Genomic DNA, 52,549 nt, shown 5'->3' with positions numbered 1-52,549 from the left:
CCAAAATCAATAAAGGACCCTTATCAACCTTTATCGATAAGTTTATTGCTCGATTTAAAAAGACCGAAAGTTAAAGGCCTCACTTCGTTCTTAGATAAAGAGCTCACTAATTTGGTTATCAAATGGATTAAAACTTAACCTGCAACAAAGAATTGAAGGCCAAGGCTTTACCGGTTTATTCAATTGGCAACGAGAGAGTCTAAGTAGAGCGATTATTAAAAGACATCATTAAGGGACTTCATGAATACTTTGCACAAAACGTGGCTCTAATGGAATATTATGAGTCAAATTACGAATCTGACTCGAATGAAAACATTGAAATAAATGTGGCAAAAATGATGCTCGACAAGCCTTATGTATATTGATCCTTAAAGCGTGCCAAAATAGAAGAACAAAAATGGCTAGGGCTTAAGATATTCAAGCTTACTCATTTGACATTAATCAGTAGGACAAAATCTTCAATTTACTCTTAAAAGATGGCCTCATGAGATTAACGGAAGGCCAAGTAGTCTAGAGTGAGGAAGATTTTGTAAACAAAGAATATTGCAACTTGCATCATTCATGGGGTCGTGGAATAATTAATGGTATTGTTATAAAGACAAATGCATGAATCAATTCGGTAGGAAAACCTTCAAATCTGCCGATGACAAGGGAGCATATGATGACTCTTGATTATTTAATTTAAAATAATCAGGTGGTCCATGAATCATTCAATTCTTTTAAAAAGGGATATATGTTGATACTAAAAAATAACCAATTTTTTTATTATTATGAGAAGTATCAAATTATTCAATGAAAATAGAGTTTGGTCAACAATGAATAGAATACTAAACAACTAATTAAAGGGAATCAACAACTAAGCTAGGAAGTCATTGACAACATTGTAAAAGTTATCACACAAGAGCCTTCATGTTTATCGGCAATATAACTGCTGGGTGGTTATGTCTATTGTCTATTGTTACTAATTTAGGATTTTTTTTTCATGACTTATTGTAGATAAGTGTCCTAGCTAATAGGAGATTGTATAACTTTTTGTAACTACCGATATGATTAGGAAGTTATATCACTATTGATATTAAGTAACCTTTATATTTAACCGTCGATAGAGGATTATAAATACCAAAGTATATGCATTATAAGGACCCCCCCAATTAATCACAGTTGTCAACGTTCTTCTGCAAATTTATCATTATTTTTACATTCCTGCAATTTACATGGCCGCCCGCGATTATCTCCGGTTTTCGTACTTTCAAATTCCTTACTTTCCCGTTCGAAAGCAACAATGGACCTTCGCAACCTTTGTCGATTCATTTATCGATTCATCCAAATTTTGAAAGATTTTTCATCGCATGAAATGGGTACCCTTGTAAAGTATCTAAGCAAAGCAGACAAAAATCTGACCAATGTAGGGTGTGCGCATAATCCTCAATCTTACGAAATATCTTTCACCATGAAAAGGTTTTGTCGAGGAGTGGAAAAGCTTTGCACTTTACAGTCTCCTTTCATTTGTTTAGTGTGGAACCGCTCCAACTTGTCACCTCTCTCTTCCCTCTCTGCCTTGTGCTTTGCACGGGTTCATCTGTTTCCGGGATGTGACTAGACAACCAACAACCTTTATCGGTAAAAATTGGGACATCTAAGATTTGTCATTTATCACGAAAGTATAGTAAAATCTCAAATTTTTAAAAATTATAATTATGTCCAAAAAAACTCATCAAAATGTGTAATTGAGTCTTTAAACTTAACAAATTGACGAAATCAAAATTTTTTTTTGTTGATTACAATTTTGAAAAGCTTTTTAAGATTTAATTATACTTTTGTGACAAGTTTTAAGATTTGATTACATCTTTTAGAAATTTTAGGACCCAATTACACTTTTATGATAAGTTTTAAAGTTTGATTATACTTTCCGAAAGTCTTAAGATTAAATTATATTTTCGTAACGAATTTTAAAACTTTCGGTGTATTTATCACTAAATAGTAGATCGCATTCGAAACCGACTCTTGAGCAATACATTATGCCCATCTTCTTGAGCAATACATAACGCCCGTCTTCCAACATCTGACCAAACTTATGAACGACAGTGTCGAAAGATTTGTAAAGCGGGTTGCTTTCTCATGGCACGACCTCAAAACAATCAGTTGTTTTGTCCTGACTTTGGGAATTATTGTCTCTTTTTTTTTGTGTACCCAGCACTCCTTCCCATCCCCTTTCTATTCTGTATTTGCACTTTCCTAAGCTGTCACGCAAAAGAGAAGGGCCATGCCAGCTTTCCCGTAAGTTCTGAAAAAGGCTGGCTTCCAATAGATGGATGGGCCTATGCAGGGTCAAATAAGGCTGTCTGTTCTTTTTGGTTTTTTTTTGGAACATTGCTTTTGACTGGAGCACTCGTACAATTTGGAACAAGACGAGTCCCCATTGTATTCATTTTCAGCTTGATTCACAGAATGTTGAGGTGGGTCCCCTCTCGCTAGCTCTGAAAAGTGAAGAATTAAAGCTAAATTTGGGGGGGGTCGAGCCTTGCCATGGCTGGGCGAGGCTGATCTCGCCCAGTGACGGCGTGGTCGACCTCGCCGACCCTCAACTCTGACCGGTTGTCAAGGTGCGGCGATCATATGGAGAAAAAGCGAAGGGAAGGGTAGGAAAAAAACAAAAAAGAGATACATAAAGAAAAGAACAAATAAATAAATTTGAAAATTATTAAATTATTATTAAAAAGTGTTTATGTCGGTGCAGATCGCGCCACGTAGGACAACCGACGACTAGATCAACGATTTCGAGCCAAAATTGATCGAATTGACTGAATTAAGGTAAATGCAAAAATTTAAAATTGATATAGCATAATTGCAATAGATTTATAATTTTTTTGGTGATTTTCCCAAAATTTAAATGTGAGATCTCAAGCTTTTTGAAGCTCAGAGTCTACACCACTTCATTAACTCGACTAGCTCGCGAAGTCCACAACGAAGTACTTTCCCAATTTGGATTAACGTATTTCCGGCCGAACTTTTTGGACGAACAAACAAGTCTATACCTTCAAGTCAGCAAATCACATAGAGAAGAGAGAATTCCTGATGACTTCAATTTGGAATATGTGGAGCACAACTCTAGAGCCAAATGTTATTAGTCACACGATGATGATCAAGATGCTTATCATCCAGTTAACAGCAGGAGAGACCTCAGAGACTTCTCAAAACTTCAATGACCATTGCAATAAACAGAAAATTTTCACAGGTACGACAAGGAATGCAGTTTTCCCAATCCTAATTCGGAAAATTGCATCGAAAATCACTTTGGCCTTAGCTACACAAATTCGGTATGCAAACTCCAGTCTCTGGATTTTGTTGCTCCTTCCATATTCGCCCCGTCACTCTTAGTTTCAGCTCCTTCCTATCCCCACCCGAGAAGAAAAGCGCCATGTTCCGTTGGATTATAAGGCCATCGTGACTATCCCTGACCTTCCGGTGGCTATCGCGGACGCTTCGTGGGGTCCCCTCCCATATGAGTTTCCGGCCATTCGCTCCAACCTCTAGGCTGTAGCTGTAATTCCGAGCCTCAGTCTCGTCGCCCATGAAACGGAGAAATGCCATGTAAACAGGGGCCATGCCAAGCTGGAAGGCCTCGAAATGGAGGCAGAAGTATTGACCAAAACAATGAAATACCTGACAAAAGATGAGAATTTTTTACCAGATAAATAGCAATGCAATGTACATCCTTGAGTAAAACATTCCAACAACACTATTGGAGAAATGATGCAAAGTCTCCCGGAGAATGAATACTCAGGCAATCATCTATTGAACGAATGTACAGTTTACTTAAAGGCTTCAACAACATTCTTCAGATAAAAGATGCAAATAAGCTTGCCATACCCCCATATTCATGACACACAAGGAGAGTTCTTCTACAACATAGCTTTCACAACCATGCGAAACCACACTGACGATAAAACTATAGCTTTATTAACTAGGCAAAAACCACACGACAAGTCATTTACTCCACAGTTATTAAGAAAGAAGGCTACTCCTCCATAAGTAAAAGAAACGGGATAGTATAGCCTAGCAGCACAAGATCAGAGGGCAAAGCAGAAACTCACAGTTAGCATCCATGTAGCATTTTCTACTTCCCGAGGATTGGATTTTACATAACGATGATTAAATGTGGATCCTGTGTGCATGTCCACCTTGTGATCATCCCTCAGATGTGAGACCAAAAATGGGATATCGCCAACGACAGAACACTCTGATCCAGCATAAGGGCAGTTGTAAGGCCTAAAATTGCACAATGCCTCATGCTTGAGTTTGCTGTAGTATGGAAATATCCCTGGGCATCCCAATGAATAATACTTGCAGGGGAGCTCGAGTGACTCTGCCACCTTCTCCAATGCTAAACACCTAATATCACCGAGCTCTTGTCTACAGGTAGGGCAACGGTTATGCACCCTCGTTTTACAGGTTGAGCACAAAGTATGTCCATTATGGCACTGCCAAAAGAGAAAAAAAACAGTTTTCCAGATCAAAATTCAAAGTCTAGGAGATGCAACCAACTAACCTACACTAAACAACCAAAATGTCACTAACGTTAAATGTAGGTTAGTGGGAACGGTCCCCCAGTCTTTATCAAAACAGCCAATGCACCAATGAACCTGGCAATGACAACTAAAATTTAGCAAAGTTTCTCTGTACGTTTGTTTGACTTTGGGTGAGGTTTCTTCATGCAATTGCGCAATCTACAACTGATGCACTAAACTCTCAATGCTTTGCAATGGTACCTTTGCACACAAAAGCCTTGACTGGTGCAAACTTCAGCGGTTCACTTCCCCATATACACAGACCTAAAGTTCATGACATATCTCGTGGCCCGATCAAACAAAATAAACGACATGGTCAAAAGGTAGGAGAAAGAAGCCTCCCAAGGACTCAGTTTCTATAGAATTTTGAAGAATGGAAGTTAAAAAACCCTATGATGGGAGAATATATAAAAGCACGAGTTGTGTGTCATGCCGACATGATATGTCTAATCTAATCAATGCCTCTTCAAACCTTCAAAACTTTTATAACCAAGCAGTTGTAAAATCCCAAATTTAGGGATGGCACGAATGAGATACTTGATAAAACCACCAGAGCCAGACAAGTGATTTTCTCAGATTGTTCTTCAAAGCCTTGTGTTCAATTTAAGCCCTTCAGTCATGAATTAATATTCGACCTTATCTCCTGCGCCTCTTATAGATGCATGTGACAATATGGAGGTACGAACTACAATATCCAGGCCGTGATGACTAAGTGACAAACCTAAAAATGAAGGTTGAATTAGGACAATACAACTGGCAACATTGAGGTATATTAACTCTGTTCCAACTGGAAGGGAACGTACGAGTTCAGAGCAGTCAATTTACATGATGAGACGGCACTTCAACCCTACCAAAATCTCAGAGGTATACAGAGACCTATTCCACTACAATTCTCTCCAAGGCATCTGACACACTTGCAACCCAACTGGAAAGAATTCCGAGTGATTCCTTTCCAAAGTTGAGATAAGGAGACCTAAAACTTTTCTACAAAAGCCAAATCAAGAAGCACCAATTAGCCCTGGGCACCATTATGTACCCCTACACAGCAATCACATTCTATGCTTGCCATCAGTATCGCATGATTTAGACCTAGATCTGCTTGTAGTAAAACGGGGAATTCTCTGAATCGCCATACTTGGCATGATCACACCCCGATCTACTCTGAGACAAATGTGAAGCAACCCAGATTCTCTGAAATCCAACAAATCCGAAACCGCCACCTAAATCGCATTGCTTACCAACACCATCACCCTAGAAACCAAGAACACTGCAATGACATCGACTACGAAGAGACATTCAAAACGCAAGGCTATCAGGAACCACGTAATCGAACCTGATGAATGGGCGGGTACATGGAATTGGTGCACACGGGGCACTCGAGCAACTCGTGGACGCTCGTGGCCGGGGTGATGGCGGTGGGGCCCAGAATGCCGTTCGGAGGCGGGCTGGCGGCATTGAGAGGCTTCGGCGACGAGAACGGCGGCGGGTGGAGATTGTTCTGGTGGAGGTGGTGGTGGTGGTGGTGGGGGTGGTTGTGGATCTCGCTCTCGTCCCCGCCATCCACAATCGATACGCACTCAATGTTGTCCAAATCCATTCATAAAGGACAAGAAAGGGAAAAAAAGAGGAACACCCACGACGGCAAAATGCACGAAAACCCACCTACTCTTTTCCTTTTACCAATCTCAAGCAGATTCAGAATCGACTCGTCTTGGCTGTTCTTCTTCCTCTTCTTCTTCTTCTTCTTCTTCTTCTTCTTCTTCGACTACTCCCTTCTCGTTCTGTAATTGCTATTATTTTCCGGGAAAAAATCCAGCGGAAGGGGAAAGGCAGGAAAACGATGGAGAAGAAGGGAGACGATGGATGGACGGACGCCAAAGCACCAAACGATCTCTCTCTCTCTGCTCGAGAGGGAAGGAGGTTCCTTTCTTCGTTGGCTCCTTTGCATCTCTCCTAAACTGACCTCCTTCTCTCTCTTCCTGTGCGCTGACAGAGAGATGTGGATGGCCGTCGATGTTGCCAACGGGGTCTCTGATCGGACGGTCCAAATATTTTTCGTCTCCTTTACACTCTTTGCCTGCTTCTTTTATAATAACTATCCGGTAGGACAACACAGTGACATGACAGACGCAAAAGTGTGATAGAGGAGACATTTTGGTCATAATTTTACATTTGTTTCTTAAGTTAGGTGAAATTGCCACATCTTCGAATGTACAAAATTCACCATACAACTTTTTTGTCAAAATAAATAATATTTCACTTGCTTCATTGTAATACAAAAGATAAATATTACAGTTCAATTATAAACCAAGACAAATCTCAAACAACTTCACAACAAAACAAGCTCCTCATAACAAGAATAATCATCAGAATAAGGTTATAGGTCACACGCTCAAAAAACACATCTATGATTTCTTCGCACCAAAATCGGCGGTCAATCACTGAATCCATCTTTAATGATGAATACTTGCCAGGATCTCCATTTGTTGCTACCATTTTGTATTTCGATGGTGCGTACCTAGGTTTGGCGTCCTCAACGCCATTATTGAGCATAATAAAAAGTTTGAACTAGCGAAGATCCGAAATATGTGAGGGCAAAACCTTCACGAAGCTAATTTTATATGCTTTGAAACTAGTTTTGTTCACCAACGAAACTCGAGAAAAGTGAAATCCGAAAAACATACACACAAAAAACCCATGAATCTAAATTAGGTCGGGATAGAAATTTCCTCCGAACGAAAGAGAGGAACTTCCAAATCTTAGCTCCCAAAGAGAAAAAAAAAACCTAATAAAAAAGAAATAGAGAATCAAAACAACCTTAAATCTCGTACTTCACGCACTATACTTACATCGACTCGCTTCCTTGACAATTTACTAATTTACAAGATTAGAGATATTTACCTAATATAATTATTACTCACGCGCATTTAATTATTATTATTATTTTAATTTAAGTGGAAGATAGGAAAAGAGGAAGAAAACTTGAGTGATTGCCTTTCTTTCTTTTTTTCCAAATCTCCACTTGTTGCCATTCCCGGGTCGGATAACTTCCTTGGGTCAGGGCCTCGCCTCATTGGAAGGCCCATTTGTCCAAAAGGTGTAGATCATAATGCAGGCCTGGAAAGACCATTATGTTTTAGGCGAAAAAATTTAAAGGGATTTTGGGATTTTTTTGGGGGGCTTGGTCAAGGTTAGTCCAATCATTAAGCAAATTACGATTGGTAGTTGAGCTTTCCAATTTTAGGTGGTCGACCACTGCTCCTTAATTCTTCTTAATAATAAGGGCAGAAAATGCCTATGCCCCACAATATCAAATAGGTCTAATGAGCTTTTCAAAACTTCTAGAGGTGTCGCCTCATTCTTATTTTTTCTTTTCTTTTCTTTTCAACTTCTATTCTTACAATTTAACGACACGGCTCCAATGAACCGGGCTACTCGAAAAGGAACTAGGACATCAACCCATTGCCATGCCCTCCTCCCTTAAATTTAGGTCTCTTGAGGCAGGGATCGGAGCTGCAATCATCGGCTACCGATTTAAAAAGCATGGAAACATGCTCGACGCTGGATTTCATCCAAGGTGGGCAAGGTGTCGGGGCAAAAGGAATTAATGTCACTTCAATCCACTATTAGAACTCCAATGAAAATGAGAAGAAAACAAATTAGACGCACGATTCGTCCACATGATTAGGATAGGACCAATCTATATGGTTGCAACTGTGGATCTTTAAGGCAAATTAACATAGGGAGTAAAATCGAATAAATGGTTTTGGATGAGGGGTGAGTGTCACCCAACTCTCTCCATCCAATCAAGAGAGGGGTGAGTTGCAAAACCGAGACTCTTCTCCTTCCTTGTGAATACAACCCTCCCCCCTCTCTTTTTGGCTTCAGTTATTATTGTTTGTTTCCCTTTAAATGGAAGCAATTGCACCATCAGCTAACTTACTTATAAATCTCTTCATTTTCACTTTTAAGAGCCTCAACCATACACGAGAGGTTGCAACCGTTTGGGTGGGGGGGCGAGGATCTATATTCAAGCTTCACAGCTCAGCGAGATGAATTCAAGAAGGCTTTCTTTTTATTGGTGAACAAATTAGAAGCTATTTTTCATGAAAATGTGAAAAAAAAAAAAAAAGTGGCAGTGGTTTCTGAATGGGCTTTTGGAAAAGAACAAGTAAAAAGGAAATTCCTGTAAATACGTGATTAGGAAATTATTTTTTTGGAAAGTTTCGAATAAAGGCCCCAAGTACTCTCATTTTCTCAAATAAGGACCTGAAGGGGACATTATTTCTAATAAGAGCCTGAAGTGGCTATGCTAGTCTTAAACAAAGGCCTAATCTTCAAGCTGGTTAAGGGCATTTTCATGTTTTACTTCTTCTTTTTTCATTTCTTTTCATCGGTGCCCCATCGGTGATGCCAATTGAGGGCTAGGCGAGGCCCACCCTTGCCCACCAAAGACGAGCCTTGGGCAAAGCCGGCCATAACTAGCGGCAGGTGAGGGCTTGCGGGCCCTCGCCCAATCGCCGATGAGGGTGGTCGAGCCCTCGCTAGTAGCAATAAAGAAAAAAAAAAAACACAAAAATAAAAAAAAAGGAAAAAACAAAAATAATTTATAATTAAAATTGTCTTTGGACGAAAATGCCCTTAATTGGCCGGAATATTTAGCCGGCCGACATCATGCCCTTATTTCAAATTACCATGGCCACTTCAAGCTCTTATTTGAGATCGATATGGCCACTTCATGCCTATATTTAAAACATGGTCCATTTTAGTTCCTTATTTGAGAATATGAGGGCACTTCATGCCTTTATTTAAAATTTTTCCTTTTTTTTTTTTTAGAGGTAAAGAATATAATGATATAAAAAAAAACTTAGAAAAATGGTAGATTTTTGGAATTAGTTAAATATGTTGTTGACATTGCTTAGCATTGTCCATTTACCTCTCGTATTTTACAATACAATAACGCTCATGGATTCACACGTACGAGGCTAATGAAAGTAAGATGTCTTATACTCCACTCATACTCAATCTAATGACGTGAGTCAAGATCACATTAGCAAGCCTTGCTAATAAAAAGAAGAAGTATTATGCTTATAATTCAATATTGGCAGCTTCAACATAAACAAAGAAATTATATTAATCGTGCATCTGCTTTCACATAATTACATTTTAAGTTTCCAAATAAATGTTATCTTTATTTTCCCCTTTTTTTTCTCCCTCTTATTAGATCAAATCATAGAGAAAATGGCTTGCAATGGGGGAGTAACCGTAGGAGCAAATTTCTCTCCTCAGTTACTTAACATAGTCTAGCTAGTACAATTGACCAGGAAAAGGATTTAGGAATTAAAAAAAACAATCAAATATGCATTATTCAAGACAAAAAAACACGGTATTTCTTGTCCCGTTCCTCCTAAAATAAAGATAAAACCTAGAAAAAATGAGGACTTTTCTAGCATAACGGTTTTTGGGTGACCGTGAGAATAACAGTATATTGTGAGTCACAAATTCTTAAAAGAATGTACCACATAATAATTTTCAATTAATTGTTATCTATATAATGTGGTCGAGAAAACAGACTGTTAACATAACATGTATATAATCAATTACTAAAACATAATTAGCGTGAAGGAGAATAATTGTACCCAAAGTGCAACTGGTGTGTCCGCATTCAAAGTGCAACCTCCGTCGGATTTTTCTCCTTTTTTTTTGGTCAATTTTATTGTTTTGTTTTTTCAAGACGATTCAAAGCACAAAAAAAAAAAGAAAAAAAGGGAAGGTGGGGTGATGACGTGTCGGCGGCCCATTGGGCCTCGTACCTCGACTGTCCAGGTGTGCGCGCACTCGCTCGTGACTCCGATAAATACTGACGGCGAGCGCGCGGGACGGCAGTTACTGCTCTCACATACCTTCCTCCTCCTCCTCCTTCTTCTTCTTCCTCTTCTTCGTCTCTCTCTCTCTCTCTGCTTCACTAGACATCTACCATGAACATCTCTCGCCTCGCATGCGTTTCTGGGATCAGAATGCACGTAAAATGAGCGAGATCGCGCTGGAATGCATCAAGCCACTCAGTCTCTCAGGTACGGCATGTCTCATTCTTCATCTCGATCTTCTTCTTCATCGACAGGAACGTGTAAATTTCCCATCTGCCTGAGGGTGTTGCAGAGATGTTTCGGTTTGGTCGGATTCGAGAAGGGATTATCGCAAGTTTGTCCCTTTCTGAGCTTTTTGAGCAAATTTGGTCTGGTTTTCTTGATGGGGTTGTTCAGTCTCGCGGGGTTCTTCATGCAGTGCTTCTTGATTATAACCAGATTTTGTGTGCCCTCGCACAAATTTTGGTTCATGCAGTAATGGTTCTGAGATAATTATCCCTCTAAATAACAGAAAAACAAAGAACTGATCTTTCTGGTGCAGGAGATGGGAAAGAAAGGAAGCAGCTGGTTCTCGTCCGTGAAGAAGGTCTTCAGATCTTCTCCTCCAAAGGAGTTGCCGGCGAAAAGGGTAATTTGAATTTTCCTCCATTAATGACTAGACGTGCTCTGTTTCTTCAATTATCACAATTGACAAGCAAAGCTAGGAAAACCATAGAATCTCCGTTTCGCGCTCGAATTATCATTGGTTGTGCTTTCGTTTTCGAAACCAGCCTTGAGCTGTAACCCGAAATTCCAAAATGCGGAAGTAAAGGAACTTCTATCACTCTCTTACAATCTTGTGGTGTAAGTTGACGTTTTTTAAACATATTCTTGCCACATAATTCTTCCGCAGAACAGTTTAAGAAGAATGAATTCTACAGCTCCAGGCAGTTTTACGGACTATGAAACTGTTCGGATGTTGGAAGCAGGCTGCTGATCTAAAACAGAAACGTAGTATCATTCGAAACAGTGCGTATCCCTGTTATAAACTATATTAACGTTTAATAATCGGATCGATTAGCTCGTAATTCACTTAATATTGATGCTAGAAAGATTTTTTTTTGGGCGGGCGTCCTTTTTTTTTTTTTTGTCCTTTAAAGGGTTCAGATCATCAATGGCTATCTTGCAGAAGCAGCATTAACCATATCACCTACCATGACATTGTCCTTTGAGGTCATGGGGGCACTGAGACCTCCGATGGTCCCCCTGACATGAAGCGTTGTTGTCGCACCACCAAAAGCCAACCCCATCAAAAATCAGCTTTTTTCCATCTTTCATGTGCTTCTTCACGTTAGATCACCATCAACTCCCCCATGAATCTTGAATTCTTTGGAAGGTAATTAACTATATTGAAGACGCGATCCACATAGTTGTATGTGATGTTGATTTTTCGATTTGCAGAAAGATGGAGGTGCCGAGAAATGGCGGAACGATGCACCGGAGGTGGTGTCGGTCGAGCATTTCCCGACAGAGAGCTCACCGGACGTCACCAACGAAGGGAGTGCAGGCTCAACCCCCCTGACCGAGGATAGGAATCACGCGATGGCTGTGGCGGTGGCAACCGCCGCGGCCGCGGAAGCTGCCATTGCGGCAGCTCAGGCGGCGGCGAAGGTGGTTAGGTTGGCTGGCTACGGGCGGCATTCGAGGGAAGAGAGAGCCGCGACACTCGTTCAGTCCTGTTATAGAGGCTACCTAGTAAGATTAATTTTTACGCATGTGTCTCTCCCAAACGGGGAAATCAAAGTGATGAAACATGATTGATTTAAGGATGTGGACGGATGTGGGATTGTAATTTAGGCACGGCGCGCGTTGCGAGCGTTGAAGGGGTTGGTGAGACTACAGGCGCTAGTGAGAGGCCACAACGTGCGCAAGCAAGCCCAGATGACCATGCGGTGCATGCAAGCCTTGGTCCGAGTCCAGGCCAGGGTCCGGGCCTCGCGGCTTCAGCTCTCCTCCGGCACCCCCGTTCACGACGTGGCTGCTGATGGCAGCGATGGTAAAAGGCGAGCGCCGTTGGAGGCAGGCCGGAAACCTTATCATAGCCCCGTCATGAAGAGCAAGTACCGCGAGATGTCACTGGACAACCAGGACGGCAGGCGCGGGAGTTCGGAGAAGATCAAGGAGAATTCTTCCAGGAAAAGTGAAGGTGTGATGAAGAAGGAGCGAGCTCTTGCTTATGCCATAAGCTATCAGGTTGGTAGTAGCCATATGGCTCTCAAATCTATGCTTAATGGCTGTTTTCATAGTAATCCAAATATGTTTATTAGCAAACTTCTTCGTCCTTTTTGCCCGCAGCAACAACAACTAATGCAACCGGAACCAAGCGACAACGACGGAGGACTTTATGCTAAAGAAAGGGAGCAGGCACAATGGGGATGGAACTGGCTCGAGCGTTGGATGGCAGCACAGCCGTACCACGTCCAGCAAACGGGGATGCCGGACCACCCTTACATGGCACTCCCCACCATCACCAACACCACGACTGTCACCGACGACTTGTCCGAGAAGACAGTGGAAATGGACATGGTGATGCCGGAGAACATGAACTTGCGCTTTGTCGGTAGGGAACCTGGTGATGCTAGTAGCCCCTCCTCGGCCCGGCATCAACGCCAGTCGAGCTCGAACAACGTCCCAAGCTACATGGTCCCGACTCAGTCTGCCAAGGCCAAGGTGAGGGGTCAAGGTCCGGGTATGCAGCGGAGTCCATTAGGGCCTCAGTGGAACCCTTCAACTAAGAAAGGGCAGAGCCCAGAAACGGGCTGTGACTCCTCGAGCTCCGGCGGAGGGACGATGGCCTACCAAGCACCGAGAAGCCCAGTCGTTAAAGTTAAGGGACAGCCTGGCCAGGCTAGGAGAATCGCGGGCTACAGCGCTGAGCATATGGGCACTGATGGCTGGACGCTACCTGTTGTTGGGCGCACATGGAGACATGATTTTGGTTGATTTTGTGGCGTTCTTGCACCTCTGGCTCTGGGTATCAAGCTGAATAATTATGATAACGAGCGAAGAAATTCCTATTTATTTATCTGTCCATAGACTTCAAATTTACGGTAATGTAAAAGTTTATTGGTTGACGTTATGAGATTTTCCTGTTAAAATAAAAAGGCAAAGTGTCTTTGCTTTCCCAACCCCTCCGTTATGGTCCTCTAGAATGAAACAGGCTGTGTTGTCCACGGAGAAACGTGTTAAATCGATGCAGGAAACATACTAGCTTTAGAGAGTGAAGGTTTGACAATATTTGAAATAAGTTCATACCAAAATCATGGTACCCAGAAAATTACTCTTAAATCTTATCCAAAACCGTGATAATTTACAAAGATGTTTCTCTCTGTGTGCAAAACTTACCAAAGAAAAGGTAACGACACAAAGAAGATTGTTCAGACATGCGGGTGAAGCTTCCAACAGCAAGAGAGGAAACGTAGAACGGATCCCCATTCACCCACAAGGTGTGAGTTTCTTATTTCCTGCCCCTCGAGGATTGTCGTCTTTCCAGTCATCCCAGGCTCTCGCCTTCTCTTGGGCAGCGTCATCGTCTTCGTCCTCATCTTCAACTGGCCCGGGCTGTTTCTTCTCCTTGTACCATGCGGAATTAGCCTCTTCCATGAGTTTGGCATTTCTCTCTTGAAACTTCTGCATCATCTGCATCTCCTTCAAGCCAGCTTCCTCTATGCTCATGGTTGGCATCCTGATGCATGCAAACAAAATGATTTATTTCAGAGGAAAACACCCCGCACTTATGCAGTATGAGGATTATAGACAGAAAAGAAAGTGCCAATTTCCAAGAACTAAGATAACATCCAAAAATCCTCGTTAGTTTCATTTAAAAACAGCATGGGATAGATGGCGGAGCATACCTGTAACCAGGTTGGAACACTTGTGCTGCCATTCTATCTCTCTCGCTGGTCAGACTCCCATTTATGAGGCTAGCAGGTCCAAATATCAGGGGTTGGTGTTTATGTTCATGAGCATCTGAAACGTTTGCCCTACCTTCCAAAACATCTTGTGCAAAAGTAGCACATGTAATAGGTTGCGCCGGTTTAGTATATCGTGCACGATCTGCAGCATTACGGTGCCAAGCTTCAGCCGTATTTGTGCGCTCATCCAGAATAGCACGGGAGAACTCCTTTTCCCCTTCCTGTGATCATAAACCACTTCTTTATTTCCGTCTAATGCACAAAACATATTATGCCCACAACTTGGAGAACTACAGCAACCAATGTTGTGGTCCAGTTTGCTTAATTATGCAGCTCAGCCTGGTCCTCAGCTTTAAAAAAACATGTATGGAGAAGATCCAAATGAATGGAGAACAAAATATCCATCCCAAAAGGACCAGCAGGCATGGTAGTGTCCTCAGCTATCACATGTTCAATCAGCACACGCTAACCAAGGAAACAAAAGGACAGGGGCATGGGTTCTTCACCACTAATAAAAAATAAATGCTAGCAAGAAGTACATCAAATGATCCACCCAAAAAATCAATTTCCTATATGAAAGTCCGGCAACTATGACTAAGACAGAAGAACTACTAGATAAAACAGCATAGCAGCACCCCATTCGTGTATGATAGGAAGTTCTGATTTTTCTGGGGACGAAACCAGCAACATACAGCATTTCAATTTGTGCAAATACTCTTTAGGTTGCAGGATCTCCAAAAATATACCTTTGACTGTTTCTCTTTGATAGCAGAAAGCATTTCTTCCTCTTTCTTCAGCATTTCTAGTAAATCCAGTGTCTGCAATGTCCATGGCAAGAGCATAGTCATCACACAATGCATAAGCAGTAAACAACCAAAGAAAGAGTATCTAATAACCAAACATGACCAATTGGACAAAGCTAACCTTACATATTGCTAGAGAGATTGTGGTAAGCCAAGCCTGCGAGAGAAAGAACATTTAGAATAAAAATATTAAGTACCACCCCGTGGAAAGATAAAAGAAGAGAGGCAATCACATGTTAAAGGTTAAATAACCAATCTCAGAATCATCAAAGAAAAGAAAAAAATCTATGGTAGAAACTACTTGCCTTTTCATTTGCAATGCCAAGATCAGGAAATTTGACCATCAGATTCATGATGGACTTTCAAACACGAATATTCAGAATCCAACATGATGATTAGCCTCATTTTTTATTTGAAAGTATTGAAATTATTAAGTGCAATAAGGAAAACTTTCAGCAGTCATGTGACTAGATTTCTAGAAGATAGCTTGAGAAGCTACTATCTCAAAGACAAACCAACATATGCATAGACACAGACATCTTAGGCAGCAATGCAAACTACCTAATGTGTTAATAATCTGTGGAGGACATATCCTGAGCAAGTGCATCTATGCATGCTTAACTCTTGCTCACAAAGGGAAAATCTAACTGCCATGTAGAACCAACCTCACGCTCTTCCTCGCTGTCGTCATCGACCATTTCTTCTTCTCCTGCCTCCACAGGGGTAGATAAGCCAGCTGCTTTGGATGACCTCCCACGCCGCTCTTTCCATTCCTTGATCTCAAGCAACTTTGATTCAGCAGCTTTTTGACGTTTAAAACGTGCTATCTGCCAAAAAAAAGAAGAGGTGTTGGTTATAAATTGGTCATTTTCTGTTTCACCCATGGTTGTTAGAATTGCGTCCGGATCGCAGCAACATTTGCAAATGGGTAGGATCCAAGATCATGGGATTGTGTAGGATCGCCATTCTACCAACTATCCTAATGATCCTTGTCAAGAGAGAGTGTTCATTCTTTCAGCAAAAGGAAACAGAATTTTGGGCCTTGCTACTAGCCCAAGAGTCGAAGACCCACTCTTCCTTGGGAACATATTACTTGGCTCATTAGCAAAATCGGGCTGACGAATCTACTGCTGGTTCCAATTGACTCTGTATAGATTGAACATTCCTGCCTACCACCGACTTCTCCAGGACACACTCATCAATCTTCGAACTTCAACACACATCATAATCGAACCATTTTTCTGGAAGCTTTCTTCTCTATTCTTTTAACTTTTTGAATAATTGACTCTTCCCAACCTTCGAACTTCTCCTTTATGTGCTGGTCGGAGATGCATTCTGATTTTAAAGCTTTCTTCATTCTTTCAGTTTTCAATTTTCTATTTCTCTGTTAGCTGTGCCTGGCTCTAATCTACATATATTCTGAAGTTTTTCTCTGTTTTCTTTTGTTGAACTTGCTTTACTAATTTTTGCTGAATTAGATTATTGATTGTTTCTTTATTCAAGAGTTTGAACGATGTCCATTTAGGATGAATTTAATTAAAGAGGACTCCAATGTGAGGGGAAGATGACAAGCCCAAGGATGAGGAATTTAGGGATGAGTCATTTTTGGGAATCTTTTTTCCCCCCTCTTTCCTAGCTGAATACAAAAGTAATAGCTCTCATTGGGTGTTCTATAAATAACTTGCGTTAAATTCATTTGGTTAAATTGTTTTGTTAATTTTTTCAATACGTAAGTTGGATATGAAGATTGGAGAAGGCAAAGAACTTGACCTTGCTTGGGCTTTACTCTCTCTTTTTAATCAAAAGAGAGAGTATGCGATTGGATTAAACAATGTCAAAATAACATTTCAGGTCTCAATTTATAAAATTTTTAGGATCTTACAATCCTTTAGCAGATCCTACTTAGAATTTCCATCCTCCAAAGATCGTACTTAGGATCGCGATCCTGACAAACTTGGTTTCACCAAAAGCACCATTCATCCTTGCCTCCCAATTGCTTCGATGTACCAAGCACAATCTTAACCAAACTAACTACTCCCAGCTGCTATTGTGCATAGCATACAACAACAATGAACCATCACTTTATCAATTTTCTAGGATCATACGATCCTCGATCCAATCCTACTTAAAATTCCAATCCTCAAAGACCTCCACAAGGTCCTACTTAGGTCCCGATCCTAACAAACTTGGTTTCACCAACAGCACCATTCGTCCTTGCCTCCCGATTGCTTCCATTATTTATGGAACAAGTACAACCTTAAACAAACCAACTACTCCAAGCTGCTACTGTGCATAGCATGCAACAACGATGAACTAAAGAAAATCTGCCAAATGAACCAAACTTCCAACACAATATAACCAAGACAAGATTGCAGAACTACTCCTCCAAAATCTAGCTTGTCGATCTTGCTGTAAATTATTTTAGACTGATGCACAGTGTAATCCAGTGGCCAAGGTACGATACACCAAAAGCACCTCATACTTCTCTCTGACTATAGTTATCACTTTCAAATGTATAAAGTATCCTAAAATCATTCAGCACCAGAGAAACACTCAGATCAATCAAATGTCCGAAAATTTTATCCAATCTCACCCCCATTTGGAGGAGCCAAGTAGTGCTTCTTGAAAATAATAGCAGAGAAAGACTAGACGCCGGTACCTTTCTAGCTCTTCGATCTACCATTTGATTCGAACCTCCTTGCACAGATGTCTCCAACTCTTCCTCGGGTAAAAGTTCCATTGCTTCACAAAAAGACAGAAATTCCTGCAAGACATGGCACCCACAGTTCATCCTCATGGTGTTCCACTGCTCCAGTAAGAAACTCCAAAATAAAGTAGCAAACGTAGCAAATGTCCCCTCCTTACAGTCTGCATGTCCCATTCTCAAAAGTTCCTCCACGAAGAAGTAAAATTAAACCACAATACAAACCTTTAGTTTCTCCTGAGAGGCTTTAAGAATGTGTACCCTATCGTCAGCGGCAACCTTTTCTGTCAACTCAGCCAGATAAAAAGGAACCTGCGAAGAGGAATACAATGAAAATCTCACTTAAAACATTTTCACTTGTGGCCCAAAACAACAGAACAGCCACCACCCTCTGCGGTAACTCAGCACGTGGATGAATGTATAAACAGCTCCTAACCATGATACGTGACAATCATATTTGCAAAAATTGGTGCTTGTCCCTAAGAAAATGTGAATATACCATGTTCATCGACAGCTCCATCATGCTTATACGCCAATTGGTAAGCAAAAATCTCAAGTTTACTTCTTTATAGCATGATTTAGGATCATTACTTCTGTAGGCATCATACCCACACGAAATCAAACAGAAAAAGCTAGAAAGCCATTGCTCACCAAAATATACTTGAGATTAGAAGTGCTGATATCATCCTTGGTCTCGTTAGCCGAGAACAATCCCAGCTTACTTATCATGTCCTCGCACTTCCGCAAAGCCTCGATTCCTCTCCTCACAGTATCCTAAACAAACGTCAGCGCGCATTCCTAAGAAAAAGAGCTCGCGAAAACGACAGAGACCCAGGGTAAAAAAATAAAACAAAAAAAGAGCTCCGTCCCACCGGAGATTCGGCTCACCTGGTCAACGGCGGACTCCGTGGCGGCGAGGTGAATCCTGCGAGACTGCTCGAACAGAGACGGCAAGGGCATGTCCTCCATTTTCAATTCCCCCATGGCGAGCAATTCGAAAAACTACCCGACGGTTCCGCGCGAATTGAAAGGGCGTGATAGAAACTCGAAATTCAGCTCCGCGGATTTCCGGTGATCCTATGCAAATCGAATTGGAAATCGAAATCGGGTTTTGCCCGGACAGAAATCAGAACGCCCTGGAGATTATATGAAGTCGGAACACAAGGGAAAGATGAAAATTGTTATAAATAAGATCAAATTAAGAGAAGCGATGAGAAAATTCTCGGTGGGCCTAGAAGTTTCGTTTCGATTAGGCCCAGATCAAAGCCCAGAGTCGGTGGAGAGTCCCAAGTTCGGACAGAGGCGAAAAATTTGTCGAAACAATCGGAAAGGACCAGCACGGCCATCGGTAGATTTTGACGTGCCGCTCGAACCGACAGCTTTTCTTTTCTTTTCTTTATTCGCTGTTTGGGTCCAATCCATGACGTTCATGATACGTCAAAAAAAAAAAAATTAGAACAGAACATTTGTGTTTCGAAGTGGACCACCAACGTCTTTATTACATCACGAACAACGCCTTCGTTTCTCCCGAAAGAAGCACGTTGACGTGCGTGGCGAGAGGATTCCCCCGGTACGCAACTGGAGCTGGATCGGGGCGTTCGAACAATCTCGGGCAATCCGATCGAACACGTGTAATGACCCCAACAATCCACGGCACGAGTTTCGAACCCATGGCTCGCGGCTTTCGGTTTCATGCCTTGTCCTTTCCGATGAACAACCTTCGCGTGACATAGAACTCCGACCGGTTTTGATGCAAAGATTGCTCCACGATGGATTGATGAAGAATAATAAATTCATTCTATGCACCAGACTCTGTAGTATTATTCTGCTTAATGAATGTTTCTTTCGACCAAAAAAATAAATAAATCATATATTTTAAATAAAAAAATGTGGAAATTGCCAAGTAAAATTCAAAATGTAAAAGCCGATCAAGTCACGCATGATATTGTTTCTTCATAAGGAACTTATCCAAAAAGTCATCAATCTATTGCACTTCATTAATTCGGTCCTAATTCCGACCAAATAAAAGAAAAATCAGTCATAAACATTTAAATTATACCAATTGAATCATAAACCTTTTCACATCTTGCTATTTATGATCATCCTGCTAATTTAGGCTGAAAATCGCTGACGTGAATTTGACGTTGACCGTCCTACGTGGCACGATCGGCGTTTATATTTTAATATTTTTCTTTTGTTTTGTTTTGTTTCTATGTTTTTTGTTTACATCTCTAGCTAGCGAGGGCTGCAAACCCTTGCTCGTGGTCAGCGATGGCGCCATGTTGACCCTTGCCTAGACCAGGTGAGGGTTGCTAAGCCCGCGCTAACCAGAGACGTAAACAACAAAAAAACAAAAGAAAAGGAAAACTTCAAAACATATTAAAATATTATTAAAAGTTATCCATGTCGGCGATTTTCGGCTTAAATTTAGCAAGATGGACTCAATTGACAAATCGTGAAAAGGTTTAGGACTAAATCGGCAAAAGTGCAATAACTTGATGACTTTTTTTTGACAATTTTCCCGTCTATCATCTTGATTAATTGAATGTTAGTGATGCTTTTTTGCATAATTCCGCGATTAACCATCATTGAGTCCGATCAATACAAACTTCGAACATGGGGTATCCCACACAGGATCATAACACCCCAGCACAGTTTTTTTTTTTTTTTATAATATTTATTTTTGTATAATTATTTATTTTTTCTCATTCGGTCTTGCTTTGGTTCATCGATCACCGACCCCAACTAGATTGGGATTAAGGTGATGTTGGTGTTTAAACCTTTTCCTTCCTTATCAAATTTATTTTTCCTGAAAATATGCAGGAGTGGGGAGATTGCTTCAGCAGCTTAAAGACTGTTGAAGACCATTTTTCTAAAGTGTAATTAAATGATGAAGCCAGCGGAACGATATGCCCAGATTTCAAGGGCAGATCTTGGACAACTTCAAAAAAAAAAAAAAAAAAACAGTGATGGAATCTATTGCAGACCGAACTTAGTAGGACAAAATCTCTCTCTCTCTCTCTCTCTCTCTCTCTCTCCTGTGTTCTTGTTTTTTTGGTGATATTAAGCAAAATAATTTATATGCTTCATGTACCAACTTTCTGGAGCAAGCCCCAGCTTTACAGGGCCTCCCCAGGGAAGGAAAGGAAGCAACTTGAGGACCAAAAGAAAAGAGGCACGGTCCCGTCCGGTCCCATCTTGACAATCCACTGACAGTGACCTTCTGCCGTGCCTTTCCTTCCCCACATCCTTAAAAACCAATTTGCATTTCATGATACCCTCGGAAAAATATGGCCTCAGTTGAATGGGACCTTAAGCAACTTAGTCACATGACAAATTCGTCTGCCTTGCGAACGTGGAGGGGCCCTCCTTCGAAGTTCCTGTCTTTCCTTTTCGATCGTCCTGTTCATCAATAATGGGGATTGGTTTCCGCAGGGCCTGTTATGAATTGACCCGATTTCATTCGAGGGCGCGCTCTCGCTATCGGATGACAGGACCCCGTGAGAGAGGAAGATGAAATAAGGCGAAACCGTGATTTATACTGTTTCGATTGTTTTACATCCGATGATTCTCCCGTGTTAAATGCTGTTTTTTTTTGGTTTTTTTTGTGGTGATTGAGGAGGTAGTGGTGGGTAGTTGCTTAGCATTAAACAGAGGGGGTCGCCTACGAATTCTTTTCCCATGATGGGGGTGTCTCTGAATTTGTCTAGATTGCTAGAAGAAAAGATTTTGCAATTTGATGCTGGTCTCACCTGCATAATGTTGCTGATAATGTGGTCCGAGGTCTTGTCATAGGTTCTTTATGCGATTGATTTCACTTGACATCATCCGCAGATGATGTTTTCCTGAATCCACAAGTCTTGCTGGTAACCAAAGACATTTCTTTTTCAATTCTGCCAAAAAAAATATCTCTTCTTGTGCCGTTTTAAGCCGAAAATCCAGAAAAAGATGACTAGAGAGTGGAATCTGCTCACCGATGTTTAGTGTTGCAGCATGTTCGAGATCATTATTTTATAGGGGAAAGAGAGCGCTTTTGTTCTCAACCTATCTGTGTTTACTTTACTTGGGTAATCCCACCCTGGAAAAATACAAATTTTCTTGGACTGTTTTGATAAGAAAGTACAAATTTTTCTTCTCTCTTTGTTTCTTTTTCTGGATCAGCCCTTTCTTTCTGATCGGTAACGTTGACAAACTGGCAGGAATCTTAAGTGCCTTTTGCTTCCTGCTGTTGCAGTCGTGACTCGCGAAGTGAAAGATGAGAAAGGGCAGACGAATTGTATTGGAGGTGGGTCAGTTTTCTCACTGAAAACCAGGGAACAACGCTTTCTGTTACTTCTTTCATGTTTTCTTCTTGCTTAAAGCGCCTTTTTGAGAGCGGGATTTTGCAGTCTCTCGCACGTGTTAATTCCACTCGCCCCTCATGCTTTTGTTATTCTCATGCTCATTTATAATTCATTTTCGCAGCACAACTTTTCTGCAGTTTTTTGGTCCAGCTGATGCTTGAGATCTATCCTGACGAGTCCTTCTGAATTGGGTTTCAATTGAAGCCTTGAATCTGTTGCCCTCGTGAGCTCTCTCTTTGTCCCTTTTCGCTTGCCTCATTTGTGCTCTGTTCTTGCGTTGGTTTTCCTTCGTTAGAATTCTTTTGTCTGATTTTTGTTGTTTGTGTCTGCATTTGAACACATTGGGTATCTAGTAATCATGTACAAATGAGTGAATTGTTGTTCTATTGTCCCTAGCGACTGCTTGAAATAATGCTTCTTCCTAATGGACTTTTGACTTTTGGCTCTCTCTTCATGTTTCTCAAGGGAGAAGCAGGACGTTCATGCTCTTGACAAATGGATGAGAGAAAGATTCCTGATTCTTGTTTGTCGTCCTTGTTCTTATGCGAAGAAAAGGTCAATGACTGGTATCCAATGTACTTTGGTGTGTCGTGCGCGTTCTTCGCCCTGAGACTCTTGCCTGGTCGGGAGACGGACGACGACAAATGGTCTGAGGTATGGAACACGATACTCCACGGAAGCGCTCAGTTGCTGGGGTTGCTCGTGTGGAAAGCTCAGAAAAAGGGAACTGATGAGGGGAAAGGCGCGCTCTTAGCCAAGCTAGAGATGGCTGAGCGAGAGAGAGACGAATTGAAGAGAATTAGACATGAAGACGCAAAAGCCAATGAGAAAGTAGTCTGTATTTTTGCGGCACAAGAGCAAAAATGGTTTAATGAAAGGAAGAAGCTTCAGCAACAGATCAGAGCACTCTCGAATGAGGTGAGGGTCATTAGGAAAAAGAAGGATGAAGAAATTTCTGGGTTGAATGAAAGACTAAAGGAAATGGAGCTTCTGGTCCTGTCAAAGGATAAAGAATTGCAGGAAGAGGGACTGAAGAGAAAGGAAGTGGAAGAAAGGTTCAAGAAGGCCGAGAATTCTGCGGAAGAAATGAGGGAGAAAGCAAAGCGAGAGGCTAAAGAGCATGCCTCAGAAATTTGGAAGCACAAAACTGCATTCATCGAGCTCGTGTCGAACCAACGGCAGATCGAGGCCGAGATGGGTAGGGCCCTCAGGCAAGTGGAGACCACAAAGCAAGAGCTCGAGTTGGTTTTAGAACAGAAGGAGGAGTCTGAATTGATGGTCCAAAAATTGTCCGTGGAGATTGTGAAGATGCAAAAGGACATGGAACAGAAGGACGATATTCTGTCTGCAATGCTGAGGAAGTCCAAGTTGGAGACGGCGGAGAAGCAGATGCTTTTGAAGGAGATTAAGTTGTCAAAATCTAAGAGGAAACAGGCAGAACTAGAGACAGAAAGATTGAGGTCCGTATCCGTGTCCAAACACGGGGGACACTCGTTGAGAAGTATGTTGGCTAACCAAGTCAATCTAAAACTCGAGGGTATATACGGAGCAAGAAAACTGAATTCCGGTACGATGGGATCATCTCTCATTGGGAAGGCCAGGTTGCAGGCAAATAGTCTTCTTGAATACGAGAATCCCGATTTTTCTGGGGAGATGGAGGCATGCGCTCCTGAGTATGACAGCTATTCTCAAGAACAAACTGAGGCACTAGGTAGACGCTATAGTCTCTTTCCTGGCTTTCTGTGAATTCCTCTTGCTAATTCTTGAAACACGAATGACATATAGCTCATCATGAAATTCTTGGCTAGTATGATTTCTGTCTACTTTTTTCTGCCTCTCCTTTGATTTCCTAATTGTTTATCTGTCCTGTTCCTCGAAGCTATCACAGCTGATGTTAAGCGGTTGGAACACTGGGTTCATTCGGAAGCAGAGAAATATGCAACTCTAGCTGAGGAAAGGCATCACCTTGAGCTAAATGCCTTCGTGGAACAGATGAGGCTCAAAGATGAGAAATTGGAAGCTTTTCGTTGGCGAATGCTGAGCTTGGAAATTGAGTCCAAGCGACTGCGGTCTCATGTTGAGGGTTTGAATAGAGACATATCTCAACTCAGAAACACTAATACGAAGTTGGAAGCCCTGTTGTTTGCACGAGAGGATGAGCTCGGTGCTTTTAAAGAGCAACTCGGTTCACAATCAAATCATATCAATTTCCAGAGGCCTTTAAATGATCCGTCTATCCATGATCCCGAGCTAGTTGAAGATACTATTTGGTCTGAAGTTAAGATCGTTAAGAGAAGACTGGGGCATAAGGAAAAAAAAGGAGATACATCGGCAGTGAAAGCTTCTCAAGATGAAGATGCAGAAGTAATAGTTGAAACTGCATTAGTTTGTCAGCCGGCCGAAGTGACAAAGGTCCAATCTCCTCAGAAAGTTTCTGAAGAACAGGAGGACTGTGGTGATTGTGTTCCTAAGAGAGAAGAAAGTGGAACTCCCACAGATTTGGGCACTCTCCAAAATTTACCGTCTTTGAGCCGGATTTCAAGCAAGACGAAAAGTTCTTCCTGGAAAATGGATCTTCAAGCTCTTGGAGTCTCGTGCAAGATCAAGAGGCTGAAGCAGCAACTTCTCATGCTTGAGAAGTTGATGGGAAAGCAAGAAAGGAGCGAAAATGTCGAAAGCAAAGATGATGGACCCATTGGCATAGAAAATTTCCTGTCTCTGGTTTCTTTGTTGACGAAACAAGTCGGCCGGTATCAGTCACTCCAAGAAAAAGCCGATGATCTGTGCAAGCGAATGGTAAACTTCTCCTACACATAATGCACTATAACTTATGGACTTGGTACTAACAGAAAGAAATATCATAGGGGGAAGCCTGAGTGATCTATCGAAATATGTTGATTCATTTTCCCATTGGATGGTTGTTTTATTGCCGGGCAATAAATGAATTGTTTAGCATCAGCAGCAGCAAGTTTGATATTGACATTTATCTTTATCTAGCGAAGGGATTCCAGTGCCTATCTTTATCTAGCGAAGGGATTCCAATTCCTGTCTTTATCTGGCAATAGATGTCTCTCACAAGACTTGCAAGCCGAATAGGAAAAGAGGGAGGATTTCTATAGTCCTCTCCTTAAAATCTCTACAGTGCTTTCTCTTTTTCCTCCTTTCTGTGCTTATTTTAGAATGACATTAGCTGTAATCTGATCCTAATCTGAATTTTCAGCATGAGAACAATCTGGATTCGACTCTCGTGGATTGCAGTGCTACGAAATCAAGGGGAAGGACTAAAACACTGGAGAATTTTCTCGAGGAAACGTTTCAGCTTCAACGGTACGTGGTCGTGACAGGACAAAAATTGACAGAGATACAATTGAAGATAGCCGTCGGATTCGTCGGAGCAGCTGAAGAACTCGCGAAATATGCAACCTTTGACGTGAAGCGGTTTGCCGATGGCGTGAGGACTCTGTTTCAAGAAGTCCAAAGAGGCCTGGAAGTCCGAATAGCTCGTATCATCGGAGACCTTGAAGGAACCTTAGCTTGTGATGGGATAACACATCTCAGGAGATAACCCATAAAGATGAAACAGAGATGAGTTTTAGGTGAACTGTGTTAAGAGGGATCAATCCACCATTTCTTCTCACATTTCCCCTTTCTTTTTACCTTCTGTAATATATGTATGTAGTTACAGGACATTGTATAGGATTATGCATAGTTCCAATCGCAACAGAAATTCCATATGACTGGATATGTTCTCAACCCGAGGATATATGTCAGCTTATAAAAGCAACTCGTCCCAAAACTTAATATGGGTAATTGTCACTTTGATCTTCCATCTGGGGCCTTCTCTCTGAAACATCAGGTTGCTACAGAACATTTTTATGGTATTTAAGTTTCATATGAAACGATTCTTGAGAGAAATTACTTGGTATCCTCAAAAGGGACAGCACAAAAGGAAGTAGAAAGGCGATGCTCGACTTAACTTGTGAAGCTGAAAAAAAGCTGAGGCATATTGGCATATTCCAGAGGTAAAACAGGAATGTTTCCTTGTCCAAGAAAATATTCCATGGCATATGGCATCTTATTATAGACTCTTTGCTTACCTTCTTCCCATTTTCTTCATTCTCGTCATCCTGCAACTGCAAATCTCTTCACAGAGGCTCTCTCCTCTCAGAGAGTATCGATCAGGTAAGTCTCCCTCCCTCCCTCCCTCTGCACAAGCTCACTGAGTTTCTTTTTACAGAAACTCCTGTCTCCCACGGTTGTGTTCTGATCATAAGGTAGACTTCTTATGTTCTGGTGATATTGCTTGTAGTGGCATGAACATGGCCTCAAAAATTAGAAATAAGCTCTTAATAGTTAAATGACAAAGAAATCAAGCCCGGAAATCTTTTGAGAGATATGCTGTTTTCTTTTTTATAGATTACTTGAGAACTCACTTGGAATCTCTTCTTTTTTATCAGTACTATTGGCATGAATGATCAAGCACTTTCATGTTACTAGTCACACACATGCAATAAACTCAAGGTCTAGGTCATTGGGAGCACTTCCACACAAGACAGGCTGAGAAACTTCATTGGATATATTCATTAAGGAAATCAAGAAACATGGTTTTTCCTAGTCAAATAGTTACAAATTTTGCTGATACTCCAATGAAATACCCTTCAGTGTTGAAAGGAAGGGGTTCTCAATTCTCATAGTTGTCTCCCTCTTTTGCCTATCCTAGAGCAATCTGCCTTAAAAGTTGGCTTCCTCTCTGGACGGTCTTGACACTTCTGTCAAGTCTTATTGCGCAGTCAAATTCTTCTATTTTCAGTAGAGGATCATGTCACAGGAGCCACTCTAACTCTGGTGAAAGAAACTCTGCAATGTAAACGGAGCAAATAAACAGTCAATATTCATTTTCCAGTACCTAAAAATTCAACGAAGCCTGGTCTTGAATTGGAGACAGAAATGACTTTACCAACTGAGGGTCCTGCCTGCGCACTATTAGATATGTGAATATGTGAGGGCAGGTTGGACCTTGATAGGCTTTAGGAATTCCATTGCCTTTCTTCCAGACTCAAATCCCATTATTAACCAACCAAAAAAGTGCCAAAGGAAGAAATTTATCCTTTCGATAATGCCATCAGCAAGACACGTAAGTAATTCTCCCTCAGCATGTGTTCTTGCAACAGACATACTTGTCTCCGGCAATCCTGTAAAAGGATCAGTAGATATCAGCACTTGCAGTTCTTCAGAAACGAATACAAGCATTTAACCTAAGAGATATTGCAGTGCAAGTCTCAGTTCTGTTTAGATAAGATCAATGCCATGAATGTGGGCTAGGCTTGGCCCATATGGTCTCTTTCATGATGAGCATTTGCCTGCACACAGGTCACATGAGTGTATGACACCCATTTACATACACACATGACTGCACGTGCATCCAACATGCACAAATGCATCAGAGAGTGAATAAATGAGCCCGGGAAATGATTGCGAGCATGGAAATAATCACCAGAGCTTTTGTTAGGCAAGGCAGTCCAAAAATGGTGGACAACCTTCATTTCTGATGCCTTGATCAGCTCGAGAAGAACTTCATTAACCTGAACATAAGCCTAGCTTCAATCAATCTTTTGCAGTTCAACAATCAAGCCCAGGTGATTAAATCAACTTGTGTGACCAAAATAAGGAAACGGTTTGATGTGATTCCTCATTTTTGAGAAACTCTGGACTGCAATAATATGTTCTAGAGCCACATCTAAAAACCTCTCTAGTCTTAACAAACTTTACAAATTCCTTTGATCTCAGTTCATATACATAACAAGTAAATTGAAGTAATTGAAGTATGTCCATTTCATTAATTGTTAACACAACAGAATAGTTTTATCCAACTTATTCACGTGTTTGTCCACTGCACCCAGAAATCCTACTTGCCCGTTATAAATTATCCTGGAGCAAGCATGTAATTGTGCCAGAAAAACTATCCACTAAAAATAAAGTATCTAGCTTTCCAATTCTTGTTCCAAATAAAGTACCTCTTTAATCCTCTCATGACTCACTAGGTGCCCTCCATCAAGCTCTATCATCCTAGCAACAGGCTTCAATTTCTCTGCCAGACTCCTTGCATGACATATTTGAGCAACAACGTCATGCCTGCATACAACAAGGTGAACATACAGCAAAATCGCCAACATTCTACCAAATGACACTGACTGCAATCAAATATGACAGAGTAATCTTAATCATCGCTGAAGTAGAATTACACTGTTTGCGGCAAGCATTTGTAAGTATCTGAAGAAATTTAGAGCTGGGAGAACGCTACTCAAACCATTCCACTAAATCAGGAACTCATACTTCTTGACAGTGATAACTGATTCTGTCAATTCATCTATGTATCTTGGTTGGCCCCTCGTGAAAATGCGATGAAAGCAAATGATTGATGTTGGAAAACCCCCAAAGGTGCTCATGCCCCTCCATCATTACGGGGATACTGCTGGGGGAGCCATAATCAAGTTACGTATTGATTGACTGAGGAGAGTTAAATATCAACATAGAGGCATTTTCCCATTGAATTCCTATTTCTTTAACCTACTGCCACTTTCTGATTCAATGTTCTTACAAATTTCCTGTTGAACTGCCACTATCATTTTTAATGTCAGTGCATAAGGTTAGTCATATACCTTCCATGAATGATTGATACAGGAAATCCAGCAGAACGGATTAATTCTATCTCTGTTCTTGTCATTCTGTGCTTCCGGCAAGCATTAATCTGACCCTGAAAGCCATAGTTTGACTGCAGTCCAGTTGTTGTAATACTTTTTACATATTCCTGCAAGTGATAGGATCTAGTCCTCAGTCAAGTTACCACCGTTAGACTGCCATTATAAACTAGTCAAAAACCAATTATTGACTTCGACACAAAATGGCAATTTTCAGCGAAGTAATCTCTTATTAAGTTCATTCAGTTTCAGTGAACTCCAAGCAAGGTGAATAGTCATAAGTGAAAAAAAGTTGCCAAGATAAAATACCATATTTCACCATGGTTATTCAGAGGTAGGTCCATTTTAAGTCTGACCAACAAAGCAAATGCGTCACTGGAAATCCTACGGGTAGGAAAACTCATTGATAGTTTGGCACTTGTTTATAAAGCATTGTTATGCATTTAAACCTGGAACACACTTGTAGATGTAAACACTTACTAAACCTTTAAGAACCCTCAAGAAACCTCTAAATAACAGAGTCACTAAGACCATGTAGAGTTTGCTCCATTATGTTAACGCTAGACCAAAGAAACTTGAGATATTTCAAGATTTCTTACTTGGTGGAGTACTGCCCTCCGGGTGCTAGATCCAACATATTCCTCGAGATATTCCTGCACATAATACATTACGCTTCCATAAGAGCGAAAAATAGACCAACAATATCACCCCGTGGATTGCTCTCTCTCCCCCTCCCTCCCTCCTTCCCTCTCTCTCTCTCTCTCCCTCTCTCCCCCTCCTGTCCATGGAAGCCTAGAACATTAATGCACTTCCATGTCCCAAAAGAAAACTCCAATCATAAGAACACAATCAAATTTACTTGGGAGTCCTTGATTCACGCTATCTCGGAACCATTTATCATTCTGCTGAAATCCTCATTTCTTTAGGATGGAGAAAGAGCAAGTAACTCTCCTTTGACAGGGATGGAAGGACGATGAAGTGGATTTTACAATGATGATAACAACTGCCTACCTTTGAGTAGTGGGTATCCAAATCAACGTCAGCCCTTTGTTCCGGTGTTTTAGCCCTAAGAAAGCGGATCGCAATTGAAATGGTTCGCCTGTCAATCTACGGGAATCAAAAGATCGCTGTTAGACCACTCAAATAGTGGTTCAAGTGCAATATCAGAACTGGGTTCAACATTTTTTTCTTGTTTTAAGTGACAAAGCAATTGCATCATCCCAAACTACTTTAATTCACATGGTAAATAGCACAACTAGTTACTTAGTACAAGTAAGAGAATTTCTTTGGGAAAGTAATAATGAAACCGATTTTCTTGAGGAAAACAGCTTCCACTCCCCCATAACAATCTTTCATCATATGGTGATGTCAACGTACAGAATATGAATGCATTCAAGTGAACAATAAGCAGTTTCACCGTTAAAAGGCAAACAGCTGCAACCACGACGCAGAAAGGCTCTCGCTAGTTATTGATCTTCCTTAGTATCTCTATTTCAAAAAATCGTTGTCCCCACGCAATATCCAAGGCTAAGTCCTATGCCTCTAAATCACTTCTCATCTTCACAAGGAAAAGGACTCCTGTAGCTAATCAATGAGAGATCTTTCGAAGATTTTTCCATCTGAATGTTTTTGTGTGGTAGCTGTAGCTGGGACATTTGAGAGATGCAAACTGTGAAAGCAACTTCAGCTACCAAGCGCAAACATTAATAGGTAACATTCCTTGCATGGATTAAAATGCGCAAGTGACCAGCCAGTAAAAGATCATAACCGCTCCGTCTAAGCAGTATGGCAGTAAAAAAAATCCATTTCCTTTTGTTCGTGTGGCTAAGGCAAAGGATAGGAGCAGGGAACAAGCTCAGCAAGCGATTAAAGAACCACCTGTCTGTAAAGTACCGAACAGTGAACACCCACTCGAAAAAATAGATCTGATAATGATAAAATGAAAGAACTGGAAGAACTTTTTCCCCCCTTTCAGTTTGCAAGGAGAAAAATGTCAATCTCTATTCAAAGGAAGGACCATCGCATACTGAAAAGGATGCAATACCTTTGGGAAACATTCAACACCTCCACCAGTCACATTAAGCAATCCTAAAGATAAAACTCTGCCGGGCACCATGGCAGCCAACTTGCAAGCGATCATAGCTCCTGTTTCGACAGCCAGAGAGGGTATTTAGGTACCCGGAAACAAACAGGAACCCGATCCAGACTCACAGGTGGACATGTCATGGATGTGGTTAGTGCATTATTAAATGGCCAGACAAATCCAGGCATCCAGAAAATGCAATCAAAATGGTTGTTTCCAAATCTCATGAACCGCAGAGCCGAAAAAGGCATCCATGAAATTTGGGTCATTAAAAGCTCACCCATTGAATGGCCAATGACATGGGCTCTTTCCCAACCCAGGTGATCGAGTAAATCAATCGCATCTTTCGCCATAATCTTTGTTCTGCTCCAGAAATCAGATTGAGAGTCAAAGTCAATTCTCGTTAAAAAATTGTTGGAACAGCACCAAATTATCATCAAACTAAAAGAACAGGAAAGGCATCCATTGTTCAAGATTAGTCCAAGGAAAGCTGAAGTTACATTTTTGCTTGCACCAACTGGCAACCATTCTCCGAACAGTATACTCCCCATTCAAGAAACTCATATCTTCTTACGAAGCAAACACTGAAACAATCAGAAAGCACGGCATGCCTCGATTGGACTTACGTGTACTCCGACTTGTCGGTGGGTACGGAGCTCCGACCCGCGCCGCGGTTGTCGAACGCGCATACCTCGACCCCGTTATCACCAGCGCCAGCTCCTCCGTCGAGGGCTGCCCCGAGAACCTCGTCGTTGGGCTGGACGGTGCCCGCCAATCCTCCAACCTGGGGGCCCCAAGAACCGTGCGTCCCAGCCAATCCTGCTCGTTTCCATCACCGACAACGTCACATCAGGGTGAAAAACAGAATCTGCCCAAAAAGCGAAAGAAGAACACCATTTTCGTAATTCCAAAGAAGCAAACTTTTCTTTTTTTTTTTCCTTGGGCTGGAGGGAGACCTATGATGAGGAGGACTTTGACAGGGCCGCGGCCGTAGGTCCTGTAGAAGATTTCCATCCCACTGTCGTCCACGGGGCAGAGCGGCATTGTGTTCCTCCGCGTGAGCGAGGTCGACCGACTGAGAGAGAATGAAGAGAATGCAGAGAACGACTGAAGGAGGAGGAGGAGGAGGAGGCACAGTGTTGGTTGTGTGCGCGCAAACTGAGAACTAAGAATGGACGAACGAGCGAGAGAGAGACTTTATTTAAAGGGTCACGGTTGCGGCTGCGGACGTGGCGGATAAGCAGCGGGGCTTCGCCACGTAGGATGGTCGGCGGGGGGCCCAAAGATAAAAAATTCGCCGGGGCTCCTCGGGATCAGGACAAGAGGCAAAAACGAATATCATGTGCGTTATTTCCAAAGCTCTTCATTTTACTCGTGTACACAATATCATTGATTACACGCACACTCCTCAGCCATAGATGGACCTCTCTAATCATTACGCTTTTAATGAGGAAACATCTTTATTTCCCTAAGTTATTAATCTGGGTGGTTTTTCTCAATAAAGGTAACGAGCGACGAGGTCTAAGCGCTGCCCGCCGTCGGTTTAGCACGAACCCAATAGCAAAAACTTTCAAATTCAAGCGTCATTAGTATTATCTTTTTCTTAACCACACTTCATCACTTGATATTTGGAAAGTACAGGGATTTCGGTAGTACGTTGGGTATGTTCTTGTATGTGGCAATGGGACCGTAGAAGTACCCGTCAACTGTTTCTTCCCCATGTCGTTCGGACCATTTCTTTAGTTGAAAGTCCTGATTGGGTGTGATAATGAGCGGCAACACTCGAGTCAAATCCAATCGTTCTGCCAAAATCGACGGTTGCGATGTTTCCCCGCATAGCCAACTTGCACGTAGACACGTTTACATTAGAGAAAGTCCACCACTCTTAGCAGATTTTGATTTATAAAATCAACCGACGACAAAAGCATGGAGAAGAAACCAAGCTGCGTGTTTAGATAATGTTGATCTCTGTGTGTTTGTGTGTGTATCTACAAATAAATGAGTGGAGAACAGAGCCTGGTAGGCTTTTGGCTGGTCGAAGTTGACATCGGATTCTGACCATATCTGGAATCAAACTGAAAGGCATGAGGGAAATAAAGGGGAAAACAACAAACCAGCCCAAAGACTAGGTCGTCTTCGTGGCCTTCCTCATCATCGTCATCGTCATCGAGAACGTGGCAACAGGAGCGCAAAAACTCTTCCACAACCAACCAACCTACTTCACAAGGATCGACCGCAAGGAAGCAAGCTCGGTAGCTGAAGAGTATTTTGATAGCCGCTACAGGCATACGAAAAGCCCCAAGATCCACCATCGCTGTTTGATAGCTGGCATTGACATGGGTTTGGCATTCGATGTGTTGTTGAAGCACAGCCACACGATCAACCCACTGGTCTTAGGAATCGAACAATTTGATCTGCGGGCATGATGCCCAGGTTGTCATACAAAGCAAGTGAATGAAAATCCTCATGTCGCAAGAATTTTTATCTGACAACTCTTGCATATAACCTTGGAGAGGAGAATCGGCGGGCAGAATTTCAAGTCCGTGTCCAAATATTGCACCTCTGGGCACCGGGCACATCCTCCAAGCAGTATTTTCGGGGAGGAAAAAAGGACACAGAAAGGAGGCAACCAATCATCGATAAGAATTTAAAACGAACAAGAGATTCTCCCGGTAGAGAGTATCTGATATGACGAGCAAAAGTCAGAAGATCCTCGGTATTCCAACTCACAACTCATATTAACCACACTTAAATAAGTCATTCCTCCTGGCTCCCCCTAATTGCATCGGAGTTCAGCAGAATGCGGCTTCTTCACAGGAGGCAAAACGTTTTGAATGGCATCAATAAGGAGGAAGGACGACCTTTGTCCGAGCAATGGAACTCTCTCCCACTCTTTTCCTTTCAGTGTCAGCTGCAGACTATCATCCAGGACAGTCAGGCTTTTCTATACATTGGCACGGTCCACGGACAGCAACTTGGAAAGAGCACAACACCATCCTTTGACCAAATAGAGTGGAGATTATAACCACTTACCAATGCAGTTGATACTGGCTCCACATGGCAGTCCTATGTAGGACAGAGAAAATGACATTTAGCCTCCATGCCTTGTAGCTGTGACCACGTGATTCCTTCTGGTTCCCTGAGTCTGGTTGCACAAGTATCTACTTCAGCCCGTTTATGTCAAGGAATGAGAACAAGAGGTTCTCTGTACGAAGAACAGGTGAAGTTGATATCAACTGTTATTGACACTATAATTAGTATCAGTCAAAGGTAATTGTATCACTAGCAATTTTCTTTTTAAAACTGAAAAGGATGAGACGAGCGACCAATGTAGCACCCGCCCTTTTTTTTTTTTTTTTTGTTTGCATGTATGAGAAGGGATTCTTTTTCATTTCCTTCCTCACCGCCCACCCATCCTTTGGGAAATTCCCTAGCGCTCGAGGCAAGGTAGGAATGCTCGGCCTGAGCAAAGACTTTGCATGGTCTGGGTCTTCAGGTTCTGCTATTCCCTCCATTGGTTGTAACCATAGGGACCCCACACCCTGCCACCAACTATCGAGTTGCAGGTCCGCCAAGTCTGACGTTGCATCATCAGTAATGATTATGAGGAAGGTGGTGGCGTTGTATGTAGGGATGTATTTTTAGGACATTGCCATGGTGAGCTACTTGTTGCCAAGCAACCCCTGCTGCTAACATCGCCTTACTTCGGAAAAGGTATCAAAGAGGCAGAGAGATGTTTTAGCAAAATATACAGGGAGCTAACAACTAGGACTAGCAGAAGTTCTTTCTATTGATTACATGTGTCAAACATTCTTCCATCCATGACCAAATCATCCGAAACTAAATGTCGGTATTGAAATTATAGTTTCTTCAGAATGCCAGTAACTCCGAAAGCATGACAATCTGAGCACAACATGAAATCACTGTAAAAACCATACTATTACAGTACTGGCCATCAGAACTCGGTGTCACAGCCATCACAACAGTTCAGGCAACTTGACACATGAATACTGCAGCTCATAAATTTAAAAATGACCATGATAAATTTAAGTTATAGAACTGCCGGCTGCCAATTCAGCAGCCTCCGCTGGACATTTTTGTTGATACAGGTACTCAGTAAATAGTCGCTGACCGATTTCGCACAAAAATGCTCAGAGAAATTTTTTTTTTTTTCCTGATTTTGAAAAGAGAAACGTTAACAAGGCAGGACTCTTCCTTTATAGCCTATTCACTGCTGTGATCATAGATGATATGAAAGCGGTAATTAAAACAGATCAAGAAAGGAATTTAAAGTAAATTGAGAAGATCAAGAAAGGAATCAAGTGCTACCTCAATGACCAATGGTTGGATGAATTGGCTCCTGTCTGTGTAACAACACTGCCATCCTCATAATGCGCATCCCAGTCACAGCCGTTGGTAATTGAATGAGTCTTCCAACAAGTTGCTTGAGTAGGTAGGTTTAAGCTCAACAACTAAGGCTTGAAAATTCCTATGTGACAAGGCAGGATAAGGGCATCTAGCTAAACCACGAGTTCCTGATACACGACGTCAGGATCATGTAGAGGTATTCTCTTGATTTTCAACCAATAAGAGGCCAATCTTTTGGGCTACTTGTGCATACCAAATCACCCAGAAGGAGATGGATGCAGATGTCCCAAGAAACTAATAATGTATCATTTGCTTGTATTTCATCTTGAGTACAGACAATCTTTTCTGCAGCTGAACTTTTTCATCCTTTTTTCCTAATTTTTCCATATAGAACACAATCTTTTTCAGGGTTACTGTGACTTCTTCACTCTCACAACCTATCTCTTTCTCTTGGATTTTTAGAACTCTCTGGAGAAGTGCCAATAACTTGTCATCATCCTTTCCCATGCGAGTCTGAATCGAAATTAAACAGTCAAGAGCCTCCCCTGCATGACAAATCAGAGGGGAAGAAGATAAGCTGCAAGCCTGCAATAGAACAGGGAATTCCCAATGTTTTCAACCCAGTCCATTTGTGAAAAGATTAGCATTGCATAATATAACTCCACAAAATAATTTTCCTTTGAAGACTGAGACGATGCATAGAGATGATCTTAATGAAGACAGAAAAATCTAGAGTTTACCAACTGGTAAAGAATCTTCTCCAAATGCTTCCTCGCGAATCAGCAAAGCATCCTTGGCAAGTTCCTCAGCTTCTTCATCCCTTTTCAAACAGTATAGAGTCACTGCAAGATGAAGCATGGGAAAGCTAATGGAGGGATCATCAGGCCTCAAGGTCCGCATCATTTTATCTAAACCAGTTCGTAGCAAGCGCTCTGCCTCCACAAAGTTTTTTGAGCGAGAATAGGAGGTTGCAAGATTTAGAAGGTGTCTAACAGAATCCGGATGATCCTTTCCTTTAGATTTCTCAGAAATTAACAAGCACTCCTCCAACAGCTGTCTCCCTTCATTACCCCTGCAAGTGCCACATTGAATCAAATGAAAAAGTGAACTACGTCTGGCTGTGATTCTGAAATGCATGTCAATTATTATACACTCAGATAACTGTCAGATTGGCAATGTTTTCTACGTGGTTATTTGAATAAATACCACGAGGGTACTAACCCATTTACATTATAAAGAATACCAAATTAAAAACCACAAAGTACCGATTAAATGACAAAAGACAATAGAGCCCCGACAACTATAGGGCCAATTAAACCCTCAACTTGCCCCCTTGACAGGCCACAAGATTAGACCATTCACCAGAAAAGATTAATGAAAGACTTATGAACATCTCCTGTACATTGACCCTGCCCCTTAAAAAGGTCAAAGTCATGTGCTCAGTCAGCATGTCGGGAGAGTACTCCCTTGAAAGTCATCTACATGCTTTTCTCAACAGCAAAGGGTAGATGGAAGAATGACGGGAAAGCTCTTTTATTCTGGGAGCACCCAATAAACATCTCCCGTAATACCCTTAGCATTATAATAAGTATGACAAAGATAACTTCAGCTGAAGGTCAAAACCAAGAGTTACGAACGAGTACACTGAATATGCATCTAATGACGACAGATTACAAAACAATGACAGCATAAAGTAATTCGGCCAGATACAGTAGTAAATGTATACCTTCCGGTAACATGAAGTAATTCGGCCAGGTCTATTCTCATCTTCTCCATCATGGGATCATCCAAAGCCATAGAATTTGAATCCTTGATGATCTGAAGGGCTTTTTTGTATAAGTTAATAGCTTCATTAACATCTCCTGTAAATATGCAACTTAACATTAGCTCAGGAAAATATTTACTAGACAAGTTAGTGAGAAATAGGATAGTAATGCACAGAACAAAACTCGCCTTCTATGTGCAGGAAAGCTTATCTCCGAAAAGGACTTTATTGTAACACCCACTATAATTGCTTTCATTTTTCTCAAAGCATGGCCCTCTCATCAACCAGACTGATCTACACTAAGTTTCAACTATTAAAAGCCTAGTGTCTTAAAAGCAAAGAAAAATATTACAGTGGGAGTAAGAGGGAGATCCATATTGAGAGTAGGAGCGAGTAAGAAATTACCTTTTGCACACTTCACATGGGCTAGGGAAGATAATGCCATTCCAACTCTTCCATCTTTGTCTCCATATAAGGTTTTATATATGCTTAGAATTCTAACAGAAACATCAAGCAAGGCAAGGTAAACATATATCACAGGGTTCATTACTGCTTAATAAGTAGTACACATCAGCGAGTAGAGTTCAGTGCAAACCTAACAAAAGGGCTCTCTGCCTCGTCAACCTTCCCTTCCATTATCAGAAGATTGCCAAGACCAGATAAGGGAACTACCAAATCTTCGCTTTCAGGGCCTCTACTCAGTTCTAGAATGTTAATTGCACGACAGTATATCCCTGTAGCTTTAGCTGTTCTTTGGATAGAGCCCAGAGCCTTTGCCATTCCCAGTAATGGCATGACAAGAAAAGTACTAGTTTCACCTGCAATTCAACAAAGAGAAAATAAGTGAAGAACAACGGCTGACATCTAGCATTGCTGCTCTAAGTTGACTCCAAAGTGTGAGAAAGATTAGAGAATTGGCATTACAAAATAGCAAAAAAGTGAGTGTAACAGCACCGTGCATTCATCACAAGTCTCATGTTTTTGTATTGACAGAAGATAATCAGGGTAGCCAAAATCATTTTTTTTCCTCTAGGACTGCTAGGGTGCTTAAAATCATATTGGAAGATCACCTCATAAAATCGTAAAGTAGCTTAAGAAGCGCTATTGGAATAATAAACATATATTTTTTTTTGGGTCGATGAATAATAAACATAGTTGAAAAACATCTTCCAAGCATAAAATGATATATAGTGTATAATAGATTGAACAGTACAATCTAACATGTCCATTACACATGTCATAACAATAACCAAACTAATCTGAAATTTTATTTTAATGCATATAAAACTAAAATATCTAAATGTTGACTTTAATACCAACATCCCAAACAATAAAAAGGAGTATCTGCTTACTTAAAAAATGTGAAATGGCATTGAAATCGCTTCACCTCAATATAGCTAGCCCAAGATGAACAGATAAAATTGACAATCTGCCAAAAATGTGATTATAACAACTAGTTCATGCAACTGCAGTCTACATAATGGCCACCCTGTTAGCTGCTTAGTCCAACATGGTCAAGTCAGCGACATGACCATCCATGCAAGTCCAACCAACAGAGCTATCACATTGGTCTTTAAACTAGATCCAGGCAACCCCACAGAGTTTAAGATTGAACATTGCACATCGCATGTACCATATAGCTGTTCAGTAATGCTGATAGACCTTCTGTACATGACTGTTGATTTCTCAAACTTCCCCAAGCTTGAATACATACTCCCCATATGCATAAGTACCGATCCAAGAAGACTTCCATCGGCATATATACGGCCAACAACTTCATCCATCTGGTTATTCATGAAATGCAACAACAGATGAGAGAAGAATCACAGCCTCATACAATAGCGATTGATGTGCTTTAGCATCCAACACGTGGATCTAGGTGAATCATTACAACATCATCATTTCAAATGGGAATTAGCCAGGCAGTAAGTCGTTGGATCTCCCTCATACGATGGCGCAGTCAACCTCCAGAACAACACAGGCAAGAAGATACAACAGAAAGATAAATATGCATTTGTTGATTTATCTCTCTTAAGAAAGGCACCTGACAAATTATTTCATACATAGGCACCACCTTTTCCCCGTTATATCACGAAAGAAACTATAAATACTCTATCTCGAATTCATTCTAAAGTTCCACCAAATCAACCCCGCACCCCAGGGGCTGGTTCATTACCCTGCAACTCAGCAATTATCTGAAAAAAAGAAACGAAAAAGATTACCATCTCCAGTATGGTCTCAACCATTTTGAAGTCTCCAATGCGCATGTACCCCAAGGCTACAACGTCCAGAACAGCAGCTTCTTCTATGCTTCTAGAACCTGAATCTATCTCTCCCTTTACAGCTTCGAAATTCGCTTGAAGTAGGCTTACGGCATCTTCATGCTTCCCTACGGCAATCATATCTTTCACTTCATCGAATAACTCTTGCAACTCTCTCTCAAACTCATGCACGCCTCTCAAGGAATCCGCCGAGGTTTCCGACCTGCCAATTTCCACACATTGAACATCGACCGCACTCATCATACCTCAGGCACCCCCCAAACCATGCACTCTCGGAGTCGGAACATTTTCTAACCGCCGAATTTCAAACAATCAACACACTATCAAACCCGAGGATGAGGACATAGACCTACCTCCCGAAGTCGGCCGTTCTTCCACCACCTTGATCCCTAGTCGTCACGCTGGAACTAGCAACGACTCTAATTGGACCCGCGACAACCCTGCCCCTGAATGTCCGCCGCCGGAGACGAGCAACAGAGAGCGTGGAGGCCATCGGAAATGGCAGGCTCGTCCTGGAAAATCATGGTTTCGAGCAGAGGAATTCAGCTCCCGAGACATCCGATAACCAACCATACACCTCGAAGCGGTGACCAAGTCCTCGTCGAGAGAAGAAGATTTACCTGTAGGCGTTGGGACAGAGGGGAGGTAGAAGCGAAGACGTCGCCATTCCAGTTGCAGAACGGAGGAACTCCATTCTGGCGGACGAAAAATTTGCAGAGTCGAATCTACGGCGCTCGAGGTGTTGGTGGGTTGGACTGATAAGTTTCTGATAAACCCTGTACGGTTCGGTTTTCTCGTTCTTCCGTTTTCTTCTTTCGAGGGTCGGACCGGACCGAGCTGATCGCGGGGTTCGGGTCGAGGCCAGGCGAACATGCTTTTGCTTAATCGTTATATAATTTTTTTTTTGGTTGGGTTATACGTGTTTGACTTTGATTAGGTGGATTTTTTTTTTATTGCATATTGCAATTTCTAAATTCAAATTTGCCTATTCTTTTGTTGAAATCTTTATTCTATCGAAAAAGATTTAATTCATTTTATCAAAAAGTAGGGCTTGGGCCAACATGCTCGAGTTCGACACGTGGGTTAGCACAGCCCGCAATATTCTAAGTGGGGGAAAATTGTCCAAAAGGCGTAAATCTATTGTGTTTTTCCTAATTTAGTCCTAAATTTTTAAATTTTGTCAATTGAGTTTTAAATTTTTACATTTTTTTAATTAAATTCATGCAATCAATTTTGGCTAAAAATTGCCGACATGAACGTCGATCGTATTACGTGGCTCGATTAGAGCTGACATAAATAATTTTTAATAATATTTTTTTATTTTATCTTTTTTATAAACTTTTTTCTTTTTCTTTTCGGCCGGCCCTGCCCTTTGAACATAAGAAGGAAAGAACAGGGAGAAAATAAAAAGGAAATGAAAAATTTGAAAAATGTATTATTAAAAATTGTTCATCTCGTGTCACGTAGGAGGATCGATTTTCACATGAGCAATTTTCGATTGAAAATGACTGAAGGAACTAAATTGGCAAAACATGATATGTTTAGGATTTAATTGATAAAATTTAAATATTTAAAATTAAATTGATAAGAGTGTAATAAATTTAGGATGTTTAGAAATTTTTGCTTCCACGTGGCCACTGGCCAGACCTTCCAGCACCTTGCGAGAAGACGACTAAAGTGACAAGGCGGGCATGTGAATCGAAGTGACAGCCGAATGGCATCCTCAGAAACAAGCCGTCCAATTGGCACTTTCCACCGGTGCACGAGAATCTCCTCCGTCGCTGCAAATCAGTTACAAAAATTTCAGTTAGTGGCCAAGCATTCTCCTCTTATCTCTCCAAAACCCCCCACCACCACGAGCGAAGAATCTCTCCCTACTTCGCTCTGAAAAATTTCGCCGGAACCAGGAAAAATCTCGCTGCTCGAACTCAGTCGATCCATGGCGCTGCTGAGTCCGCAGCTACGGCGGTTCCTCTCGACCAAGCTCACCTGCGACTCGGCCTCCAAGTCCCCGACCAAGGCCAGCGCCGTCGCCACCAGGCCGAAGAGCCGGTGCTGCTCCGCCATCGCGATCGACGCGCCGTCCTCGCTGGCGGAAGTGTCCGGTGTCCGGTGGGGGTACACGAGCGTGCAGGGGCCTCGGGAGGAGATGGAGGACGATGTCGTCGTGAGGCCCGATGGCCTCGACGGCTTCTCGTTCGCGGCCGTCTTCGATGGCCACGGAGGTTTCTCTTCCGCCAAGTTCCTCAGGTTAAGATAGTATACCATTGTATTTTTAGTCTGTATTTTCCTGGTAATATACGCTTCCCATGCTTATAAAACTCCAGTTGGTCCCGACGATCATGAGTTCCAATGCAATTCTAGTTCCTCCGTTTAAGGAAATGCTATTTACTCCTCCTCGTGATTTTCTGGTTGCGGGAATGTGTTGTCGGGAATTGGTGCTAGAGCTAGCTCTCAATTGTTGTTTCTTTCCGAGCTTCAGGGGAGTGAAAAGCACACGCACAATTCACTCCATTCGCTTAGTTCATCTAAGGCACGTAAATAAGATCAACACTGCTCTTCTGGACAAGTTTGAAGCTATGTTGATGTTGTCCGTCAAATTGCCATAACTCTGTTCACATTTAGTCTGAATAATCTAGAATTGGCCACGTTGTCGGTCTGAGTTTTAATTTGTCTGCAGAGATATATAGGCTTTCAATTTAATCCTTAGGTTGAATTTGATGCTCTGAGTACAGGGATGAACTGTTCAAAGATTGTGTCATGTCACTACAAGGTGGTTTGGTCCTGAGTAAACAAAACATCAAGTCCATCCAAGAGGCACTGCTGGAGGCATTTGCAAATGCAGATGCGAAATTAGTGAATTGGTAAGCTTTGTTTGTGCCAGTCAAGAAAATTTGGTGCAGTTTAGTCAATAAAACTCAGTTCAGTTTTAGTTGACAACCAACGAGAATAAGCCCCATAAAGTATCCTCAAGTTGTGGCATTGAAGGTTTGTATGATCTTTCATTTTGGGAAAGGCTTGATACGATAGGAGGAGAAGATGAATCGGGTTCAACAGCTACTGCTATATTCCTTGGGAGTGATAAGGTCTTTGTTGCCCATGTTGGGGACTCATGTGTGGTACGTATCCTTTCCGTGAATATATAATAGGTCATAATATCTCCAGATTCATGGAATTCAGAATTAAAGTAGTTGTTGTATTCCAAAACATGTATCAAGCCAAAGTGAAATATGTATTGTGTTGGATAATGCACGGTTGCAGTTGCTTCTATTATAGCAAATTTCTTGAACGAACTTTACATTGCTCCCTATAAAGATATCCAGCACAGAAGCATTTAATTATGATGTCATTCTTTATTTGCTTGATTGCATCAACGACAGTGATCCCTCTGAACTTCTGCTGCAGGTCCTCTCCCGTTCTGGAAAACCGGAAGTTTTAACACATCCCCATCGACCATATGGAAGCAGCATAGTTTCTCTTAAAGAAATCAGAAGAATCAGAGAAGCAGGTGGATGGGTGTGTTTTCTTTTCCCCCTTTTGCTTTGTCTTTTCTGGGTCCAATAATTAGAGTAGGATCTTGAACTCAGAAAGTACCTACGTAGTGGTAAGCAGCTTTGATTCTCTAGGTTTGTCATAGTATTGCATCTCTGGTTATGAGTTCTTAATTAAGTAATACTGCACATGATTCTCTAGCTAGTACTTTGAAGCATCGTGAATCTCACATGAGCCATGGATGACTTTCAATCCAGTCCTAGAATTTGCATTTTTCTCTGTGATCATAGTTACTATGCAATATGTGGATGACTCTTTTGTACGGTGACCATAGGTTAGTAATGGAAGGATTTGTGGCGACATCTCTGTCTCTCGAGCTTTTGGTGACATACGTTACAAGACAAAAAAGAACGAGTCCGTTTCTGCAACTATCATCTTTTTGTTGATATTGTTTGTTTGCAATATCCTAAATAACGACCTCTTATCATACCTCTTGACGTTTTTACTTTTTGGTACTTGAGAAGGATGCTGCAGAAGGGAGTTGAGGAAGGAAGATGGTCGGAGAAATTTATTTCTCGGTAAGTAACCACATAACTGTTCATTATTGTTTGCTCCTCCTGCTGATGCTGAAGAGAGGCGGAATGCTTGGGGTACAAAATTTCAAACGAACTGTCTTTTGGTGAAATCACTCTATAGATCCTCTAACCAAACAAACGGCATATCGAAAAAATTGATCTTGAAGTTTGTTATCGCGTCACAGTTGAAGGGAGTTGGTTGGTTCATTTCACTGAGAGATGCTTTTAGGATGAAAATGTGTTCTGATGCTCTCCACCAATCTAGTGTGCCATTTGCCCCAGTGACTTAAGGGTGATTAGCACCTTCATAAACTTACTATGTGACAATTGCCCATTCATTTTGATGAACAATTAATGGGCACGGTTTGTTAAATATGCAATAACCCTTTTGGTAGTTTGTAAGCTTGCAGCAGGTGTGCATGGATAACCTTTTTTTTTTGGGAAAACATGTATACTTGGACTGGAATTAGTTTTCCAAGTTGCTAGCAGTTCAGATTTCATAACTTTGACAACGGACACACTTAATTCTGTACAGCATTCAGTTCAATGGGGACTTGGTCATTGCGTCTCCAGACATATACCAGGTGGCTCTTGGTTCTGATGCGGAGTTCATACTGCTAGCATCTGATGGCTTATGGGACTACATGAGTAGGTATTGCTCTTTACTTGTTGATTAAGTACAGTAATACAATAAACTTCTTTTTTTCCTTTTCTCTTTCTTCCTAAGTTAGGAGGTAATATAACTTTCTGGTTGTCGCCAATATTTTTTTCAGCTCAGATGCCGTTGAATTTGTCAGAAACCATCTTCGGCAACATGGAGATGTTCAGGTAATCAACTTATGCTGATTCAATGACGAATCAGCCTTAGACTCTTCAGTATATTATATCAACATACTGATCATCTCCTTTCCCTGTCATGCATGATAGTTGCTTTCTCACTGAATCACTTGATAGCTAGCCCGTCGCTTCCTTTCAAAAACTGACTTGCGCCTAAGATGCGTCCTTCAAACTCGCTCGATTCTGGTCTTTCTCTAAGTTCCTTTCTTTTCATTAATGCAGCTGGCTTCTGAAGCACTTGCAGAAGCAGCTCTGGTAATTGTACCTTGCAGTGTGAACTATTCCATCTCCTAGGAATGATCTCCAAGGGAGAGCCACTAACTCAATAATGCGTGCATTTGCAGGACCGGCGTTCCCAAGATAATATCACCATTGTGATTGCTGATTTGGGGTACGCGCATCTTTGATCTGCATGATTTTAGTACTTATTTACTTAATTGAATGGATTGGATTAGATTCTCACCGGACTGCAAGAAAAATCATGTCTTGTTGATTAAAATCGAATCGGTTCTCAACTACCTGAGCTATCAGACTCGAATCCAAATAATGAAATCTGTTGCAGTTTCTATTTTTGCATGTCCTTTTTAACCTTCTTGTTGATAAATCTGTGTAGGCACACAGACTGGCAAACTTTACCAATGCAGCGACCGAATGTAGTTTATGAAGTGAGCCAAGCCTTTGCTACCATTGGTCTCGTGTCTCTTGGAATTTGGATGTCTTCCCTGCTTTCTTGAAGAAATTGGAGCACGATCAATTCCCCACATGTATATAATCAAACACAGAGCCTTCCATTTTTGCTCTTTTCCCGTGATATTATTGTAGATAGCCTCACTTAAACCTGCTAGATAGCGCATCTTAGATTGATACAATACAAAATTCTTCAAGCAATTTCCAATGTGTTGAAGGTGTATTCATATGGTCCATCCTATCCTACAGTTCCCAGCTTGCACTTTGGAGAAGCTGGAGTTAGGTTATGCTTTGACAGGAACTCTTCAGCTAAATTGTTATCGACCATTTTTTTTTTTTTTTCCTTTCTGCCCGGAAATTGAAGCTAATGGAATCGACGAATGTTCAACCCAAAATTTTAAATTGATAGGTGAGGGATATTACATGAAGGTGAGATCGCCACTAAAACTCCGTAGACAAGCTATGCAAGGTACTATATTAAGAGTCTCGTAAAGTTATATGCAACCAGACCTGGAATAAGAGCTTGATTACATGAGATGGAGATTATCCAGGGAAACAAAAATTATCGTTTGTCAGCAACTCTCGAGATCGTCACCCCTGTCAAATTCACATGGCGTAGCGGTTTTATCACTTCGACAATGCTCAAGTAAATGTCAACAAATTAATCATAACGACGGCGTCGACAAGTATTAGTTTAAGGTGCAGGCATATAAGATTCTGTACTTCTCACCGCCTTCCATAACTATCTAAAGCCATGATGACCTCGTATGTCAAGGACAAAACATTACGAAGAAAACTACGCCACACATCTTTTGCTCATGACGCGGGACATTCTGAGTTGGGAAAAATTATCAAAATAGTTATAAATCTTTTGCACTTTTGTCGATTTAGCCTAAATCTTTTCATCTTTCGCCGATTTATTCCTATCGGCCGAAAATCGCCGGTCGTCCTACATGACATTGGCTGCGTTAAAGTGGACAGTTTTTAATTATATTTTTATATTTTTTGCAAACATTCTTATTTTTCCTTTTTTTTCTTTTTCCCGTTATCCTTTTGCCCTTTTCCTTTTTTTTTTCCAATCACCATCACCGCCACCATTTGCTAATGTTCTTAAATTTGTCACTCTTGTTCACCATGTCATCTTGTTAAGTATGTCTTTTATGTATGCATAGAGTTTGGTCTATACATTTACGAACATATTTCGTGAACTGTGAGCTTTCTGTATTAGGGTGAATTTTGACGGACTAAAGATAAATTGAGAGAGAGAGAGAGAGAGAGAGAGAGAGAGAGAGAGAGAGAGAGAGGGGTATCGGCCAAGCAATCAAAATCAACATTTATTGAACCTTCATACATAGAACAAATATTACATGCAAAGAGGCAACGTACGACATACTGGGGTATGTCATCGCACACCCAAATTATTACTTGTCGGGGTCGTTTATTGTAGCATGACTTTGCAATACACAAGACTACTCTACTCATTCATCTTCACCGGTAGTCTGTTCAACGTTTCAAACTCAACGGTGGCAACTAAACACGAGGGTTGCGCTCGTTTGCGGAACTTATTAATTGCTCCTGATCTGTGTAATATATATATAGAGAGAGAGAGAGAGAGAGAGAGAGAGAGAGAGAGAGAGAGAGAGAGAGAGAGAGAGAGAGAGAGAGAGAGAGAGAGAGAGAGAGAAGGAAGTTGATGTGGATAAAGGGGGTGATATTGATGATGAGGGTTAACGATTCTTGCAACCGGGTTTCTTCCTCGGATCGTGCCTGGTGTTGGCGCAGACGTCGTCATAATCCAGCATCGCCTCCAGCCCCATCACCTTCCTTCCATTCATCCCAGCAACAACCCCATCCTTTAGAGAGAGAGAGAGAGAGAGAGAGAGATATGCTTGTTATTAGCTGAACCTAATGAATTCCCAGTATGTGTAATCAAATTCCCACTTTTGACAAAGGCATGCATGCATGCATGATCTGATCCGGAGGTATAAGCATCACATCATTTTTTTTCTTTTCTTTTCTTTTTTCTCTGCGTAGTACCGACTAACGAGAAATGTCTTTGAACGTTACCTTTTCCCTTCACTGGGAAATGAGAGAATTCATAACACTTGTCATATGAAGATCGACGTGAACCGCACGCCACACTATAAATATTTTAATGTGTTATGTCCAGATGCTGAAGTGCAGAAACTTTTTCCACTACTTGAAGCGGTAATGGCCTAATGGGGTGGTAGATAGGAGGCAGATGCAACTCATGTTCTCTTTCTATATTTGTCCTCAGCTACAAGAATATGCTTGTACGTCCTTTACCTTAGGAAGTGAAGGGCCGGAGTTCTTGTCATCCAGTTCTGACCTCCCTGAATTTGAGAGAAAAGAAGAAAGGGAGCAAAAAGAGTGAACTTGATAGACGTTCAGAGAAAACGGGAAAAATATCTAAAAAAAGTCTTAAATCTATTGCATTAGTACCATTTGATCCCGAACCTTTCAATTTGATTAAGTTAATCATAAACCTTATGACGATTTGACAATGTAATCTGTCCAGCCCAATTTTGGCCAAATATTACGGACATGGATTTCGGTCGCCTTACGTGGCACGACCGGCGCTGTCGTGGATAAACATGTTGCAAGCTCGAAATAATACAACTGTGAACCTACTGATTAAAATGGGTCTTGACTTTTTTACCTGAAGAGAGAGTAGTCATGATCAGGAGGGAAACGAGGAGGAAAGCAGGGAAGGCCTTGTGAGCCATGGCTTATTGGCTTGTGCAAATGCAATCTCTCTCTCTCTCTCTCTCTCTCTCGATCTCTCGATGTTCAATTGGAGTTGGCGATGGCAAGGGTTTTCTTTTATATGAACACAGAAAGTAACGCGTAAGAGCTGTGGTGATGCCGCTTCCTCCCACCAATTTTAGATGCAAATTTGCAATTTCTAGTTTATCTTTTCTTCTTCTTTTAGTCACACACACAAGTCAACCACACTGTTCCCATGATGCATCGACACAAAAGAGCACTTTGCACAGGCGATATTCCCATGAGAAATTAATAATGCTTTTCGAATTTCGGTTCACTGAACTTGACGCTGGTAGGTCGATCGATCGGTTTTCTGAATTTTACATGGGTGGGACTTAGGTTTTGGGCCATTTTCTCTTAGGTCCTACAAAATGGCTCAAATACAGTGGGTGTTTCAGCCACTCAATCACACCTCCGTCACTTTTCCTAGCATGTATTCTCCAAGATATATTCAAACAGAAATGTTTGGTTAAGTATATCAATTTAGCTGACTGTAAAAGACGACATTTATATCAGATCGATGATAGGTACGCTAAACTTTCACCTTAATTAACCACGTGAACGCCGCCGCCGCCGCCGCCATAACTTATTTTGTGTACCCTCGATGTTTCCAATGAACTTCTGTTCTGATTTTTCTTGGAGCCATATATTAGCTCATAGGCAAATCCAATCCAGGCCAAGCTGACAAAACACTGTTGTGAAATTGGATAAAACATATCGTACACGTACATGAGTGCAAACGGGAGCATAGAAAAAGGCAGTGGGCAATACCAACGGACGCAAGTGAATGGTGGGTGCTGTTCACTTCCAAAGATGATTTCAAAAGGAAGTATTAGGGTTTTCTTCTTTCCCTCCCTATCCTCTATCATTATTCCTTTGAATTCGTTTCTTCTATTTATTTTTTTTCACATGAAAGACAAATACATAACTTCGAGATAAAACCAATTACAAAGAGTTACAGTCCAATGCAAATCTGAAAAATAAATCAACTTAATATAGCTTGCAAAGATTGACTCATTTTACAGGAACAAATTTGTCATAGCATTATAGCACAATCGGCGGCCAATCACTGAAATTCACATTCTCATCATAGATGGGCACACACCAAGATTCCCTTCTCTAGTAGCTACGACTTTATTAAAAGACTGTGTCCACTTAGGTTCGGCGTCCCCAACACTATCATCATATAGAGGTGACAACAATACCAAAAAGTTGAAAGAGCACAAATAACGCCTTATAAATCTCAGATTTATGTATAAATCGAAATATGACTTTTTCAAAGGAAAAGTGTCAAAAAAAAGTCCTAAATCGATTATATTGTGCCAATTTAGTCCTAAACATTTTTTGTACCAATTTAGTCCTAAACATTTTGCTTTGGTGTCAATTCAGTCCTAAATCTTTTATTAGTGTCAATTCAATCCTAAACCTTTTGCATTAGTGCCAATTTAGTTCTAAATTTTTTGTATTTATGCCTATTGAGTCAATTCGGCCAATTTTGGCTGGAAATCAATGGCGTGCATGTTAATTGTCCTACCCGACACGGCTAATGCCGACATAGATATTGTTTACTATTTTTTTGATATTTTTAAAAATAATTTTTTTAAAAAACAAAAAAACCGTAAAAAATTATTAAAAATATTAGAATAATAGTAAAAAATGTATAAGTTAACGTTAGCCATGCCACGTAGGACAATTGACGTCCATGTCAATTGATTTCGAGCCAAAATTGACCGAATTGACTCAATCAAGATAAATACAAAAAAATTAGGACTAAATTGGCACTAATGAAAAAGATTTAAGACCGAATTGGCACCGATAAAAGATTTAGGACAGAATTGACACCAAAGCAAAATGTTTAGGACAAAATTGGCACTAATGAAATAGGTTTAGGACTTTTTTGACACTTCTCCCCTTTTTCAAAAGGCGATGCTCGCCTAGATTCAGCGTTCTCAATACTATCACCATATAGAGATAACAACAATACCAAAAGTTTGAAAGAACACAAATGAGAATGGGGAAAGAGAGGAACCCTAAGAGAATGGGGAAAAATTCGAAAAAATTTGTTTCTTCCATTGAACGTCCCAACTTTCTTCATCCATCCCTCTCATGCAGAGTTACAATATGAGTGTAAGAATTGTTTTAAAAGCTTAAGCTGTTAGATGAAAGCATAATTTAATATTTTAATTATTCTATCATTTCCCTACATGTTTAGTCTAGTGGTTTAATATTTTAATTATTCTATTACTTCTCTGCATGTTTAGTCCGGTCTTTTACCCGGTGCTGAGTGTAGACATGTTTAATTAATGAGACAAATGAGGCCTTAAAAAATTTAAACTTAAGACCTCTTGCTTTGATACCATGTAAGATTTGTGAGACCACCGTCAACTGTTCAAAAAACTTAAGATGTTGACCGAAGGCATGATTTAATATTTTAATTACTCCACCAATGAGCTCTCCCATGGAATGAAAACGTCGGTAAATGGAAATTCGTAAACAATGGGAGCAATGAAACTGAGCCATAATAATAGCCAAATTCACAAAAGAAAAAGGAAAAAAAATACATAGGTTATGTAAGGATCCAGCACACAATCACAACAAAAATAAAGAGTAGCAAGAAATAGAAATCAAGACGCAAAGGTTTATCCTGGTTCATCCTTAAATTAGGGTTATATCTAATAGATAATTCCATTATAATTAGCACATCACACTTCTTTGTTACATCATTCAATTACAAACAAAAAATATATATTTAAAGCAACAAAAGCTATTCAATATGGGCTCAAACTATAAAAGTCCCCGTGAGATCCCATCGGGGTGGTTTCTCTAGACCCTCGCCCGCTCACCGGGGAGCGAGATCCCATACTTTTTTATGAATGAGAAGTATGAACCACAAACAACAGATTGGTGGCATGAAGGTCATGTCACAAAAGCAAAAGAGCCCACCGCAAACTACGTTCCCTGAACCACGCCACTAAAGAAGGAAAGACTAGTTCGTGTCCCTTGCTGTTCCATGTTTGTCAATATTTGGAGCAACTTCGGCCGTACTGGTGTGCGCTCGACTGTAGCAGTACTGCTATGGTACGAGCACATCACTCTGCTTTGCTTCTGTATTTCTTCTCTTCCATGAATCACTGTCTCCAAATTCTTTTCAACTCTCGGGACATGCTGGCATAGGATCGCTTCTACCACGAAAGCGGAGGATGCCGACATCTCCCCACTCGCACCCTCCCACTTCTTTTTCGCCCTTTGTTTTGTTCGAGCTATCGTGCTCATCGTTGTTTCGGAGTCGCCTTTTTTCGGTGCTGAGCCGAAGCAGGAACGGTAGTGCTTTGGCTCAGTAGAAACTCAATTTGGAAAAGTTGCCACAGGGATATTCGTTTTAGGACTGGATTCACGTGGAGTCCCAACATGATGAGTCGTTGCGTTTTTCTCAGTGATCTTTGTCACCTTGGAAGACGACAGATCATGTTGATCATGAACAGGAGCCTTTCAGGCTTCTGTTGCGCACGTTGGAGCACATAGTTTTGAAGCCGCACATTCGTTTCATCTTCTTCCATTTCATATTCATGTTGGCGAAGGACATATCCTTGACGGAGAAAGAGGGAAAAATAAAGGCAAGGCTCCTGAGGCTTCATCAGACTTCGGAATTGTTCTACCGTTCCATTTCCAAAGAAACATATTTAGCGTCAAAATATTAACTATACATCAGTTTTTGAAAAACTTGATGTTTACTTACTAACACTTTTATGAAATTACCAAAAAATTTCTAGATAACTCTCGTTAATACTCTTATTCTTTACCCAATTTGACTAATAATCCTGATCAACCGATTAAACTTACTGACTCATACATGAATTTACCAATTTTATTTGAGAGACCAATGAACTTTTTTCTTGTTATATTACCTACTAGTTTTGAGTTACCAACTCTTATTTGATTTACTTGTCGACGTTCAACTGTTTTTTTTTTTTTTTAATTTATGAACTTTTGTCATGGTTTACTTTCTTACCAATCCCTTCAACTTTTAGATGAATTTACGAACTTTTGTTACCGGCGTATTTCTCTCATTAGGGTACCATTATTTTTCGTTAAACAACTCTTGTTAGAGTTGCTTACCCTTTATTTGGTTTTTTTTTATAATTTAACAATTTTGATGAGTTAATAAGTTTTATTTTCCTTATTTACCAACTCATTAAGTTTATTAACTCATTTTAGAGAAAAGCAACCTTAATTAAAGTAATTATCAACTTTCTACGATTAAGGGCAAAATGACACAAAAAGTGTCAAAGTTTGTGTACAGCACTCACTTTAGTATAAAAAAAAAAAATTTCGGATCACTTAAGTGCCATTTTTGTGAAAGACGATTATTCGAATGCCAACTTCGGTCTACTTGACCGATTGAAAAGAGGGGTCATTCAAAAAAAAGAAAAGCAAGAGGAAAGATTGCACGCACAGATTACCTTCGCTCCCATGTGACATTTTTTTATTAATAACTTAAGCCTACATGACTCGTTAGAGAATCTAGTCAGCAATTAAAAAGCTAAAACTTAAAAAAAATATATTGAGAAAATAAAAAAATAAAAAGGACTTGCAATGGCGAGAGCTTTTTTTTTTTAGTTTTTTAGATTATTTTGTAAATTAAATTTAAGCTTTTTTAGAAAATAATTAGCATATTTTTATGTCTAGAAGTCCATGCGGACTGGATTTATTTAAAAAATTTGCCACGCGAACTGATTT

General features: G+C 40.9%; 7 protein-coding genes across 11 annotated transcripts; 3 read left to right on the top strand and 4 right to left on the bottom strand.

Moving 5' to 3' along the window:
- Positions 1 to 3,055: 3,055 nt before the first annotated feature.
- LOC115742232 (E3 ubiquitin-protein ligase SINAT5) lies at positions 3,056 to 6,522 on the bottom strand. Its single transcript, XM_030676386.2, has 3 exons — positions 5,902 to 6,522; positions 4,095 to 4,481; positions 3,056 to 3,663 (listed from the first exon to the last, which is right to left on the bottom strand). Exons 1-3 carry the CDS (start codon positions 6,163 to 6,165, stop codon positions 3,301 to 3,303), a joined length of 1,014 nt encoding a protein of 337 aa, XP_030532246.1. The 5' UTR covers positions 6,166 to 6,522; the 3' UTR covers positions 3,056 to 3,300.
- Positions 6,523 to 10,487: 3,965 nt separating this feature from the next.
- Positions 10,488 to 13,602, top strand: LOC115742279 (protein IQ-DOMAIN 21). Of its 3 annotated transcripts, none has more exons than XM_030676470.2 (5): positions 10,488 to 10,637; positions 10,974 to 11,063; positions 11,876 to 12,169; positions 12,272 to 12,667; positions 12,770 to 13,602. In XM_030676470.2, the coding sequence occupies exons 1-5, from the start codon at positions 10,617 to 10,619 to the stop codon at positions 13,415 to 13,417; spliced, it is 1,449 nt and encodes a 482-aa protein (XP_030532330.1). In that variant the 5' UTR covers positions 10,488 to 10,616; the 3' UTR covers positions 13,418 to 13,602. The 3 variants fall into 3 exon arrangements, with proteins under 3 accessions (XP_030532330.1, XP_048127224.1, XP_048127225.1); XM_048271267.1 differs by having other exon boundaries at positions 10,502 to 10,642; positions 10,977 to 11,063; XM_048271268.1 differs by lacking the exon at positions 10,488 to 10,637 and adding an exon at positions 10,649 to 10,878 and having other exon boundaries at positions 10,977 to 11,063.
- A 120-nt stretch (positions 13,603 to 13,722) lies between these two features.
- Positions 13,723 to 19,063, bottom strand: LOC115742280 (PP2A regulatory subunit TAP46). The gene is made up of 9 exons (XM_030676471.2): positions 18,784 to 19,063; positions 18,547 to 18,669; positions 18,121 to 18,207; positions 17,851 to 17,955; positions 15,857 to 16,018; positions 15,313 to 15,348; positions 15,135 to 15,206; positions 14,329 to 14,609; positions 13,723 to 14,159 (listed from the first exon to the last, which is right to left on the bottom strand). Exons 1-9 carry the CDS (start codon positions 18,877 to 18,879, stop codon positions 13,910 to 13,912), a joined length of 1,212 nt encoding a protein of 403 aa, XP_030532331.1. The 5' UTR covers positions 18,880 to 19,063; the 3' UTR covers positions 13,723 to 13,909.
- A 2,976-nt stretch (positions 19,064 to 22,039) lies between these two features.
- LOC115742281 (cingulin) lies at positions 22,040 to 26,553 on the top strand. Of its 2 annotated transcripts, none has more exons than XR_007196785.1 (4): positions 22,040 to 22,461; positions 22,704 to 23,949; positions 24,118 to 25,114; positions 25,153 to 25,438. XR_007196785.1 is itself a non-coding variant. In XM_048271794.1 (4 exons), exons 2-4 carry the CDS (start codon positions 22,734 to 22,736, stop codon positions 25,801 to 25,803), a joined length of 2,478 nt encoding a protein of 825 aa, XP_048127751.1. In that variant the 5' UTR covers positions 22,042 to 22,461; positions 22,704 to 22,733; the 3' UTR covers positions 25,804 to 26,553. The 2 variants fall into 2 exon arrangements, 1 of the variants encoding a protein (XP_048127751.1); XM_048271794.1 differs by lacking the exon at positions 25,153 to 25,438 and adding an exon at positions 25,459 to 26,553 and having other exon boundaries at positions 22,042 to 22,461; positions 24,118 to 25,034.
- Positions 26,554 to 26,788: 235 nt separating this feature from the next.
- LOC115742282 (putative aminoacrylate hydrolase RutD) lies at positions 26,789 to 32,192 on the bottom strand. Of its 2 annotated transcripts, XM_030676473.2 has the most exons (11): positions 31,976 to 32,192; positions 31,646 to 31,838; positions 31,300 to 31,382; positions 30,981 to 31,081; positions 29,948 to 30,043; positions 29,536 to 29,589; positions 28,898 to 29,046; positions 28,253 to 28,370; positions 27,733 to 27,820; positions 27,178 to 27,430; positions 26,789 to 27,096 (listed from the first exon to the last, which is right to left on the bottom strand). In XM_030676473.2, exons 1-10 carry the CDS (start codon positions 32,061 to 32,063, stop codon positions 27,222 to 27,224), a joined length of 1,179 nt encoding a protein of 392 aa, XP_030532333.1. In that variant the 5' UTR covers positions 32,064 to 32,192; the 3' UTR covers positions 26,789 to 27,096; positions 27,178 to 27,221. The 2 variants fall into 2 exon arrangements, with proteins under 2 accessions (XP_030532333.1, XP_030532335.1); XM_030676475.2 differs by lacking the exon at positions 29,536 to 29,589.
- A 1,327-nt stretch (positions 32,193 to 33,519) lies between these two features.
- On the bottom strand, positions 33,520 to 40,206 carry LOC115742337 (nephrocystin-3). Its single transcript, XM_048271795.1, has 10 exons — positions 40,055 to 40,206; positions 39,788 to 39,946; positions 39,375 to 39,636; positions 38,786 to 38,936; positions 37,748 to 37,970; positions 37,558 to 37,649; positions 37,114 to 37,249; positions 36,128 to 36,459; positions 35,349 to 35,932; positions 33,520 to 34,224 (listed from the first exon to the last, which is right to left on the bottom strand). The coding sequence occupies exons 1-9, from the start codon at positions 40,126 to 40,128 to the stop codon at positions 35,682 to 35,684; spliced, it is 1,680 nt and encodes a 559-aa protein (XP_048127752.1). The 5' UTR covers positions 40,129 to 40,206; the 3' UTR covers positions 33,520 to 34,224; positions 35,349 to 35,681.
- A 975-nt stretch (positions 40,207 to 41,181) lies between these two features.
- Positions 41,182 to 45,226, top strand: LOC115742347 (protein phosphatase 2C 57). The gene is made up of 11 exons (XM_030676576.2): positions 41,182 to 41,684; positions 42,170 to 42,298; positions 42,451 to 42,553; positions 42,840 to 42,950; positions 43,261 to 43,340; positions 43,451 to 43,504; positions 44,037 to 44,153; positions 44,275 to 44,329; positions 44,561 to 44,593; positions 44,683 to 44,729; positions 44,952 to 45,226. Exons 1-11 carry the CDS (start codon positions 41,374 to 41,376, stop codon positions 45,070 to 45,072), a joined length of 1,161 nt encoding a protein of 386 aa, XP_030532436.1. The 5' UTR covers positions 41,182 to 41,373; the 3' UTR covers positions 45,073 to 45,226.
- Positions 45,227 to 52,549: the final 7,323 nt, after the last annotated feature.

The sequence above is a fragment of the Rhodamnia argentea genome, chromosome 10 (genome assembly GCF_020921035.1).
Source record: "Rhodamnia argentea isolate NSW1041297 chromosome 10, ASM2092103v1, whole genome shotgun sequence".
NCBI classification, from domain to species: domain Eukaryota; kingdom Viridiplantae; phylum Streptophyta; class Magnoliopsida; order Myrtales; family Myrtaceae; genus Rhodamnia; species Rhodamnia argentea.
This window is presented reverse-complemented; position numbering and strand designations above follow the sequence as displayed.

Coding starts and splice junctions, on each gene's coding strand:
- LOC115742232 (XM_030676386.2), bottom strand. CDS start 6,165: ATGGATTTGGACAACATTGAGTGCGTATCGATTGTGGATGGCGGGGAC. Junction 4,482..5,901: donor TGTACCCGCCCATTCATCAG/GTTCGATTACGT, acceptor CTCTTTTGGCAG/TGCCATAATGGACATACTTT. Junction 3,664..4,094: donor ATGCTACATGGATGCTAACT/GTGAGTTTCTGC, acceptor ATCTTTTGTCAG/GTATTTCATTGTTTTGGTCA.
- LOC115742279 (XM_030676470.2), top strand. CDS start 10,617: ATGCATCAAGCCACTCAGTCT. Junction 10,638..10,973: donor TGCATCAAGCCACTCAGTCT/CTCAGGTACGGC, acceptor ATCTTTCTGGTG/CAGGAGATGGGAAAGAAAGG. Junction 12,668..12,769: donor CTTATGCCATAAGCTATCAG/GTTGGTAGTAGC, acceptor TTTTGCCCGCAG/CAACAACAACTAATGCAACC.
- LOC115742280 (XM_030676471.2), bottom strand. CDS start 18,879: ATGGGGGAATTGAAAATGGAGGACATGCCCTTGCCGTCTCTGTTCGAG. Junction 15,349..15,856: donor ACAGCGAGGAAGAGCGTGAG/GTTGGTTCTACA, acceptor TTTCTCTCGCAG/GCTTGGCTTACCACAATCTC. Junction 14,160..14,328: donor GTGTTCCAACCTGGTTACAG/GTATGCTCCGCC, acceptor TGCATGCATCAG/GATGCCAACCATGAGCATAG.
- LOC115742281 (XM_048271794.1), top strand. CDS start 22,734: ATGGATGAGAGAAAGATTCCTGATTCTTGTTTGTCGTCCTTGTTCTTA. Junction 23,950..24,117: donor AGAACAAACTGAGGCACTAG/GTAGACGCTATA, acceptor TGTTCCTCGAAG/CTATCACAGCTGATGTTAAG. Junction 25,035..25,458: donor ATGATCTGTGCAAGCGAATG/GTAAACTTCTCC, acceptor CTGAATTTTCAG/CATGAGAACAATCTGGATTC.
- LOC115742282 (XM_030676473.2), bottom strand. CDS start 32,063: ATGCCGCTCTGCCCCGTGGACGACAGTGGGATGGAAATCTTCTACAGG. Junction 30,044..30,980: donor GTGTTGAATGTTTCCCAAAG/GTATTGCATCCT, acceptor TGATTCCCGTAG/ATTGACAGGCGAACCATTTC. Junction 29,047..29,535: donor GGAGGGCAGTACTCCACCAA/GTAAGAAATCTT, acceptor TATCACTTGCAG/GAATATGTAAAAAGTATTAC.
- LOC115742337 (XM_048271795.1), bottom strand. CDS start 40,128: ATGGAGTTCCTCCGTTCTGCAACTGGAATGGCGACGTCTTCGCTTCTA. Junction 37,250..37,557: donor CCATGTGAAGTGTGCAAAAG/GTAATTTCTTAC, acceptor GCATATTTACAG/GAGATGTTAATGAAGCTATT. Junction 35,933..36,127: donor AGAAGATTCTTTACCAGTTG/GTAAACTCTAGA, acceptor TTTGTCATGCAG/GGGAGGCTCTTGACTGTTTA.
- LOC115742347 (XM_030676576.2), top strand. CDS start 41,374: ATGGCGCTGCTGAGTCCGCAGCTACGGCGGTTCCTCTCGACCAAGCTC. Junction 42,299..42,450: donor GATGCGAAATTAGTGAATTG/GTAAGCTTTGTT, acceptor ATTTTGGGAAAG/GCTTGATACGATAGGAGGAG. Junction 42,951..43,260: donor TCAGAGAAGCAGGTGGATGG/GTGTGTTTTCTT, acceptor CGGTGACCATAG/GTTAGTAATGGAAGGATTTG.